At 38.6% G+C, this 60948-nt stretch overlaps 3 protein-coding genes across 4 annotated transcripts in view; all 3 read right to left on the bottom strand.

Moving 5' to 3' along the window:
* Positions 1–2296: 2296 nt before the first annotated feature.
* Positions 2297–4092, bottom strand: LOC122646407 (expansin-A25-like). The gene is made up of 2 exons (XM_043839955.1): positions 3938–4092; positions 2297–2931 (listed from the first exon to the last, which is right to left on the bottom strand). The coding sequence occupies exons 1-2, from the start codon at positions 4077–4079 to the stop codon at positions 2312–2314; spliced, it is 762 nt and encodes a 253-aa protein (XP_043695890.1). The 5' UTR covers positions 4080–4092; the 3' UTR covers positions 2297–2311.
* A 15683-nt stretch (positions 4093–19775) lies between these two features.
* On the bottom strand, positions 19776–26303 carry LOC122645741 (probable methyltransferase PMT21). 2 transcript variants are annotated; one of them, XM_043839080.1, is made up of 8 exons: positions 26237–26303; positions 24355–24643; positions 24065–24213; positions 23742–23937; positions 23332–23542; positions 20815–21490; positions 20646–20723; positions 19776–20163 (listed from the first exon to the last, which is right to left on the bottom strand). In XM_043839080.1, exons 2-8 carry the CDS (start codon positions 24637–24639, stop codon positions 19944–19946), a joined length of 1815 nt encoding a protein of 604 aa, XP_043695015.1. In that variant the 5' UTR covers positions 24640–24643; positions 26237–26303; the 3' UTR covers positions 19776–19943. The 2 variants fall into 2 exon arrangements, with proteins under 2 accessions (XP_043695015.1, XP_043695016.1); XM_043839081.1 differs by lacking the exon at positions 26237–26303 and having other exon boundaries at positions 24355–24645.
* A 30659-nt stretch (positions 26304–56962) lies between these two features.
* LOC122644670 (succinate dehydrogenase subunit 6, mitochondrial-like) overlaps positions 56963–60948 on the bottom strand; it is a 12005-nt gene continuing 8019 nt past the window's right edge. Inside the window, exons 2-3 of the mRNA XM_043838059.1 lie at positions 60912–60948; positions 56963–57192 (exon numbers count right to left, since the gene is read on the bottom strand). The exon at positions 60912–60948 is cut by the window's right edge and continues 66 nt beyond it. Coding sequence (XP_043693994.1) covers positions 57041–57192; positions 60912–60948 — 189 coding nt within the window. The 3' untranslated portion in view covers positions 56963–57040. The remainder of the gene's footprint in view (positions 57193–60911) is intronic.

Raw genomic sequence — 60948 nt, 5'->3', positions numbered from 1 at the left:
ACAGGGTCTCATAGATTGGCTTTGGTACAATCTATTCTGGTGGAAATGTGGTCCCATGGCCACCCCACTTCTTAGTCTCTCAGGTTGGTTTAGGGGTAGTTGGTCGAAATTAGAAGACTTATTCTCCTTCAAGAAGATTCTATCTTGTGGACTACCTCCCTTACAAGGTCCTTCTCTACAAAATCTGCTTGGAGTTTGGTGAGATCATCTTCTCCAAAGGTTGATTTGGCGGGTTCGATATGGTTCAGCAATTGTATTCCTAGGCATTCGGTAACAACATGGAGATGCTTGAAGGATGGGCTCCCAACCAAAGATCAACTCAAGAAATGTCAGATGATGGTTGCTCTGTATTGTGTTTTTTGTTGGGCAGGATTGGAGAATAGAGACCATTTATTTTTTGAATGCTCCTTTACTAGAAAATTATGGGGAGATATTTTGAGTCTCTGCTCTCCAGCTAGAAGGCCAGGGGCTAGTATTCTTATGGAAGCAAAGTGGATCACTAAGACTTTGAAGGGAGATTCGATTGGGTGCATCGCCAAATTGGCTTTTTGTGCGACAGTTGCGCACATCTAGAAGGAGAGAAATTTATGTCTTTTTAGAAATAAAATGAAGACTATGCCTTGTGTTATTAGAGATATCAAAGAGGACATCCAGGACTGGTGTAGAGAGGATATCCCCAAGGGGGGGAAATCTCCCAGGAATATGTTCTTAGTTCAAAAATGGGAAGTGCATCCTATGTGGGTTGGGGGGGAGTAATGCCCGATGGGATGATTGGAGTTCTGTTGTTTTTTTGTTTTGTTGTGCTCTTGGGGTCTTCTGGGTTGTGCTTGGCTTCGAGCCTTGGGTATAATCTTTAGTCTTTTTTTTTTTTGTGAAAATATAATCTTTAGCCTTGGATCCTTCTGAGGCTTGGGGAATTCATTCCAAGTCTTGGTAGGCTGACTTAGTATGTGCATATCTTTTCTTTTTGTTTTCAATAAATTGATTTATATATATATAAAAAAAAAAAAACCTCGGAAACTTCCCGTACAATTACCCATTAGAGGCTCCTGTGGTTCTACGGCTATGTGGAGGGGTCTATTTAAAGAGGGGGCAACTTTGCTTCTCTTCCTACTGACCTTCTCTCTCCACTTCTCTTACCCCCAGTACTGAAGTGCTGCCCAAAACGCATAGAGAATTGCAAAAGCCTCCCTCACATAGTGATACCGATTCCTAATCGATCCCGTATCGTTGGATTAGTCCATACCAATCTAGTGATACGGGATCAACTAGGAATCAGTATTGATTTCTACCAATATTGATACAAATCAATCAATCTGGCCGATCCAATATCGATAACTCAAACCATGCTTGGGCCAGGTCTTGTTAGAATCATGTACGGTTTTACCCTAAATCCCACCTACCTAAGTCACCTGACTGATCTATAAGAGAATCACGGATGAAAACAAGTCAATCCAATTGATTGTCATTTGTTAAAGAGATTTTCTTATTGAAACCCCTTAAGGTATCAAATAATTTATAATCCTTTTTTTTCTTTTCTTTTTCTTCAAGGTTATAATTCTGTCTTTTACAAGTGTACTTAAAAACAAATGAAAGTTAGCTTTCCAAATTATATAATAAGGGAAAAAGAACGCTGTCGGGAGTGTGGCCTACGGCACTCCCGTGTGTTTATCTCTTTCCTCCTTAACACAAGGGGACAGAGCTGTCTTTTCATATGGGGAGAAGAGAGATAGACTCACGGGAGTGTGGCGGCCACACTCCCGGACAGAAAACTCCTTCTCATATCATAATTAGTATGTTTTCGAAATATTTTGAAAATCTTTTGTTACTTTTCTTTTGTAGCATGGGTGCGCTACGGATCTTGTGGCGTGGCATCAGTGCTCACCACATGGACGATCTCCTATTTGGACGACGCAGATCAAGCTGGAAATCCGTATTTCAAAATAAAGAAATCTTCCTGTACATCGCATGTTTTACATGCTCAAGATTTCCAACTCGATCCACGTCCATGGTCCAAATGGGAGCTCATCCACGTGCTGAGCTCTGGTGCTACACTACAAGATCTATGGTGTACCTCTACGCTATAGAGGAGCCCAATACCTTAAAAATTAAGAACGGTTGAAAAAAAAACAAAGGATAATCAAAAGACGATTGCATGTTCTAAATACATCTATAAAGGTATCTCATTCAGAGATACCCTTTATTAAATCAAATACAATATCTTCTCCAATTCCTTTTGGAAACCCAGCAAAGCCATCAAATCTATTCTAAATAAAATAAAAAAGCTGTTTAAATTTCCTTCAAAGGTCTCTCAAGTGAACTGTTTTCCTTCAAAAGTCTGACCAAATTGCCAATTAGCCGGTGCAACATTGTTGGATTGAACCATCCTACCATCACTAGTAGTCACTTGAAATGACAAGCTTTGCCCTTGCAAACGAAAATTCGTTAACCAGTTTTGGCCCCAAATTCGTTTCATTTCTCCCCATCCAGTGTTAGATCCTTTAACCTTCACATCTATAATATCTCCAGCACCAGCAACATTGTAAACAAGAACAAGTATCCAATAAGGGTTTCCATTCATCTCGAATTTAATGCCTCCAGTCTTAAAGCATGGAACCCTGTGGTAACGGATAGGAACAATGCCTGCTTTATACTGAGCAATTTTCAGAAACATGGGCATGGAGAGATCAAAATGTCTTAGTGGTGGGTTACACCAGTGTTGAACATCAGGTTTGCTGTAGTTTGGAGGGCAGAAATTGGTAGCCGTGACTTTGATAGTTGCAGCCAAGCATGACTTGGTGTTCTTGAAATCGCACCTGATCACAAAACAGGCTCCACAAGTCTTGCCATCTTGGAAGAGGGCAGTGCTCAATGCCGTCGTCTCTAGGCCATAACCCTGCTTGAATAGATCACCATACCCGCAAGCGCCCTCTGTAGACATTACAGGAACCAAAAAAAAAAAAGAAAAAAATGATTCAGAATAGCCATGAAATTTGATTTTCTGGTGATCTTGATGCATGCATGGTACCTATTTATCTTAAGGGAAAAAGAACTCTGGCCAAGAGTGTGGCCTACCCAGCACTCCTATGGATCTATCTCTCTCTTTCCATATGAAAAGACAGTTCTGCCCCCTTGTTTTAAGGTAGAGAGATGGGGACACATGGGAGTGCTGGCATAGGCCACACCCCCGGACAGAAAACTGCATCCTCTTACAAGAGAAGCTAGGGAAAGCAAAAAGAAAATAGAATAAGAAAATGAAGTAAAAGCTATAGAATTATGAACCAACCACCCTTATCGGGCGAAGCAATCGACTCAACAAGCCTTGTAGGTAAACCCCAAGAAGCAATCAAGAACCTATTGAGGGGAGTAGCATGCATGTATGTACACGGTGTAGCCGGATTTCCCTGTTTCTACGAGCATCAGTGACAATGATTATTAAACTACAATGTGTTCCTATTAGCTCTGCCCTTTTATAACCCAAAAGTTGGCTTCTAATCATCCACAAGCATAGGAAATGAAGGAGAAAGTTTTCCTTCACCAGAGGGTGAATCTTCACCGCATCATTCTAGAGTTCACAAACCCCTAAAGGGATTTTAGTATGTTCCCCTAAAATACATTCCCGATACCCTCCCACGCCCAACTGAAGTCCTACTAGGGTTTCAAAAATCGGTGAATCAAATGGGAATCGGCTGATTCATGTTGGAATCATCACTAACTGATTTTGACTGATTTTTATCAATTTTGACCGATTTGATTCAGGAATCGACACTGATTGATTCGAATGTCAATTCTGAACTTTAAAACACTGATCCTCGCAGTTAATGAATTCCCATTCACCATGACTTACAGAAAAGAACTCCATCCAGAAATAAAGTTATCCCAAACATGCACAAAAACTAAAACACAAAAAAAAAAAATTGGAGGATTGGGTGCTCACGCATGGTTTCACTGCCAGTCATATCGCCATAAAATGTTGCATGGGCAGCATGCCATTCATCATCTCCGGTTGCAAGCCCTGCAATGTTGAGCAGAAGAATTCCCACGACCAAAAAAACGTAACCAGACTCGGCCATCTTCATTCTCTCGCTATTCACCATAGACGTCATAACCATTTACACTGGATGACTGGAAGGAGGAGTTACATGGTATGTGAGATTTATAGACTCCATATACTGACAATACCAGCTCAGAATATAATAGAAATGTTAAATGCCTGCTAAAATGGGGGAAAAGAATGAAATAAAATCTTTAATTCTTCAGAAGAAAGGAAATAAAAGGTTTCTCCGCTCCATAAAAATATAAGTTTCTCTTTTTGCCCGATAAATGCTATATTTATTCTGAAATTTGGATTCCTTATGGTCTTAGCTTGCCAAATTGATCAAATTTTATGGATCTTCAAGTTTTAAATTGTGTCGATGAATTTAAAATATGAGAGCCAAAACCAGAAATATGCCAACACAAACGTAAGGCCCTTGGGTTTATAAAAGCACTATATTCGACTAATAGGATTGCTCACATTACATGGAGCGTTTAGGTTTTCGACTAATAGGATTATTAATCGGAAAAAATAAATGGTGGAAATTGGAAATTGGGATTTTATAGGTGTCAACCAGTCGGTCTGGGTTGGTTTCGATCGGGCATTTTGGTCCCCTTCCCCACTTTAGGATCCTACATCATGACCGACCTATTTAAGTAATTGGTCTCCTTACGCTACGTATGGTCCTATTGATAAACCGTCAATTGGAAATTGGTCTTTTTTTACCCCTTGGTTTTCAAACGAAACTCAGATCACCCCCTGGTTTTTGAAAAAACTCAAATCACGCCCTCTACAGTAATAGTGTTAGTCTGTTGTTAGTTATTGATGTGAAAAGACTATTTTACCCTTGTATTAAAACATTAGAATTAAATTTACAATACTATCCTTCTTTCATCTTCAACATTGGTCAAGGGTAGTTTAGGGATTTAAATTGGCTGACATCATCACTTAACAGCATAAAACTAACGGTAAAGACTAATTTGTCATATTAAGGTTTAAACCAGGGGTGATTTGAGTTTTTTCATAAATCAAGGGGTGATCTGAGTTTTGTTTGAAAATTAGGGGATTTTTTTTTTTTTTGTTGATAGAAATTGGATATTGATCTTTAATCAAACTACCACTAATCAGGTTAAATGGGCTACTGAACCATTTATCTCTAAACGGATTATTAATTAAATGTTTCAATTTTTAAAGGCATGTATTCCCAAGATAATAGTCCAGGCATAGAGCTTAACGTTGTATGATTTGAACACTTGAGTAATGCAAAATGGTTCGTTCCAGTCTTTAATCTAGCTACTACTAATCAAGCTAAATGGGCTACTGAACCATTTATCTTTAAACGGGCCCTTAATTAAATGCTTCACTTTTTTAAAAAAGGTCTGTATTTACTAAAATAATAGTCCAGGTATAGAGCTTATTGATGTACGAATTGAACAGTTGACTACGGCAAAAGGGTTCGTTGATGATAAAGGTTTAGATTGATTCATCAAATTCATTTACAATAATAGCAATTCAGCAACAATCAAGCTTAATCAGGCTCTAAGGGAATTAGGCTGAGTCAAACTCTAGGGCCATTGGTCCGGTCGGGAAACTGTCAAGCTGAACTCTCGCACTAGGTACAACCGAGTATTATTCGGTCCGAGCTTAAGCCCGACACATTTAATAAATGGCTCAACCGGTCTCGGGTTTTCCTTGTCGGGCTCAGTTGAGCTAACTGGGCGGGCCTAGAATCAAGATCCCTAGTTGGAATACGGAGGTTCAGGATAAAGAAGGGCTACTAGGCGAATTTTCTGATATGATTGATGAAGATGTTCCATACCCGCCCATGTAGAATAGTTAATGTGTAGACCACTTGTGGGCACTTTGTCCATGGTTACATTGCAAGCATGGACTGGTAGTAGAAACGGGGGGGGGGGGGGGGGGGGGGGGGGGGGGGGGGGGGGGGGGGGGGGGGGGGGGGGGGGGGGGGGGGGGGGGGGGGGGGGGGGGGGGGGGGGGGGGGGGGGGGGGGGGGGGGGGGGGGGGGGGGGGGGGGGGGGGGGGGGGGGGGGGGGGGGGGGGGGGGGGGGGGGGGGGGGGGGGGGGGGGGGGGGGGGGGGGGGGGGGGGGGGGGGGGGGGGAGAAACTGTAGTTGTGCAATTCGAGGAAGTTCTTTCCATTGATCATGCTCTCACACAGGATAAAGACTCCTTTACTCTTATGATCATAAAAGATCAAGGAACACAAAGGCGATTCAGAAACAATAGGAGCAGGGGCTTCCTAGGAGGTCCACATAGGTAAGTATTGAGGATATTATAGTCTTTCTCTCCCTCATGCGATTTGGGATTTTCCAACTATGGAAACCGTATTGATGGTTGCTCAAGAAATCCTCACATATGATATCAAATCCATCAAGGAATGGCAACTTCCTTATTGGCTGAGTTTTCTTCTTAGCTATTTCCATATTCATTGTAATCTCTCCTTATTCTCTTACCTTGTAAACACCAACACATGCACTCTTTATATATTATCTTTATTAGAGAGAATCAAATCAATGCAAAACATTCTAATTCCTCAGCCCTAACATGGTATCCAGAGCACATTCAGCTCCACCGGGCTTTTTCTAAACCTGAGCGATATTTTTTTTTTCCCTCTGCATGGCTAAGGAATCCACATTCTCTTTGGCTTCTCCTGATATCGCTTCTCCCTCTACTGGAGGCCCTACTCCCATGTCATCTCTTCCCAATGCCCACAACTATATTTCCTTGAAGTTAACTTCTAAAAATTACCTATTCTGGCTGACTTAGATTGAGCCATTCCTTGATGGTCAAGGTCTTTTTGGCCATGTCGATGGCTTCACACCGTGCCCTACTGCTGCGGATGACGCTTCTCTTTGGCGTCGACATGACTCTCTTATTCGCAGCTTCCTTATTGCTACCCTCTTTGAGAAAGTTTTTCCATTGGTCGTTGGAAAGAAGAGAAACCAAGCTATCTGGCAGACTCTCTCCACTACATTCTCTGCCCCGTCTGAGAGTCGCATCATGTCGTTACATATGGTTCTTCTGGATCATAACCAGAAAACTCATGAAAGTGTCTCTGCCTTTTTACAACGCGCACAGTTTATATCTGTTGAGCTCAAGGCTGCCAGCGAAAATATTCGACCAAGCACCTTCAAATATGCATATTATTCGTGGTTTAAAGCCTGAGTTCCAAGCCATGGTTTCCTCTTTGCTTACCTGCACCAATGCTATTGAGTATGATGATTTGCATGCCATGTTACTTAGCCATGAATTTCTTCATGGTAATTCACTAACCAAGCTTACTCTCACAGACCATCCTACTTCTGCCCCCCTCCTTCTGCAAACACGGTTCAGCACAACAACCCCTCCACCGATGGGCGTCATACCTCAACTAGGGGTGAGCATTGGGGGTCACAGTGGTAGTGGTCCTGGAGGCCATGGTCGTGGCCGCTTCTATGGTCAGACTCAAGGACATTTTTGGTGTCATATCTGCCGAAGGACAAACCATAGCACTGATAGGTCCTACTATCGCCAACAATCTAATACCCCATCACCATCGTACCCTTCCCAAGGCCAATTCCCCACCGCTCATTACACCTACCCCGCCTCCCCTTCCTACTATGGTCATCCTAAACCACCGATTCTACCTGCACCACCTCCATCACATGCTCTTCCTTGGTACCCTGATACAGGCGCATCTCACCATGTCACACCAAATCTGAACTCCCTTTCGCAATATGATGAGTATAATGGTAATGACCAACTTCATGTTGGGAATGGTAAGGGCTTGTCTATTTCCCATCTTGGTTACACTTCTCTCCCCTCTCTTTCTAATCAATCTTTTCATTTGAATAATATGCTACATGTTCCTACTATCTGTAAACCTTTACTTTCAGTTAATCAGTTTACCCGTGATAATAATGTTTTTTTTTAATTTCACCCATCTCATTTTCTTGTGAAGGATCAAACCACCAAGTATACACTACTATCCGGACCGAGTAAAGGAGGCCTCTATGAACTTCATTCTTCTTCACCATCTGTCCACACCGCCATTCGTACTTCTCCTGAGTTATGGCATTGTTGTCTTGGTCATCCCCATGCCCGTCTCCTTTGCCAAATGCTCCAGTTTAATAATTTACTATGTCATTCTTCTAGTATTAGTTCTATGTGTTCGGCTTGCAATTAGGAAAAGCAAGTCATTTATCTCTTCCTATTACTGGTAGTAAAAGTCTTTTTCCTTTGGATCTTATTCATAGTGATGTGTGGGGTCCTTCCCCCACCCCATCTTGTATTGGATATCGATATTATATTATTTTTGTGGATGACAATACTAAGTTTATTTGGTTTTATCCCCTTTTGCGTAAATCATATGTTTTTAGTACCTTTATTGCGTTTCAGGCCCATGTTGAGTGCTTATTTGAACAAAAAATCAAAGCCATTCAAACAGATTGGGGTGGGGAGTTTTGCTCCTTACCCACTTTTGTTTACTACACATGGGATATCTCATCGCCTTTTGGCGCCTCATACACATGAGCAACGAGGGACTGTTGAGCGTCGCCACCATCACATTGTGGAGACCGGTCTCACCCTTCTTGCTCAAGCATCTAATCCTCAACTTTATTGGCACTTTGCTTTTGAGACTGCAGTTTTTCTCATTAGCCGTATGCCCTCCGCAGTTTTTAATGGTGTTTCTCCCTTTCAATTTGTCTTTCACAAAGTGTCGGATTACTCTTTTCTTCGTGTTTTTGGTTGTCTTTGCTTTCCATATCTTCGTCCTTATAATAAACATAAAATGGATTTTAGTTCTTCTCCTTGTGTCTTTTTCGGATATAGTTCGTCACATACAGGGTATAGATGTTTTGATCCTTCACAATACCGGTTCATTATAGCTCGCCATGTGCATTTTTTATGAGCAGTCTTTTCCATTCTCTAAATCGGTTTTAGGCCCTCCACCAGCCCCTAACCCCGCCTTACCCATTCCTTGGGCAGGGGCACCCTTGTGTGTTACCACCCAGACCAACACCCATATTGGCACACCCTTGCCATCCTCATCTCCCGCTTCCACGTCTGTACTAGCTCCAATTCCCTCCCCTATTCCATTGGCCGAACCTATGTCCTCACCACTTGCAACTACCTCTTCCACACTTAGCCGTACTCGCTATGTCAGTGAGTTATATGCCCAACCTGAGGATGTTCCTCCCACCCACACCATGACACTTTCACCACGTCCTACCCACCCTAATGCTTTATTTATTACTAATACTATTGATGCTTCTGTTGAGCCTACTTGTTTTTCACAGGCTTCAAAGAGTCCGGAATGGCGTTCTGCGATGTCTGATGAGTTTACAGCTCTATTGCAGAATGGAACTTGGTCTCTTGTACCTAAATCCTCTTCTATGAACTTGATTGGTTGCAAATGGGTGTTCCGCATCAAGCGCAAGGCTGATGGCAGTTTAGAGCGCTACAAAGTGCACCTTGTTGCCAAGGGATTCCATCAATAGCATGGCCTTGATTACAATGAGACTTTCAGCCGTGTGGTCAAACCCACTACTACTATTCGCAGTGTTCTCTCTATTATGGTTTCCCGAGGCTGGCCTATCTGCCAGTTGGATGTTCAAAATGCTTTCCTCCATGGCTAGTGGTAGGAGGAAGTCTATATGACACAGCCCCTCGAGTTTGTTGACTTGACTCACCCAGATCATGTTTGTAAGCTACATCAATCTCTTTACGGCCTTAAGCAAGCCCCCCGGGCTTGGTTCCATCGTCTTTCGGAGTTTCTTATTCATTTGGGTTTTAGTGGTTCTCTCACGGATACGTCTCTTTACGGCCTTAAGCAAACCCCCCGGGCTTGGTTCCATCGTCTTTCGGAGTTTCTTATTCATTTGGGTTTTAGTGGTTCTCTCACGGATACGTCTCTTTTTATTCGCCGCCATGGCTCACATGTTATCTATATTTTGGTTTATGTTAACGACATTCTTGTTACCAGCACTGATCAGTCTTATGTGGCAACTCTTCTTCAACAGTTGTCAAAGGAAATCTCTATTAAGAATCTTGGTGATTTGCATTTCTTTCTAGGTATTGAGGCTTTAAAGCACCCCAAAGGCATCCTTCTTTCTCAGTCTCGTTACATCAAGGATTTACTTCATCGGGCCACCATGACTGACTACAAATCCATCAGTACTCCAATGGCAACCACTACAAAGCCTGCTGATCAAGGGGCTGCTCTGATGCCAAATCTGACTGAGTATCGTTCCATTGTGGGTGCTCTCCAATATGTCACCCTGACACATTCTATTGTCTCTTTTGCTATTAATAAAGCATTTCAGTTCATGCAGGCGCCCACCATTGACCACTGGAAACTGGTCAAGTGCATTCTTCGTTATCTAAAAGGCACTCACACCCATGGTTTGTTGTTTGCACGTTCTTCCTCCCAGTCATTGCAAGCATTCTCTGATGCGGACTGGGCTAGCGATTCAAGTGATTGAAAATCCATGGGCGGTTTTCTTGGGCCGAATCTTGTGTCCTGGACCTCATGGAAGTAGCGCACTGTTGCGCGCTCTTCTACTGAGGCTGAATACAAGGCCCTTGCCAATGCCTCTGCTGAGTTAATTTGGATAGAATCACTATTTTTGGAATTGGGTTTCCCACTTTCTGGTCCCCCGATACTATGGTGTGACAACATCAGGGCCACATATCTCTCCGCCAATCCGGTCTTCCATGCTCATACCAAGCATGTGGAAATTGACTTTCACTTTGTCCATGATCGTGTCGCCAAGATACAGTTACAGGTGCAGTTTATCTCTTCCACAAATCAGTTGGTTGATACATTTACAAAGCCATTCGGTACGGACCGTTTCCATTTCTTGCGAGACAAGTTGAAGATTCGCGTCCAGAATCTCCACCTTGAGGGGGTGTATTGAGGATATTACAGTCTTTCTCTCTCTCTTGGGATTTGGGATTTTCCAGCTATGGAAACCGTATTGATGGTTGCTCAAGAAATCCTCACATGTGATATCAAATCTATCAAGGAATGGCAACTTCCTTATTGGCTGAGTTTCCTTCTTAGCTAGTTCCATATTCATTGTAATCTCTCCTTATTCTCTTACCTTGTAAACACCAACACATGTACTCTTTATATATTCTCAACATTGGAGAGAATCAAATCAATGCAAAACTTTCTAATTCCTCAGCTCTAACAATAAGCATCCTCTTCAAACTGTCTATAACGAAGGTTATATTTTAGAATGTGAGTGGTATCAAAAACAGCAAGGCCAAGACTACCTTGAAGAGTTGATGCAGGCCAGCTTTGCATCCTCTATTGTTGGGAATTCTTATCGGCCATCTCAGTAGTAAAAAATTAAGGGACCTCATTTAAAATATATATATATATATAAAAAAAATAAAAATAAAACCCCCTTCAATTATGGAGATACATATTTTTTTTGGTAAAATGGCGATACACTTAATTGGGAGGTTTTTATTATGGAAAGTACAGGTTCGACTATAGATATACACTTTTCTAATTTGAACAAGATTTTAATTATGCAAACCTTGGTTTACATAGTTTCCTATTTGAAGTGGTTCTTATTATGGAAACTTGGGATTACCCACGAAGGAGAAGTAACCTATTTGGTAGATTATTCCCCTAACCGATTTATATTATTTTGGGGAAATCCTCAAGTTGATATATTGTCCAATATTGACAAGTCAATATTGATTTGAACTTGGTTTTATTATGGAACTTTGGACTAACAAGTTGGATTTTAGGAGACTAGGGGTGTAAGTTTGGCCCTGTCAACCTGGCCCGCCCTGAGCCCGAACAGGGCCTGGGCTGGATTTTTCAACCCTGAGGGTGGGTTAGGGTTGAAATTTTCAGGCCCTGGGTCAAGGTTGGGCTGGGCCAGGGTTGAGGCCTCGAGCTAACCCCAGCCCGGCCTGGCCCTATGTTAGGTTATGCTTTACAATATATTGTTTACATTTTGTAATTTTTGTTTAGTCTGTTGGTTTATCAAAAAAAGGTTAATTATCTATTGAACAAAAATATTTACAATTTTAAGATTGGGCTAAGTTTTTGGAGCAAAAGAAGAGTCTAACAGTCAATTGAGTAACAAACCGATACCCAATCTCATATGTCTCATTTTTGTAATGCTTAGGATGATGTAAATGGCAAAAAATCAGGGTCAATCAGGGTCAACCCGGCCCGATTAGGGTCAATTAGGGCTGGGATGGGCTGGGCTGAGCCCGATAGGGTGTGGCCTGAGCTGAAATATCTCAATCCGACCTAGGGCCGGGTTAGGCTTGGGTTGACCTAAGAGCCTCAAGGTTGGGCTAGGGTTTTAAAAAAACCTAACCTGTTTCACCCCTATAGGAGACCATGGAGAAGTCGTCCATCTCCTCTCTATTGTAGGAGGGGGGAAAAAAATAGATTTATGGTTTGGGAGGATTGTAGAAATCGTGGACTATCCCTTGCTTTGTCTTCCTTCCTATATTTTAGGGAGTTATTATTGAAATATGTAAAAGAGGTTTGTCAACTTTGGGAATTAAGGAGAAAACTGATTTTGACTTCATTCCTAAACTATAGGAATTGAATTTTATCTTTGAAGATCACAACATTACTTGGAATGATTTAAGGAGAAAATTCTCCTTGACCGAATCAATAACCCCCTTAAGTTGGTTCTTTATTTTTGTATTACTTTGTGCCAAGGAATCTAAGATGATTAAGGGTTACACCTTGGTTAGGTTTATTTTCTATACGAAATCTCGGCTGTAGGATTTAGTAGCTTTTATTTTCTTTTAGGATTTGATCTCAGTCATAGGTTAAAAGCAATAGAGGCTAGAGAGTTAGGGTTTTCTTTTCTTATAAATTGTAAGAGCTATACTCATCGAGATACCGAAGAATGAAATTGAATTGAGTTTATTCAACCAGTGAGTTGTTTATCGGAACCTTGAAGTGTTCTATCCCACAACCCTAGAAAGTTAGGTTGAAGAGTCAGGTTAATTCCCTTTTGTTATTTCTCAATCTGAACTGCAAATTACTCTTTTCTTTGACATTATGGGAGAAAAGGTCTATTGTTTCTGTCACTCATGCAAGTAGCTTCTAGTTGTTCAAAAAAATCTATGGATGGACCTATGTTCTCTATATATTTCAACAATCTCTTGGGTGGTATTAAGTGACTTTAATGCTATTATTTTTTGTTTCTCATAAAAAAGGGGGGTCCGGGTGCTTTCAATATCGGGTCGACCTCTGAGTTCTCTACGATGCTTGACTCATGTTCTTCAATCAGCCTTTCGTCCTCTGATCACGAATTCACCTGGAGCAAAAACATAAAAAGAGGTAATATGGTGGTTGTCCTTAATAGGAGCTTTTGCAATGCAGCTTGGCTGGACTTTTATCCTAGTTCATATCAAAGGATTCTTCTAAGGTTTTCTTCGATCGAATCATTCTCCTATAATGGTTTCCTCAGATCAGTTCCTAAGCCTAAGAACTGCCCTTCTAGACTGTAAAGGTTTTGGAGGGATCATGAGGCTTTCACTGACACACTCAAGTCATCTTGGTCAATCCAAATATCAAGATCCCCAATTTATGTGATGGTTCAGAAATTAAGGTATTTAAAGTCATGTTTACGTAGATGATCTCGTATAGCTTTTCCAAATCTAGATGCAGAAGTTGTTAAAATGAAGATTGCTATTGTAGACTTTCAAGAGACGATTGAACTGATTGGATTGAATAATATGATATTTGATTGTGAGTCTGAAGCTAAATAGAATTATCAAAGGGCCCTATAGATGTAGGAGAAATTATGGGTAGATAAATCTATAATCAGATGGTTGAAGTGCGGCGATCGGAATACAAAATTATTCCATGTTTCATCCAAGATCATGTGAGCTAAAAATTATATACGGGACCTGAAAAAGGTAAATGGCTCTCTTATTTTTAATCCCTCCATAATTGGTCAATATATGGTCGAATTTTATAAATCATTCCATATGAAATCGGAGACTTATGCATATCCCAAGCGTCTATCTTGTATTCCTTCCATGGTAGATCATTCAGAAAATGAATCTAACTAATTTTGACTAGTCAACAATCCGACAACTCTCTTTCTTGGGTATTCTCCCTTCAAAGGTTCAAAACTTTGTTGAATGCCACCCCTATTCACATTTATACATTATATGCTGAGCATCCGGTGTATAGTCAGTCATGTCGGTAGGCATCAACCATTGGAGCACCACAAACGCAACAGTAAGTGACTCTCAAGTATGGAAAAGGAAATTACCAGAAATTCCTATTGCAAAGTACAATTGGCGGTAAACCATTTGGGAATTTCTATGGATGAATGTTCGACACTTTAAATCCAACATAAATGTCTAGCTAAAAGTAATGAGAATAACTATCATGGCCACGTATGACCTTATGGGTGAGAAAGCTATGAATCAGTCCATACTTCAAGGTTTTTATATTCCATAGATAATCATCTGGTGATTCCCTCTCGGATTGCTCGAGCCTCGGCTTCCTGAGCTGACCCTGCAATACCATATATAGTTCATGTAGACTAAAGAAAATTGATTGTTAAATATAAAAACTTCTGCCCATCCGGCCTCCTTGGAAAGATGGTCTAAGCTCCCATCAGTGATTATGATCCTACGGTCTTGCCCTTGCATTAATATTCCAAGTCCAATTTGAAACAAAGTCCAAAACATTTTGAAACAAGGGATAGATTAGACCTGAAGTTGGAACCTTGAAATCATCTAGATTGGGAATCCATGTTGAGTTCCAAATGTCTATGGAACTACCTTTTCCAACTCTCCAACAAATGATGTTTTACAAAAGAGGCAGTTGAGACCCTTCCAGATCCAGGAACCCTTAGGCCAAAAAAAATTCCTATCAAGAAGGGAATGCGAGTGGAAATATTTGGATTTAAGTATCTTAACCTAGAGACTGTCAAGTTGTGAGAAAAGATGCAAGCCAAGCCTTAGGATTAAGGCTATGTTATGGATATAGGATAATATAATCCGCATACCCCAGAAAACTTCGGAATGCAAATCGAGTTCTAGGGTACAATATGAATACTCTTCTTATGGTCTTGCTAGAATTTAGCATTTATCAAGTCAAGTTGCTTGCAGATGGATTTGGGAAAGAGAAAGCAATACATGAGGTAAGTGGGGATTAAATCCAATACAAATTTAATGAGAATTGTTCTACTAACTTGGGTGAGTATATTTCATAAAATTAAAATGGGAGAGAGTTCTCAACACCACCAATCATTAAAAGGAGCCCACAAAATCAAGCTGGAGAGAGAATGTCAAGAGTGTGAAAGGGCATGGAAAAGCATCCCTACACTGACAACAACGTGGGTTTTTTTTAATTAAAAGAATTGTCATTTTATTTGTAGTGAGACTTAATGGAATTTATGTAATTTTTTTTTCTTTGAGCATAGATTTGATACGCTTTCCCTCTTACTTACTATTGAAATGTTATGTGCCTAATGGGGGCTCACTCTAGTGTATGGGCGCTAGATTGTGTCAGCCCAGTATATAATAAATTAAAGGGATTAATTTAACGTATTCCATCAGCTTCGGAGCTTTTAACGTTTCGATCAAATACCTAACATAAAACTTCAACAATAAGATGTGTTGAAGATACTCGCATGAACTATTATGTTTGTCAAAGGGCAAATGGTCAATTTTTGTAGTTCCTATATTTACCCTGTAACATGCATCGTAGCGCTCAATCTTGCCAAAGACATTCCACCACCACCCACTTCATCAGTTTTATTATTATTGAGACTGCCTCATGAAAGACAACAACACTGGTCATCATGGTTTCAGTTTCCTCATCAAATCACATGTGGAATTTTTTTGTGAAATAGGGTAAAAAATTTAATTAAAAAAAAAAAAAAAAAAAAATAGCAGGATCCCAATGCCTCAAAAGCTACAACAGATTTAAATAAAATTATACTTATGTATTTCTACCACAAGGAACAAAATACATTGTTGAGCTCTATGACAAGGAGGAAGGGTTTATTCCCTTGTGGATTCAAGTTACTTATGTTCCTTCGGATTGCTTTCTTAATGATGCTATTAAACAGCTTGTTTCGTATGTTGGTAAAGCTCGATCTGGAGGTTTCCTTGAACCCCGTTGAGTTGGGTCTCCCTCCTTGGGCTGCTAGAGTAAAGGTTTTTTTTAAGAAACCATGTCCGATTTGTTTATCTTCTAAAATTCATAATCAATTTGGGAAAGTTTTCTCATTTGAGCTCAAGCTTATGAACTTTATTCTAATTTCCTGATCTGTGGAAGGATCTTTCATTCCTCGAACTTCTGTCTATTTCTGAAGGGCTCTTCTCGTACTCTCCTTCCCCCTTTTGGGCTACTTTGATACATCATTAACTCCCCTACTTCGATACATCTTTACCAAACTTCACGGGGGTTTAAGGTCCACAAGGTTCGTTGTGTTACTATTCACCAACATTTCTATTCTTCTACTATTCAATGTTCTTCTTATGGTTCTTCTCGGCTTGGTTCTAGACGGGTCTTTGTTCCTTATGATGTTTTACTTGGGACCAATTGTCAGAAACCTCCGGGGTTAGTTGAGGAGTGCCTTGATAGAGCTTTTGCCTCTTCTAATTGGTTGATTTATTTTTCTTTTGCCTCACTTTTCAAGTTATCTTCTTCGGGATCTGATCATATTCGTCTTCTTCTTCTTCAGACCCATATTATGAAGCCTTCTTTTAAGAAGTTATTTCATTACCAAGAGGCTTGAGCTTGTCATCCTAACTTTTGATCCTTTTGTTTTGAAAAATGGGGTTTCATGGTGGAGGATAATGTGATGATCAAATTAACTAGTCTTAGTAGGTTGTGGTCTGTTTAGAACCGCGATGTGTTTGGGCATATTGACCTGTTGAAGGTATTTTATTTTAATAGATTCTTGAGCTTAGAGGATTTGTTTAGGTCTTCTCTAGCGCTGGATGAGATGTCCGCAATTGGCTTACATCTTTGTTAGATCTTTGATGCTGAAGAGGCCTTTTAGTTGTAGAAATATAGGCACATTTATATTACAGTTGGTGATAGAAACACTAGGTTTTATCATGCCGTATCTAACCATAATCTTAGGAACTGTCATATTGATGTTTTTTTGATTAATGAGGAAGGTATAAGAGTGAGGATTCTCGAGGTATTGCTCGAGAGTTTGCTAACCATCTTCGGGGATTTTATACCACCTCAAACCTCTCAATCCATCATTTTTGGAATGTTTTTTGAATTTTAGGTTTTGATGACACTGGGTGTGATCTGAGCTATTTGTTATCCTTTGTGACGTATTTAATCAAACTAGACGGTAGTACTTTTGAAACTATTGAGCTTTCTCGTGGCATTTGGTAGGAATGCCCTTGGGTCTATCTTTAGTATTGCTATGGAAGTTTCTCATTTGTTGTTTGATGATGATATTTTCATCTTTTGTAGAGCTTCTACTGAAGTTATGTTGTCTATCAAGTCAATTTTAGATCTCTTCTCTGCTTTGTCTGGTCAAGATATTAATTTTGGAAAGAATAGTTTATTTTTTAGTACAAATATTCCTCCGATTGAGAAGCAACGGTTATGTTCTCTCATTGGGATTAAAGAAATGTATCGTGAGACTTTATATTTGGGTACCAATTTATTCCATCCGCTGGTCTTAGACATATTATGGAAAGAGTGGAACACCGTTTATCTATTGGGAAGGATAATTTACTTTCTTATGTGAGGCGTAAGGTTTTGGTTCAATCTGTCCTTGCTTCTATCCCAGCTTATACAATGTCTTGTTTTGCTTTCCCTCTAAGAGAATGCTGTAATTTGAACTCAATTTATTTGAAATTGCAGAATGGGGATAGGGGGAAGGCTAGGAAGCTTCACTTGATTTCTTGGGGAAAAGTTGGTTCTCCTAAGAGTATTGGAGGCTTGGGTTTGCATGACACTATACCCAAAACAAAGCCTTATTAATGAAATTGGGTAGAAGGTTACTAATTGAAGATTCTGCTTTGTGGGTTGAAGTGCTCAGGGCCTTAGGTGTTTCTACAGGAACTCACTGTTTGACAAAAAGGTTTTGTCCAAGAAAGGTTCTTGGAGTCGGAATAGTTTTGCTGGTGTGTTACAAGTCTTAAAATTTTTGGTTTATTTAAAAGTTGATAATGGTACAAAAATTCATTTCTGGTGGGATCCCTGGACCCTTCTGTTCTTGAGTTTAGTATCCCTTCTGATTGTCTCAGACGTGAGTCTCATTAGAAGGTGATCAGTGATTTCCTTGATGGGACTGTTTGGAATGTGGGATTGCTATCTTCTTGATCGCCACCTCCGATGGTGGAGGAGATTCTCAAGGTTCCTTTGTCTTTGGCTGAGGACCGTTGGTGGTGCTCGTTGTCTAGGGATGGTTTTTTTTAAACCAAATTGGATGCAAACTTTCTCTCTTCCTCTCGGGGCATGACTAGTGACTCAAATTTTGCTTGGTGGTGGGGGTTCTTTTAGAAACAATCGATGAAACAGCCTCTCTACGAAAGCAAAGGTAAGGCTCTGTACATTATGAACCCCCCCAAGACCCCGCAGTGGCGGGAGCTTCGTGCACTAGGTACACCCTTAGTCATTTTATTTTAGTGGCATTAGGTTTTATGGTGGCAGACCAGCAAATGGAAGCAACAACACAGGGCGCCCTTCAAGGACTTAAACAAGCTGCTACTTTGGGCTAGAACATTGTAGAATTTTGGTGGCCACGTAGGATCCAGTGGAGCTGCTACCTGAACCAGATATAAGGGTGTGGCCATGGACATTAGTTTCAGTTTTTATTTTTTAATATCTCCTTTTTTTGTAGGGATGTGGTTTTTTGTGTCGAGAACGATAATACTATTGTTAAGGCGTTTCAGGGTTTGGCTTATAAGGCCATTGTGCAGCAGATTAAAATCCTCCATGCAGTGTACTGCAGTTCAGGCTTGAGAGCTCGACAAGTGGAAGATGCTTCATCCAACGGTGCGAGGTCAATTGACCCAGTTTTTTATTTTTCTTTCTGCTCGAGCTCGGCACCACTGTATCTCTTTCCTGGTACAAACTTGTTTCAGAAATGGATCAAAGTTACTGAACTAAAGCAAGCTCCCTGCATATTGGCACTTCACCACTTAAAAAGAGGATATTCTTGAGATTTAAGGGATAGTATTCAAAGCATTAATTGATCAAGTTTACTATCTTAACATAAAATATATTCTTATAAGAAAACGTTTTAATTCATTCTTGTTGAATCCCCCCCCCCCCCACATTCACTGGGATAAATAATGCCAAGATAAGCAGATTGCATGCTCATCCCTCTTCTTTACTATTAATGCCAAAACAAGCTGGCTATGTTACATATATCAGACATTGAATATAGAAACATGCTGCTCTAACACTGTTGATCAATGGCATGATGGTATAAAAAGTTGGAGCTTCCCATTGATGGGGAATTCAGTAACACTGATAGAGTTCAATATTACAGAATATGACAGGAATCAACCAGAGACTGTTAATATACAGCCAACACAGAAAATCAATATCTATAGCCACTTTTGAATTTCACATCTGATAGAATTCTTTCAAAAGAAAAAAAGAGAAATGCACGAATAAAATACAATAACAAAAAAAAATGGAAAATTATTAAGTTTCTAAATGCTTGCAGATATCCTATAAAGAATATATCTGTATGAAGAACTAGGATTAACGAATCGGATTATTTGGGAACTAAACCTTTAAATGGAAAGAAATTTAATTTCCATGAGATTCTCGACTAAATTGTGTGGGACATTCTTTTATCTTAAAAAATTGAACCAAACACTTTTCACTTGTATTTTCTTGGCCTACCTCAACTCTGGTCAAGGAGAGGTCCTCAAAAAACCTGATATTTCTTCTTGATATTTCATCTTTCACTCTGGTTAGAGTACCAGAGTTTCTTCTGGCAGATCAATAACTTTTCCTTCTCCACACCATACTCAGTCTCTTCTTTACGGCAGCCCCATTTCATCCCCTTGGCAATGGTGCCTACAGCATCCACAAAATAGCTGGACTCCCGGATAATTGCATATCCATTAGGACGTAGGATCCGATCCATCTCCAAGAGCACATACTTCATCTCACATCTGCACCAGTCGATAATGTATTATAAAGAAGGAAACCAAAAGAATATACAGAGATAAGGCTAAGAGCCAAGCTAAAAAACACAAAACCGAGAGACTATCTCCCCACCTTCGGCAATGCCATCAACAGGGAGATAAGAAACCGCCACAACAGAAATTCAAAATAAAACAAAAGATCAGGGATAGACCAAGCGAAATCTCGGCCTGATTTAGCAATTCACCAAGGAAAAAAACAAAAGAAGAGCCAAAAAACGATTTAGCAGCATTGTCCCTGTTATTGTGGATGGTACATTGCATTTATTTTTAAAAGCCACCTAGTGGGCAATATAGACACCCTCAAGTAATTGATGGGTCATGCCAATTCTAGTTTTTCTTGATAACTGTTATGTTCCAAAACAAACGACATACACATTCACATTCTACAGAAAGAAGCATAGCTTATTCATCTATTTGATTAAAAATATGATGAAATCAAGGATCATTACCTGTGGCTTTCAGCAGTGAAAAGACCATCAAGGTGTAGAAGATCATATGTTCGAGGATATGTTGAGAATGCCTCACACCTGCCAAAGGACATAAAATAATAATTTAAAGCTACCATGCCCCATGCATCTTAACATATATATATAAGATTAATGAATCGGTTTTTATTACCAGTCATGGTAGGTCCCAATCAAACCCCTGTCGTAGACCACCGGCAGTGTATTAGGAGCATAGGAAGACACCACATTCATGACCCAGTGGGGATCATCAATTACTGCTGCTGCAAAGCCACCATATACTGTATTCATATCCATAACATTACGTATCTTATCTGTGCCAATAACTGGGAGTAATTTCTTGTAGTGCTTCACCCGAATCTTCCATTTACTGTCATCATGCTTGAATGCACCAGAACTCCCACCTTGAACAGCTGAAACTCGTTCCGGGGCAATGTTTAGCCGCTCTGGCCATTTTGGTACATATTTTAACCCTAATTTCTTTATTCTCTGATTTGGAACAACAACGCAAGGGCGGAGTGGAGTGTACCATGCTGAATCAGGTTCAGTACCATCATCACACTTTGGTGGGTAGACATCTGGAGCAGCAAGGCGATCATAGCAGCTATTATCTAAAGATTTCTGCCACACAGCAATGTCATCCTTTTTATTGTACAATGTGAAACACATGGATGTTAACAATTCCTGTAACTTCTCATAATCTGATCTCTGCTCTTCCACTGTTGTGTTCCATCCCCGCCATCGGTTCTCATAGTTCACTGGTGGACCAGACAGGATCCAAAAACCTCCAGGGCGAAGAATGCGGTGAATTTCAAGAAGGTAGATTCCACCTGGAAACAGAGCATTTCTTATGGTGAGTAGGGGACAATCAACCAAAAACATGGATATAATCCCCTCCCCCCCGCCTCCCCCCAAAAAAAAGGAGCTAATGAGAAATACATTGAAAACAGGGTAAGTAGTCGCAAGGTCTACTAATAGGATAGTGGTTGCACATCAGCATACTATTATATATAAGTTCGAATAACCAGTTAATTTTTAGTATTATTTTTTTACTTGACAAAAAAATACCCTTTATAATCAAATTTTTTTGTTTTAGACTTAAATCTCCTCTCACTCTCTCTCTACTCTGTACCTCTCTCTCTCTACACCTCTTCCTCCCTCATCCCTCTCTCTCACGTCCCTCACCCTCTCTCACGCTCTCATGCCACACCTCATCGTTCATGGGAGGAATCTCCTGAGCTTTAGTTCTCCTCGCTGTCTTTCCCAACCACACGTCCCCTCTCTCTCAAGTCCCTCCTCTCACTCTCTTTCTCTCTCTCTCTCTCTCTGTCACACAACTCCATTGTTCGTGGGATGAAACTCTTTGGAAACCAGTGAAAAACACTGAAAGATCACTTTGGGAAGTACGGAAGTGATGTGGAGTTTGTGATAATGTGAGACAAGAATACAAGAAAGCCATTACAAAGCGCTTCAAGACAAGGACGCCATACTAGGAAGAATGTATAGTTCTTACTCTACTGTCGTCACAACCCAGCTCACAATCTTCCTTGTTTCTCCTGTCTATTTTCTTTATTTATTTTTAACAAAACTTTTTACTCCCAAGAAAAAATAGAACTTCAATCGTAACAGTCTTTTTCTTTTTCTGTTTCTGTGGGCTGTGTTGTTATTTTGTTTGTTCATAATTTTCACTAGGTAGAGGTAAAAAAAAGTGGTGCGCAGGGGTGACCAACACCAATAACATCATACTCACCAACTCTTGAGCATACTCAAGTGTGGCACTGATTGACCATCCCATTGATCCATTCTGTGTCTAGAATTTGTAAGAATATAATACAATGCTCAACAGAGGCGGGCCTTGGTGCAACGGTAAGATTGCTCCTTTGCGACCTAGTGATTGCAGGCTCGAGTCGGAAAACAGCCTCTCTGCAAAGAGGGGGTTAGGCTGCATACCAGACTCCACAGTGGCGGGAGACTTGTGCACTGAGTACGCCCTTAATATGTTCAAGGAGCTTCTTACTGAATATATTCTTAAGTAGCTTTCACATGATCCAGTCACACATTATAATTATGAATATAAGTAGTTAGGACATATTGATAGGTGACCATGAATCTTCCACATGGAAGCTTACCACAGCTGTGCAGAGGGTCCCCCATCCAGTGGAGATTCCACATCACTGAATTGTCCAAGTGGCTCAAATCAGGGAGACACTCAAATAGCAAATAAGTACAGGTGACCACTGTAGAAATCTTTTCTCCCAAATCATCTCTCCATGTTCCTCAAATCAGAGAGGTCACCAATCACCATGTGGAGGGTTTTGTGACCGGATTGATGACCTCTCGATTGGGCACTTTGCCACATCGTTTAGTGCTTCTAGGATGAAATTTACATGTGAATAGAGGTTGCCATGGGGACTCTGTGAATCCCCTAAGTTTGTATATGAAGGATCCTAGATTCACAGATAGTACTGTTCCTTATAAAGTGAATTGTTAGAAGGAAGTGAATAACCTTGAAGTGACAAAAAAAAATAATCAGTAGTTACTTATAAGTAAACAATGAATCAAAAACATCAGTAGTGCACCGTCCAATTAAACATGTGAATATTAATGGCTAATTAAATTCCCTGGATTAGTTAAAACTACTAGGGTACTACAAATTGAGAGTTTGAATTACCAAATTCTGTCCAAGGGATAAGACATCTCGAGCAGTGAGCCATATCGAAAGAATTGGAAGGAAAGGGAAGACGCTGTGTCGAAATAATGCCCAATATTGCTGGAATGCCTCGTTCAAGTGCAAATTGGACTTGAGCCTCATGGTTATCTCTTGGTGCAAGGGAAACAGTTAGAATCCCACGATCTAGTAAATCACCTCCCCAGCTTGCAACCTATGAAATAAACAAATGCATCATTAAATATAAAACTGCAGTTTGCACTGAACTGTTATTCTAGCAAATATACGTTGTTTGTTGGGAGCTTCCATAATCCAAGAAATGACATTATATTGGAAGAATACAACTAAACCCATCTATGTATAAGTATATGGCCTGCACAAATGCCATAAAGGATGGTATAACAAAAACTCACTCCACATCCTGTATCAATCGCAGTTCGGATGGTTCCATCTTTCATTTCAGGAATCAAATCTTGCATCAAATCAACATATGCACTAACTCCATTAGGGAACATGGTACCTCCCCCAGGAAAGAGAAATTTCTCCCCTTCTTTCCTCAGCCAGTGCTGATTAGATTTTTGTTTGTTAATCCAATCATAGGGAACATTTCTGAAATCATACAATGTAAAATCAGGTCAGTTTATATGAAGCTCCATCCGAAGAATTGATCAACAAACATAATTTTTTAACTAAAAAGCCACAAGCATATGAAGAACTAAAATGCAAGCTACATTACCTGTACCAACATTCATTCCTGCTCTTTGGCCATCTAATTGGGGGCTTGTAGCCATCTGGTGGGGGCACCAAGCATTCTTTTTTTTCAAACACTGGAGGGCAGTGACGTTCCATAAAAGTGAGTCGATGACGACCATACTTCATCCACCTCTGTAATGAGAATACTTTATTAATGATGATACTGAAGATAATAAGAGAAACCAAAAAGATATATGAATTCAAACGTCAATCAGATACTGTGATGTGGGTCAAGATCAACAAAAGGCTACACAATTAAATCAGATGGGATACCTTTGGGTCAGTGCATGGGGTGTAATCTTGATAATCCTTGCTACATTGAGGAAACACTATAGATTCAATGCGAAGAGGAGTAGATGTAACTTCTATATGAGATTGAACGGGCCTTGCGACATCGTTTGTGAGGTATCGATTCTTCTCAGAGCAGAAAATACCACCAAGATAGAATGAAAACCCACATAGAACAACAAACATCAGAGTAATGGGAATCATCCTGGAACTTTTATCAGGGTAAGACCCCTTTCCATCTTTACCCTTCATGTTTTTTGAGGGTATCATATACCTGCAGGGAAGCAAGAAAAATAATAAGCTATGTACAACCGGGACACCACAATACATGGGAAATTGTCTATCAACACGGAGCATCCAATACTTCTGAATCAGGAGGAAGGACTTCCCTAACCATAATAGCGATTTTGAATGAGCACAATTAAAATTTTGTGGAATAGTATTAGATTAAAATATGCTTAAAAGTTATCCACCCCTTGAATTTCAAAGAATTTTCACCAATTATAATGAAAACTGTGAATCTGACTTTCAGTTTATTAGTACTTGCCAAACAATCAATTACCCACTGGATAAAGAACAGATTGTTAAACCACAACAATCTCTATTCTCCTCGAAATTCCAAAAATTCAATTTAAATTCATAACTAATCTAAACCAACTGGATTTCAAATTTGAGACACCAAGAAAGAAAAGAAATAACATTTTTCAGTCACAAAGCAGTTTGTTTGAAAGAGCTTCATTCTTTATAACCTTACTTTATCAAAAACCCATATGGACAGTATCTTTATTCTTAATAGGAAAGAGGAATTCAAAGCTTTAACCAACTACAAACACAAAACAATGATCAGATCAGCTTCTAATGCATCAATATACACATTCCAAAGAAAAATTTATGAAAAGTTTATGTACCAAAAGAGGAGGAAATGTGAATGGAACCCAGATCTACCCAAAACTGCTAGTCAATGCCAGTATTCAAGATGATAAAATAATTAAATATTTGTGATTAAGGTTATCAACTACCCACTGCCGACATGTTTTACTTTCTCCTTTTTTTCTTTTTATCCTTCAAGATATTGGGCCCCAATAAGAAAACTCTAACTCTAATAAGGGCCCTCTCCACTAGGTCAAAAAAAGTAAACAGTGGATCTCACCAAACATAAAAGCCAAAAGGAAATAGGAAGAAAATAATATTAGGAAACACTGATGTTTTCTTTATGAAGATAATTTAACAATGTCTTCAAGAAGAAGAAAGGTTTTGATTATCAAAAGCCGGATCCCCAATTACATGTCCTGAACACTCAAAACCAAAGCCGATCAGCCTATCCCCGACAATCAAATGTATTAACACAAATCTCTGGTAGAGAAACTTTATCTCAATAAGAAAACAACATGGGTAAAACAAGGGATCTACAGAAACACTAGGAATGGAGAAGCAAGAAAAAATTTAGAAGAAAAGAGCAGAACACCACCCCCCCCCCCAAAAAAAAAAAAAAAACCATAATGGATGCATCAAAGCACAGAGCATAACCCATAATGAAGAACCTCAATTTAAACAAAACTATAAAGAATAGAAACACCCTGCATTCCGAGAGCAACAAATACTAAGAATCAAATCTTCTAAAAAACTCCTATCCTTTTGAAATGCCTGCAACTAAGTTTTGAACTGCACAGCATTAAATAAAAGGGAGAAAAACAGAGACCCTGCAAACATGAAAAACAGAACATAAATTCTCAGAAATAAACCCAAAACGAGGTCGACCCATGAGAATCCAACTCGTACCCATCAAATATCTGATCTAGATCGGACAGAATAACTGAACAAATCACAGATAAACAGAGAAAAAAACAAAAATTCGAAAGAGAAGTACCTCTCTATTTCTCTATCTCTATCTCTCTTCAAAATCGTTCGTGTCCCTCACTATTTCTCTGTGTCTCCCTCTCTACTTTGTTGCTATCTTTAGCTCTGCAGATTTTTCTCTTGTCAGGGAGAAAAGAGAGAGAGAGAGACCTGAAGAAGGAGAGCCAAAGATAAAAGAGCTATATATATTAACTGGGATCTCTCACCCTCCCATATAAAATCATTAAATAAACTTTTTCCCTCCCTCCCCGCTGTCCTTTGTTTCTATTTCTTTATCTTTTCTCTTTTCTCTTTTCCTTCTCTCTTACTCTTCCATCTCTACGAAGCTTCAACCTTCAAGGCTTCAATCCATTCATCACCATCTCTCTCTCTCTCTCTCTCTCTCTCTCTCTCTCTCTGTGGAATGAGGTCATTGGTTTGCCTTCGAATCAGGTAAAAGGCGAGAGGGGAATGATTTCTAAGCTGAAATTGAAAATCTAAATGTCACTACCGATAGTGATATTTACATTTCATGACGACACATGACAAATAAATGAGTGGATCTTATTGAGAACCACAATAATAGGGAACGAGTCATAATTACCGAAATGCCATTCTTGTCAGTTTAATTCATGTTTCTTTGTATGGCAAATTTGTAAATTTATGAAACTTTGGAATCTACCTCTGACCAGGTTTCATTTACTGACTTCGGTTGAAATTTTAGGTTATGTTTGGATAATAAGAAGAAAAAAATTTTACTGTAAAAAGGTTAATCCAAAAATCTTATCTACATTTGAAGTTGCATTTAATTAATGCGCAAGAGTCGCTGATTAACGTAAGGGCCAATGAGAATGCAGGCATTAATACGAATGTGATTTTTTATTTCAAGAGAGATTGGGTGGTAATTTGCACATTCTTGTGTTTAAGCGCAAGAACCACACGATCAAACATCGTTCTTTTTCCCTTAATTAATATTAAAAAAATGACAATGCTTAGACTATTAAGAAAGTGCATGACAAGTAGTCAATCCTGATCATTCTCGAGGCATCTAATAATCGAACAATAGAACATTTTACTAAAATTTTAGGAAAAAAATAATACTATCAAACTACATATCGTATATCTATCTCTCTCATCCCTCCTATGAAATAACATATTTGCCCCTTGATTGTGAAAATGAAAGAAATAAAGAGAGGATCTTTCATCCAAAACTTTATAACTAACATAAGGCAAAGTCTTTTCAGTGTTTCATGTGGCAAGGTCGTGAAGGGATAACCTTAACTACGTAATGTGAATATTAGAAAGATTCAATTAAACAAATGCAGAAAAACAAGGTGCAATCAGGTAATTCATCGAACTCCAGAAATACCCCTCATCAATTTATGAAATTCTAAAGGACAGGTGGCAGTTGGGTATATGGCATAGACGACAAATGACATTAGAAAAAGAATTCACTAAGTAGAGGGTTGTTTCCACATACGACGCTTGTCGGTGGAAACTCTCTCTTCTTTTTCCGTCTTGGGAAATCTTTTCTTTTCTTTTCCATAATTTTCCCCTTGTTCAACTCCATAATATTTGCGGTAAATCCTCTGATCCGTTCCTTTCACCTCGTTTTTCTGTTACATTGACGATTGACCATTGGGAATTAGGCATGGAGGGGTTGACGATTGACCACTGGGAATTCGGTATGGCCTTATGGGGGTGGAGGGGGGGACTCCGACGAACCGGCTTGATCATTAAGGATAAGAAACAGCTAAGAATGAAGTTGACATTTTTTAATTTTTAGTAGGGTTTTTGGTGGACCTTCATCAGTTCCATTTTCTAGATAGGTCCATTCCATTTTCTAGAGAGGTCCATTTTCTCAAGTTCCTCTAATAGAGGGAGACCAAAATGATCATCCTACCCCTGCCCGAATATATTATCTGGGTGGGATCCACCCCTTTTTATTAGAGGAACTTGAGGAAATGGAGCGGGCAAGAAATGGAGCAGATAAAAATATGTTTTTGGTAATGCAATTGTCATCCCTAAGAATGTGGTTGACACTTGTTAGTGGGTGTTGGTGCAATGGTAAGGTAGTTCCATTGTGGTCACTGCCTCACTGGTCAAAAGAGGTTACGGGTTCAAGTAAGGAAATATCCTCTCTTCAAAAGCAAGGGTAAGGTTGTGTACATTATGACCCTCTCTAGCATGATTTTTAAAACTGCGTGTCTAATCTGATTTGGCCGATCCGATTCCAATTGAAGAAGCAACGATTAGGATCGGTGGTAATCGGGATCTATGTCAAACGATTCTCATCCGAATCAACCGTTCCATCGATCTAATTCTCAATCTTTAACTGTCATCATTAAGTAAGTTAGAATGGATTGGAGCGGTAAGCACTCAGGCTCCGAGGGCTTGGTTTTGAGCCTCAATTCCACACATCCTCCCCCCCCCCCTTTTATCCCTCTTGCCCCCCTCCTCATCTCACTTTGTAACATTGAAAAAAAAATAATAATTAAGTAAATAGTCTAATTAACCATCTTATGAAGTAATTTCAAATTAACAATGAATAAAATAAGCGGTAGTGAATTGCATTTGGCATTCATGGCTCCTAATTTAGGGTTATAGGAAATGAACTTTAGCTTTGGGCAAATATATATATTTTTAGGCGCAATCTAGATTATAAAATTGCTTTTAATTCAGCAATGATTATAGTGGTAGATTAAATTCATTCATAAAATACATTAGGGTCTTGCATCTCTTTTCTGTTTTTTTAAGTTGGGCGATTGGCATTAGGATTTCTAGTGGTTAAACACTCAAACTAAATTGGACCAAATTATAAGCTAGTGCATTATTGCTCGTAGGAATAACTTCGAATTCACGGTTTATGAAGGCTTTTTTATTTGGTCCAATTTTTTCTTAATTATGATTCAAGACTGCCTAGGTTTACAAGTTCTGCGGAAAAATATATTGGATCCACGGATCAATTCTAATACCTAATTGGTTTTTTGAAAAATGGTACCTGGCAATATTGGGGATAAACATTTTGAAGTTACTAATGTTCATTTATGATAGAGCCTATGGGCTGTTGTGTTGATGTGTCCATCAAATCCAATAAATTAAATTATTGAAGAAAGAACACTAACTAGGCACGTGTAGTGCATTGCCCTTACAACCAAACATAGTGGCTCACGAAATGACCGCCGCATCTCCATGGAAAAATGGAATTTTCCAAGAGCATGACAGTCATTTTGCACGTCCATATGTCTAGGCGCAAGGGCGTTCTCTTTCCCTTAAATTATTTAATTCATTTTATTATGTGTGATATTAAGGGATGATGGTTTTGTTAAGGTTTTCACCTAAAAGTGTTCACGATTAAGGACATAATTGGACATTCCGTTCATACAGTAGTTGCATTGCATATCTTGTGGAATGATGATTCTAAAACATAAGTGTGAGTGTATATACGTGTGCACACGTACATTGAACTGAATCACATGAGAATTTTAAGTGGTGTGTTATCAGATATATTGGATGACCTAGAGGAGGAGAATAGGTTATCACTAGTGGATTTTGTCTTTTTTTTTATTAGTCACTAACTTTGATAAGTTATGAATTAATTAATTTACAAATTGTAATATACTTAAACGAGGTACAAGGTTTATAGTGATTCAACTGCAAAAGTCTATATCCATTCCTCTTAATATATACTTGAGAGAATCCCACTAGTATTTTTCTTTCAATACAATGGGTGGGAAAATAACACATTTACAACTCTGTTTTCAAGGATAAGAGAATCCTTACAATCTCTTAAGGATGAGAGAATCCTTATACTAATCTAAGTTAAGTCTAGATTAAGTACAACAATGAATACCATCTAGAGTTACCTAATTCACATGCATATATAATAATGAAAAATACGATAGAGTTTGTGGTATAAATACCTATCAAAGGATGGTGACACTTTACCTTTTAAGTGATGGTGCACAATGATATAAATGCTAGTGATACATCTTAAATCTCCAAGATCACTCCTTTTGATGATGTGAGTTGGAGAGTGTGAAGACTTAAAAGCATGAGTTCTCTTGATGAAGAGCTTGAATTGAGAACTCAAGAACAAATTATACTTGAAAATACTTTGCATTCACTTCAAAAATATCTTTGATTGAATGGTAATTGAAGGTTCTAAAGCTACACATTTAGTACCTTAATTTTTAGTGTTTTTTATATAGCCAAAATTTTGAGTTAATTTGAGCTCCAACGGATATAAAACAATTATAATTTTGTTCTTCCAGTCGACCAAAGAATGTGGCCATTAGAGATTTACTGACAGATTGACCAACATGCTCTGGTTGATCAAAGCAGGTTGTCTGATTCGTACCGGCAACTTTCTGCTTCGTCTGGTCGAAATGTTTGTCTACCAGTCGACCGGTGGATCGACTGACAAGCTTTATCTGGCTTGTTTTGATTGCTTGTCTTTGGGATTTCTTCTAACTTCTTTGCCAACTTATAGTAAGGTCAATGAGGGGTATTTGAGTACCTCCTAGGGTCTCTAGAGAATGCATATGCTTTATGATGTGAGAATGCAAAGTACATTATGCAATTGTGTTCTAAACTGGATCTATGTGCATACGCGCATCTTCATGACTCCTTTGCTTTGTGGGTACTTGTACTTGAGTTTTTCAAGTGATGTGATGTTCTTCAATCTTCAATTAATCTTTTGAGTGAATGGCCAAGGTCTTTAAGTTTTTCAAATCCTATCTTGAGCTTCAAGACATTAGTATATTCATTCACTAAGACAAGACATTAGTATATTCGTGTGTTCGTTCATCAAAACAATTATCTGGAGAAGTGCATTTCCCAATAGGATATTTAAGCAATAAAATTCTCATAGGTAGCTTATGATTGATTGTCTGACCTGAGAGGTCCTTATCATAACAACTAAGTATTATGACTTTTAGTGTACCAATGGTTGATGTCTCTCGAATAATATATCATTGCACTGGATTCATTGTGTCGAATTGTATACGAAAGAGATGTTGAACACATAATTCACTTCTTGTAATGAAGAATATGAGTGAAAGTGTGTTAATACTTAATTGGAGGAAATCCGGATCCGGTGGCTCATTTTATAAATAGTTTATAGAAGTTTTTTAAATAATGAATTAATAATAATAATAATTTTCTATATATCTTTGAAATAATTTTTGTTCGATCAACAGTCCATATTCTCTCTACATGTTATTACAACAACCTAGGGTGGTGACAAGAATTTTAACAATGCCCTGAGCACTATTACGTGACATTATTTAATTGGAAGGACCAAAGTATAATTAATAATTTTTCAGGAGAAATTAGAGTTATTCAACTTTTGAATATAGTTGGAAAACCAGGTTTTCTGACTCGACTTGTTTTTTAGAAAAATCTGGTGAATTGGCCTTGTCAAACCCGGTCAAGGCGAGTCGCGTTTTTTAAAATTTTAATGCAATAAATATGTATATATTATAAAAAATCAGAAAAAATGCAAAAAAAATATGATAAAACCAAAAATAAAAAAGATAACAAATCAAGGAATCATATATCAACGCCTTTTGAGTTTATACCATTGAACAAGAGAAGGGAGTCAAGGAGTTAAGGATTTCTTATGGTTTAGAGAACAGATTTACTATTTTACTCAACTCATTTTCTAAGTGAACTGGCTTTATGGTCTTTTAAAAAGTAACTAAATTTGTCGAGTTTGTCATGACTTGGATACAAATATCAAGTCTTATTTAATTAGGATGATTTATGACATAGTCTCGTCATTTTTTACCTTGGCCTAGTCTACACAACTCTTGACTAGATTTTCCAAAATTTTGACTCGACTCGGACTATTCACCCTAGTCAAAATCCAATTTTCCAACTATGCTTTTTGATGTACATTAATTGGGAATTAAAAACATTATCCAATATTACATTAGAGGTGGATATCCCAATGGAATCCTACATCCTCCCAATTTAAGTAAACAATGGACTCCTTTGTAGTGTTATATCTTAATAAGAGTTGTTGACTTTTAATCTCCCTCCCCCCACCCTCAATAAAAAAAAAGTAAAAAAAGAGTTGTTGATTCAATATGATGCATTCTTGGATTAAGAGAGAGATTTTTTTTAAAATAAATAAACATTATTATTGAGTTTGTTTTACACTAATATACTAAAGAAGGGGGTTGGGATCCCACCACCACATTAATATATATAGGGACAGGATTCGTGCATAGGAGATCCCCCCCCACCCTATCGGCGGGGGGCCTTTGGTCATTTATATGTCCATCCAACTGTACTCAATGCAAACCGGGTATAAAAACTATTGCCATTATATATTGGGAAAAAGAACTTTGTCCAGGAGTGTGGCTTATGCTAGCACTACCATGAGTCTATCTCTCCCCTACCCATATGAAAAGACACACCTCTGCCCCCTTATTTTGAGGAGAGGTATAGACACATGAGAGTGCTAGCATAGGTCACACTCTCGGACAAAAAACTGCTTCTCTTATATATTAAGGAATTATCCCTACAAAGTTTCTCTCTCTCTCTCTCTGTCTCTGATAGCCTATAGCCTTCTTTCTTCTATATATATATATATATATATATATATATTTGGTAGATCTCTCCTCTAACTTCCGCTATTAGAGAAGTGTTGCTAAGGTTTTTGAACCCTACTAGTGAGTGAGTAAAAGGTGTGAATAATTCAATGTTTGTGGCTACGTTCCGTAGGTAGTATAGCGTGTGTCGTACTCAAGATAACTCTTTTCTTTTCCTTTTTTTTTGGTAAATAACTCTTCTGCTTTTCTAATGGTTGAAAATTTTTTACTATACTATACCTTTTTTTTTTTTGGTAATATATTATACAATATATACTAACATGAGGATTGATCTTATGAGAGTAGTCGCATTAAAATTTATTTTTCCATTAAATCATTAAATCGTCTCCACCATGTTGTACCTCAAAATTGTTTTAAACTTGTAAAAACTTAAATAAACCCAAAAGAAAAAGAATGGGAATTCTTATATCCCTATTGCTTTGACTCAAAAACAAATTTCTACAAGATTATTATTGATTAATGTATGACTTAAATTCGGTAAAAAATTTAAGGAAAAAGAATGCTAACTAATTGTGCAAGTGGTTACTAAATCCAGACATAGGAACTGTGAAAATACTGTTCAACCCCCAATGAAATAAAAAATTTCATCCAAACTAATGCTTCTGTGTGCACTCTTATTGACCTCCGGCTAGTACAGGGACTACACGATCGATTAGCATTCTCTTACCCAAACTTTAAATACTTAAAAGATTGACCGATCCAAATCCAATGCAAACCCAAACTCAAAACCAAACCCCGGTTCACTTGGGTTGGGGGTATTAAAAAGCGTTGAAGAGCTCAAGGTCAACGACTCCTTATTAAGGGTAAGGGAACATGTGAAGGCACACCATCATGATTCTATTTTCCAGAAAAAAAAAAAAAAAAATTAGAACAAGAAAAGAAAAGAGGAAAGAAAGATAGTCAAAGTGCATCTGTACTAATATTGTGAAGTGTAATGAAGACGGTGGAGAACGGTGGTCTGGGGTGTTTGCTTTAAATTACTAGCGAGTTGGTAGTTAAAGAATTATAAAAGTTGGAAAGACGACATTGGAAATGGTGGGAACAAGAAGGTCACACGGTTTCTGACTTTATGTTTCGTTACTGCAACTTCTTCATTAGAGGCAGAGAACCCTCATTGCTTTTTCCATTGCTGAAAGTCCACTGTACCATTTTTTAGATTAGTTTAAGGGAGAAGGAATGCTACTTGATCGCAACCCGTGTACGCATTTCTTGCATGGTTGTGCTCAGATTGTCAGACACATGGTCATGCAAAATGATTGCTATACCCCCACGGTGGTCATTTCACGCAACCATGTGTTTAGGCGCAGGAGCCACGCACTGCTCAAGACCAAGTAGCATTCTTTTTCTCTTAGTTTAATTAGTATATGACTGTGTGTTATGTGTCGATTCAACACAAGTTTTATGGATGAATAAATTTTGAAGTCCTTTGCTTTGCTTTTGGTGTGTATTTTGAGAATGCATTCTAATGTCAAATAATGGATTCCGAGAAATCATATCAAACACAAACCTTTTACAAAGTAGTTGTATATATAGTGCATTCTCTTTAACCACAATTTTAGAGTTGAAATCTTTAGGGGATGGGATGACTTGGATTCATAAAATGTTGTGGTTAAGAAGATGAGATGATTAATATACGTTGAATAAATAGTGGGTCTAGATATTTAAGATCATGAGTGGAAGATTAAGGTTGTGTCTGGTATGATTTTCTTGGAATACATACCAGACGCGAAGTAAGATTTCGATTTAATAGGAATTTTCAAAGGGAAAAATTAAACTTTTAAAAATTCAGTAAAGGGAAGTAGTTTTCTGTCAGGGAGTGTGGCCTACGCTAGCACTCCCATGTGTCTATCTCTCTCCTCAAAATAAGGGGGTAAAGATGCCTTTTCATATGGGGAGGAGAGAGACAGACTCATGGGAATGCTGGTGTAGGCCACACTCCCGGACAGAGAACTTTCATCCTAAATTAATAAGAGAAATAATTAGGGGTGTCAAGTGGATGGTTCGGCTGAGTTTTGGTCTGGCTGAATCAATTTCGATCTAGGAATGAGTGAGTCCAAAACTAAATTGCTAAGGAACTTTGGTTTTCGGTCGGTTTAAGTTCGGTAAGGTTCACTTTATTTTGGTTTTCTAGTATTGGTTTAATACTGGTTTAGATCGGTTGGTTTTTGGGCTTCAACCACAATGAAATCTTACATTCATAATCTATAACGAGGAAAGATTTGATAGTTTTCTTTGATAAAGATGAAGATGGATAGTTTATAAACATAGAAATATTATCACAAACTTGATCAGATTTTAAGTAGCAGACAACCAGAAATAAATGAGGAGTATTAGAGTATTTATGGAGATGTTATATATACAAAACAACCAGATCCCTACCAAGTTGGTCTAGAAAACATCATTAGAACCATATCATCACAGTAAGCCCTTTGATAACACATAATATAAATTTTAATCATTGGAAAAAAAAGACGATGATAGATCTACATTGTTCCTTCAGTTGAAATCTAGGTATTTACTATTTAGTAATCCTATCAGAATTGAAGCAAATCATGAACACAATACATCATTATACAAGTAAACCATTTTTATAAACTAAATTGTAGTCAGTGTTTCCCTTTGGCACCTAAAACCAATTTTCAATGAAAACTCAGACTATGGAGTAACTTGGAGTAGAGAAATTACCTGACATTTTTGTCAAACCTTAAAGAAGATGAGTTTGTATATTATGGCAAAAAGAACTATGTCCAGGATTGTAGTTTCTCGCCCAAACACAACATGGGACAAAATGACCATCCTGCCCCCCATGAAAGGCAAAAATCTTGTCCCTATTGATGCTTCCACATGCATATCCATTGGTTCCTACACTGGTGCAGGGGTCATTCTCCCAGGCAGAGAATGAATTCCCATATATTAAATAACTGAACATGATATCTTACAACTGATGGCTAACTGATTTCTTGAGTTTAAAGAAATTGCTTGTTAATAAAGGGAGAAATAACCATTTTTCATCTTTTAATGAGTATGAGTATTATTAAATAAGATTATTTATACTAGGTTTTTTTTATCGGTATTATTTAATTCAGTTTACAATCCAGATATTGGTCAGTTCGATGTGGTCTGATTTTCAGCCAATTCATCATACTCCAGTCCTAGCTAAACCGATACGATAAGGATCAATTCGATTTGTTCGGAGTTATTAGGTTTGACCAATTTGAGATGGCTTATAACACCCCTAGGCATGATGAACATACATGAGATGCATGCCAATAAACACAAAGGATAATTGATTGAATAAAATTTTGAAATTTGTCATCTGGCCAATTCACGTCATTCTTTAAATTTTGATATTCTTTAAACTTATCATATCATTCTTTCACTGGAAAAAGAACTCTGTCCTGGAGTGTAGCCTACGTCAACTCTTCCATGAGTCTATCTGTCTCCTCCCTATATGAAAAGACATCTCTATCCTCTTGTATTAAGAAGAAGAAAGATAGACACATGAAAATGCTGGCGTAGGCCACACTCCCGAACAGAAAACAACTTCCATTCTTTCACATTTCAATGATAAAATCATTTGCTTCAATATTCCTTTCCAAGTGGACCACTTGGACAAACTATAACCTTAATTATTATTTTATTTGATAAAAAAAGGGACAATGACATGGTTGAAACGGTAAATCAGTGAAATTGTATCCCATAGATTTCGTAAATTTTCATGTTTAGTTTAATAAAACAAGTAGCACTTTCTGGTTTTCGAGCACCAACATCCTCATATGCCATTTTGTTACAAACTGTTTACTTGGGCCATTTTGTTAGCCCAGTTCGAGTCGAACATCACAATAGAGGAACCAGAGCCGGTTTGGGTGGTCCTATTACCAGTGGTAGAGGTTGGAAGCGTGCTGCCCGCTTCTCGCCTTATGTCCCTACCCCCTCAAGTGTGGCAGACTCTGATTCCGCGGGATCCCGGAGTGTTCGGGCCCGCGAGGGATTATGAAAATTTTGAGCTGGAACTGTCAAGGGTTGGGGCAGCCCCTGACAGTTCAATTCCTAAAGACTTTAAAGTCTAAATTTTGCCCAGATGTTATTTTCTTAATGGAAACAAAGTCTAACTCTGATAGATTAAAGTTGTTGTGTAACTCGATGTTCTTTTCAAATTTTGCTACTGTTGACCCCATTGGCCTTAGTGGGGGATTATGTATTATGTGGAATGCAAATGTTGCTTTGCAGATTTCCTACTGCTCATCTCGGGTTATTGATTGTAATATTCGCATGATTGGGTCCAGTGACTGTTGGAAGCTCTCTTGTATTTATGGTCCTCCTAACTCTTCAGATAGGCCGGAGTTCTGGAGGCAGCTTACTGATCTAGGGAATTCTATTTCTTGTCATTGGTTGATATTTGGGGATTTTAATGAAGTTCTTTCAGCTGCTGAGAAGCAAGGTGGCCGGTTAAAATCTTCTCGGCAGATCTCAAATTTCCAATCCTTTGTTGATGAGTGTGGCCTCATGGACATGTGCTCATGCGGTCCTTTCTTTACTTGGTCGAACAGAAGGAGGGAAAATGATCTCATTAGGGAGAAGCTGGATCGTGCCCTGTGCTCCCTTTCTTGGAGGGATAAGTTCCCTGATGCGAGAGTCTCAGTGGAGCCGGCTTGTGGCTCGGATCATTGTCTCTTATTATTGAAATATTTCCTCCCCCACCTTCTGGGAAGCGGCTATTCAGATTTGAGGATAGATGGAGAGCTCTCCCAGGTTGTGAGAGTGAAGTTACTTGTGGTTGGAGTGATCGCTGGAAAGGATCAGATATGTTTAAAATTCACAAGAAAATTAAAGGGGTTCGATCTCGCCTAGCAAAGTGGAAGAAACTGCATGTTAATGATGTGGATTTGGAGGTCTCTAGGCAAATGAATGTCATTAAGGACATTCAGGCTATGAGTTGGCACCCTCACTTCACAGAGTTGGAATCGGATGCTCAAAAAGATCTCCAGTTTCTTCTTGACCAGCAGGAATCCCATTGGAAGCAGAAGGCTAGAATCTTATGGTTGAAGGAGGGAGATAGGAATACAAAATTCTTCCATTCCACTACACTTCAGAGGAGAAGTAGAAATAAGATTTCAAGATTGTTGTCTCAGCAAGGGGAGTGGCTTGAGAAAGAAGTAGATATTGATCATGAGATTTTTTCCTTCTTCAATAATCTCTTTACTTCGGATGGTTCACATAGCCTAGAGAGAGCTCTCCAATTTATCCACCCGAGCTTTACTGATGATATGAATAGAACCCTTTGTCTTCCTATCTCTGATGATGAGGTTAAAGTTGCAGCTTTCAGTATGAAACCCCTTAAGGCCCCTGGTCCTGATGGCCTTCCACCGGTGTTCTTCCAGTCTTATTGGCATATTGTGGGCCCTGAGGTGTGCAAGGCAATGAGATCCTTTTTTTGATTCGGGCTTCCTTCTTAAAGAGTTAAATAGAACTCATATCCTTCTTATTCCCAAGGTGAAGGAGGCAGAAAGAGTTGACCAATTCAGGCCAATCAGTCTCTGCAATGTCGTGTATCGCATTTTTTCTAAAGTTCTTGCCAAAAGATTGAAGAAATGTCTTGATCTAATTGTGACGCCCGAGCAAACTGCCTTTGTGGAAGGGAGGAGTATCTCTGAAAATGTTTTGATTGCGCACGAGGCCTTTCACCATATTAGGCACGTCCAGAGGGGGAGGAATTATTTGGCGGCAGTGAAGCTTGACATGAGGAAGGCTTACGACAGGATTGAGTGGAATTTCCTCTCTAGAATTTTACTTAAGATGGGCCTATGTGACAAGTGGGTTCAGATCATTAGCCAGTGTGTAAGTACAGTTTCCTATTCCTTCCTGCTAAATGGAGTCCAAAAAGGAGCTGTTGTGCCTTCTCGTGGTATTAGGCAAGGGGATCCTCTCTCTCCAAGCTTGTTTGTTCTGTGCACAGAATGCCTCACATCCTTGATTGCGGGAGCTGTGGAAGATGGAAGCCTAAGTGGGATGCGAATCAGGCCTGCAAGCCCTTTGCTTACGCATTCTTTCTTTGCTGATGATTGCCTTATTTTTCTCTGGGCCAACCATGGCTCTCTGAGAAGCCTTCGGGATGCTCTGTCTCTTTATTGTGAAGCTTCGGGCCAGGCTATTAACGGGCAGAAGTCCTCCGCCTCCTTTAGCCCCAATACTCCACAAAGGCTAAGGTGTATTTTTGCTAGAATCATCAGAGTGGATGGTTTGATTAGCCCTGGTACATATCTTGGTCTCCCCTCTGAGATTGGTAAGAATAAGAAGGCAGCTTTCCAACACTTGAAGGATAGAACCATTCCAAAGATAGCTGGGTGGAAGGAAAAGTTACTCTCTCAGGCTGGGAAAGAGGTTCTTATTAAGGCTGTGGTGACTGCTTCTCCATCTTATCATATGTCTCACTTTAAACTCCCTTGTGGTCTCCTCGATGACATTAGTAGAGCTAGCTGCAACTTCTTGTGGGGTCAGAAGAAGGAGGAGAGGAAGATTCACTGGGTGGGTAAGGACTGCCTCAACCTCCCCAAACTTGATGGAGGCCTGGGCATCAAAGATCTAAATATCCAAAATCAAGCTCTCTTAGCTAAGCTCGGGTGGCAGTTGCTTACTAAGGAGGGGTCTCTCTGGGCAAGATTGATAAAGAGTATCTACTTTCCTTCTTCTTCTTTTTTGATGGCACAGGTTAGTGGTAGGCCATCTTGGGCTTGGAAAAGTATCCTCCATGGAAGATAGCTTCTGAACAAAGAACTGATGTGGATTGTAGGGAACGGCCTTTCAATTCACATCTGGGATGACCCGTGGATTCCAGTGTTGGAGGGCTTTAGACTTCATCTTCCCCGCCCTCCAGATTGCCCCTTCCATAGAGTTTCTGATCTCATTGACTCCCAAGCTAAGTGGGATATTGTGAAGCTACGAGCTTTCCTTTTGCCTTTTGAGATAGAGTGCATTCTGCAGATCCCTATTAGCTCGGAGAGGTGTTGTGATACGCTTTGTTGGGGCCCCTCTACTACTGGTATTTTCTCAGTCAAGTTGGCTTATAGATTGGGTACTCAGCTCCTTCAGTGCTCTTCTAAGTCTGTGATGAAGGCTACCTCTACCCCAAAAGAGGTTTGGAAGTGTATTTGGAATTCACTTGCTCCTCCCAAAGTGAAGTCCTTCTTGTGGAAAGCCTGTTTGGGTGCTTTAGGGGTTTTGAAAAATCTGAGGCAGAGATGTATCGTGGACTCAGATGTTTGTGTTGGATGCGGACTTGATGTTGAATCGGTCGAGCATGCCATTTTGTACTGCCCACTGACCAAGCAAGCTTGGTTTGCATCAGTGGTTTCTTTGAGAGTGGATGCTCTTCCCTCTCTCTCTCTCTCGGAGTGGATCTTGGAATGGAGCAAGGGGCCGGGGACTTCGAGGAAGGATCGCAAGATTTGCTTTACTTCTCATGCCTTGGTGGCCTGGGAAGTTTGGAAGCTGAGAAATGCCCGTTGCTTCAGATCTTCGGTTCCATCCTTCAAGCCATGGATTGCCTCGGTCAATAGGGAAGTCGAGGATGTTCTGTCTGCCTCCGTGCATGTTTCGCAGTCGAAAGTTTTTGGGAGTTCAGTGGTGATTCCCCCCTCCCCTCCTGTGGGAACCTACTCCTTCTTTGTTGATGCGGCTACTGGTTCTAGCCCCAAGGCCCTTGGCATTGGATGCGTCGCTTTTGATCCGGGTGGTGAGTTGTGCTTGATTGCCTCTGAGCATTTTGCCTTGGCACCGGCGGTGGTTGGTGAGGCATTGGCAATCCGTTTGGCGCTCTCAATAGCTAGAAAGTTGGGAGTGCTCTCCATTCTGGTTTCGTCAGATTGTCTTTCCCTCATCAAATGCTTGTCCCCCTCCCCCCTTCCTTCTTCCCCTAGCTTCTCTTGTATTATTCAGGATATTTGTATCCTGAAAGCTTCTTTCTCTTTCTGTGATTTTGTTCATGTCAGTAGGGATGCAAATGGCTTGGCTCATAATATTGCTAAATGGGCCATCTCTAGCCCGCTAAGCTGCTTTTGGGAACCCCCTTTTTCTAGGGACCTTATGGACATTGTAACTCCTTTCTTGTTTCGGCCTAATGAATAGTTTTTTGGCACCAAAAAAAAAAAAAAAAAAAAAAAAAATACTAACATATTTATATGCGAAAGAAAATTTCCTTGAACAAACTGTCTCGATAAGTTTATTAAGGTGGTTGTTGCATGTGAAAACCTCCGTCGTCCCGTTTACCCACGGATGAGCTTGCAAAAATCGAGTGAGCGCAAGAGAGCCGGTGTAGTTCCGGCCTAGGATTCTCCGACGCTCAAATCAGGTCTCCAGTGCAACAACATAACAGCTTAGTAAAAAGTGATCTGAGCGTTTGAACTCCATACCTGGGTATTTATAGGATGAGATGAGGCGGTTGGAGGAGTCTTTGTATGGTAAGAGTCCTCTGTTAGTAGGGCTCTTCCACGCGGAGCGGAGTGGAGAGTTATTTTCGGAGTTGGTCTCTTAATGAGGTAAGAGTCCTTATGAAAGTGTGATTCGATTCCGCGAGGGATTGCGACCCGATTCGTATCCCATGATTGTTGGGACACACTGACGTGGCTCCGTGATCTCCGGTGCGCCGTTATTGAGGTTTCTAGAGAGCGCTCGGCCTCGGGTGGCCGTGGCCTGGGTGCTCGGCCTCGGACAATCGTGGCCTTGGTGCTCGGCCTTGGGTGGCCGTGGCCTCGACGTATGTGGCATGGAAATTTCCTTCGGTTATGCGGGAGCTCGGCTGAGTCATGGTGCTCTGTCTATGGCCAACTTGTGTGGGCTCGGCTCAGGGCTCTGCAGGCCTTAGCCTCGGCCATGGAACTTGGCCATGTTGGGGAGATCGTTTTCTTGCTTTGCGCTCGGTGTAGCGCCACGCACCAGGTGCTCGGCCTGGTTCTCGGCGGGCTAGTGCTCGGCCAGGCAAGAAATGAAGTGCTGCCTTTCTCCAGGTGAACGGTTCGGCCCGGCCTTGGAAGGCTCGGCTCGGTCCTGAGATTTGGTCTCTAGCACATCCACGTGACGACCTCTGGTTGGTTGGGAAATCTATGACTCATCAGTGGTCTAAATATCTAAATTTTCTAATAGGTACATGTAAAATTTCAATTTAAACAGAGTTTTTCAAGTGACAAATTAGAGTTTTGAAAATTCAAGACTATGGGATTTAATGCATAATAGTGGTGGGAATACCATAGCGCATTGACATACATACATATACATACCAATATATCAATGCATTCATTGAAAATTCAAAATGGGTTCCTCGCTTTGGTAAATTTTACCAAACTTATATCGTTCATATAAAATTTCATTTATAGATAAAGGATGAAATTCATTCAAGAAAACACGACATTGTGATTCTGCAATGGAAGCTTACATAGAAGCATCACCAGGGACAGAATTTCCACCTTTAATGGGAGCAAGAAGATCATTTCACTCCTTTGTGTCTAGACCCAGGAGTTACGTTGTCTTTTAGGGTTCTTTTTTCCCATTATTTTTTACCCATGATATTTTAAGATTAAAACTACAGAAAAACTCAACATGACTGAAATTTCTACCTATCATGGTGGCTTGACGGTCATTTCACGTCCCTCTATATCTAAGTGCAGGGACCACACTCCCTTTCAGGGTTGTTTTACCCATAAAATTATTTGGGGGTGAAGCTACATGTAATAGAGTTATGGATTAATGTAGTCAAAAGCCTAAGAAATATACAGGTGAGAGTGTCTTTAAGCCGAAAGGTAGTTTAATTGAAGAGTCCTCCTACACCTAGTAAGGGAATGCTTTCGCTGTTTTTATGGGACCTACTTAATGTACTTTGCTCTTTACTTCCCTTCAACTACAACTTGGGTTTTCAAATAGTGATCATCTACAAAAAACCATTGGATTGGAATCTCTGTACAAAGTTAAGCAGAGCAGACTAAAAAGGGGCAAGACACAGAGTTATAGGTTAATTAAAACCATGGTTCAGGTATCGTTCAATTTGGAAACTGATACGGTATTGAATCGGTAACGACAAGGATCAGTTGTATCGGATAAATTTTCCCTTGATCCTCCTTTAAAAATATATTTTTTGATCATTTTACCCCTTGTCCGTACTATATCACTGATATGGTATCGACACGGTATTGAGATCAAAAAGGTACAAAACTGGTACGGATCGCCTTTATTATCCGATCCCGATACTTATAACTATGATTAAAACACTATTTGTGTGTAATTGTTTTTCACCAAAAAAAGAAAAAAGTGTAATTGCTAGATAAATGGCCCTTTTATGTTGGATTGAAATTAGGGATGTAAATAGACAATCGAAATCCGAATCTGAATCCGGAATCGTATTTGTTTAGGGACATTCGTATTTGTTTAGAGATATCTGAAAAATAATTCGAATATTCCGATTAAAATCCATCCAAAAAAATATCCGAATACTTAATAATAAAAAATTAAGTAAAAAATGATTTTGAGGGTTTTTGAAGATTCAATAGATTCTAGAATATGATGAAACGAGAATCATGATCTAAGAGATATGGATTGAGAGTGAATTGTATTCGCTAGGGGGAAGAAGTTTCGGGTTACACAAAGCAGAGATGTAAACGGATGGTCAAAAATCCAAATCCAATCTGCATCCAAATCCATTTAAAGGTATCCGTATTCGGTCAGAGAATATCTGACTCCGATCCGATCCGATCCTTATCCGATCCGATCCGATCCAATTACATCCATAATTGAAATCAGAACACAATTTACACTTTTTTGTATTGGTGGGAATGAGATCCAGATTTGATTGATAGCTTTGTAAGTTAGTGTGGGAAGGTAGACTGCGTTAGTCATTACATCAGGTCGTTGTTTACTGTTTAGTGATTTATAGATGCATTGTTTAGTGATTTATAGATGCAATTGCTTGCTCTAAAAGTCTAATCAAATCAGTATCTTTTTGACAATATATAGCTACTTACGATGGTGGGTTGGCAAGAGATGGACTTATTAATTGAAAATCATAAAGGCAAGATAAATCAGATCCAACGTTTGGACGTAAACTTTAAAACTATTCTTATAAAAAGACCTTTGTTTTCTTGTATGGATAATGATGGGAAATAAAAAGAAAATAGATGTGACTCAAGGAAAGAAATTTATTTTCTCTTCTTAACCCAAAAAAAAAAAAAAAAAAAAAAAAAAAAAAGAAAAAGAAAAAGAAAAAGAAAAAAGAATTGAGAGAAAATGTTTGAAATCATAATTGTACGTGGACCTTATTTGTCATTACATCAATTGAGTTTGGTTATGCCACGGCCCACTCCTTATGTAGAGAGGAGACATTTATTTCATTACGGCTTCATTAACAACCAAAGTAACAGTTTTGGGGACTCCAAATTATGTAAATTTATTTAGAACATCATTTTTGAAGTGTGGAAAATGTCTAAGAGGTCTAAATTCTAAAATATATATATTTTTTTGGGTAATAAAAGTCTTTATTAAAATCAACTTGAAACATATATGGAAGGAGAAGATTGCATCTCCTAGATCCATGGAATGGAATTGAGTTAAACCGTTGTACACATCTCTGTTGGATTTTTAATTGTTTTTAAAATTAAAGATTCAAAATGCGATTTTGTTGGAGGGTTGTGTCCTTTTCTAATAGACACCTAAATAGCCAATGGATGCCTATTGGAAGACTTGTTTGAATGGCTAACAAATAAGCCTTATGAAAAAAGACACATATTTTGAGGGTATACCTCTTGGAGACATCCCTTAGTGGTGTCTCTGCCTCTCTTTATAACAATTGATTTTGAAAACATCTTAAGAAACATTTCTAGTTTATGTTTTCTTTCCCACCGTAGTCGGTCAATGTTGATGAGTTAGTGAATATAGCCTTTAAACACCCTTTGTAAACATTTGGAACTGCAACCTATGTGATTACATAGTTATTTTATCTTGGAGGTATAGGTGCATGTCAACTCGGATTGCAGAATTGAGGCATCTAAAAACCTTAAAGAGAGTATTGTTTGATGCGATTCAACTCTACCATTTATTGTTCAAGTTACACAAGAGGACGTGTATTGTTGATGCGGTGCGATAGTATCTACCATACCAATCAGATAAGTCTTGTATTTACTTGTTTTGTATTTCTAGTCTTATACTTGTAGCCAATGATATTTGATTCTTATAGTCTCTGACAATGCCCTCCAAATCAGGGAGTCAGTCAAGCTGTTAGTCTCCCATGGAAGAAAGTTGAAAATATAACATACATAATATGAAAACAAGAAAATAATATCCTCCAAGATTGATCAAATCTGCAAAGGCAAAAATGAACAATTATTTTGAAGATAAGAATAACATTCTTGTTGTTTGATCCAAATAACAAGTTCACAAAACCCTCCAAGATCGACTCTAGCATTGCCGATTGGATCCTATATCCCGACGGTTGTAACCGCTTCCTACATCCCAACAATTGTAACCACTTCCAAAATGGTTGTAATTGATCGTTTCCTGCACTTGTTCTGGTATTGAAAGTCAGGATTTGCTAAAATTTTGAAAATGTAACGACTATATTCCATTATACGTGACAAATGATTGATACTTCTTATTGAAAGTGAATATGAAGGGCAAGGAACACGCAGAAAAAGAGATATTGGTAAGGGTAAAGTGGAAGACATGTTAGTAAGTTGGTTTTGGGGAGAGATTAGATGGAATAAGAAGAACAGGAAACTTGTAAATCAATAAAATGAGTTAACATACCACTGCTTCCTGACATGGGACAACAACTGTATGTTTGCACCACCAAAGAAAGAAGAGGGATCTTCAATATAAGAAAATAGTGAAAACGTAACAGAGACTGAAAATAGGAGGAGGGAGAAGGAGAGGGAGAGAGAGTTCTAAAATGTTTTGTGAGTGGCTTGCCCGTGATGACTTGCTATAGATTTTTTTTCTAGTAGAAACTCACCGTAGTTGATGTCATCTATATACATATGTTGTTATCACTAGTTATATTATGCACGTGATTGGATATGGGTGGATTCATGTGATAGAGGACAATGAATGAATTTTTTCACTCAATAATTTGAATATGAAACAAACATCCGAAGTGGTGACCATGAGGGGTGACAAAACCCAATTCGACCCATTAACCCGACAGAAACACAGCCCGATTGGGATTTTAGGGTCATGTTCGTGTGAAGATTGAGTGACTCCAATAATTTTCAGGCCGTGTTTGGGTTGGGTCGTTGGGGGTGCATTTGACCCGAACACTAAGTTGACACGATACAAACCGACCCAATGCCAACCCTCCAGTGAAACTGTTCAGTTTGGTTAGCCCACACCCCCATGACATGCCGCAACACCTCATGGAATATTTTGAAGCATTAGGGTTTCAACTTGGACCGGCCCATAAAAAATATGGTTCATTGAACCGGAATTATATTGTAATGTGCCTAAGCTCGGTGCAATTCAAAATTTATAATCTGTCCCAACCCCCAACTGATGATCCGACTCGAGTTTGTTAGGCCTATGCTGGAAGTCTGGAACGATTCAATTTATTAGGAGTGTCAAACCTAGCTCGAACTGATTGAAACCAATATGATCGAGTTCATCAGATCATGTTTCGGATTGGGCTTTTGTTTCCCTGAACCAAATCAGATCAAACCAAAACCAATAAGACAACGAATCGAATTTTAAAAACCGGATTGAAATTGATAAAACCTGGTATGAAACCGATATTAGCCTGAAATTCATAAAAAATGCACTTTTTCTTCACACATTTCAATATATTTACAAGTTAACCCAAAATCGAACTAATAGTAAACTGTTAAGAGAAAACGTTACGAAATCGAAACCAACCAAATCAAAACCGGTGCACCCTATTGCGATAGAAAACTGGTCGAGCTGATGTGGGATGAAGGATCCTGCATAATCAATAGGTAAAGAGCACAAGAGAGTATCAGAGCGGACGCCAGGGAGCTCTCTGATGCTTAAGTAGTTTCTCTAGGAAACGATATGAATTTGCAAAGTACTAGCGCCAGAGAATAAAAATAGTTTGATCCCCTCAATTGGATGTTCACCTTTGTATTTATAGGGCAAAACTCTGTAACCTAACCTACGGGAGGTGGTGCTATGAGTCCAGTAATGGTAGATTGTCTCTTCTAGGAAGAAGAATCCTCGTAAGAGTCTAATATGATAGTATATTATAACAGAGGCTCGGGGCAAAGATCCTGATATGGTAGAATTGCTTGATGAAGAAGAAAAAGAAGAATCCAGGTATAATAAGGAATGTCATTGATCTTGAGAATCAAGGATGGTATTGGACACATGTCTCGCACCATATGTCAGCAGTTCAAAGATATTTAATAACTATCCTTATGGCCTTATCACACCCTTATTGGATCATATTTTGGACTCATTCATTCTCACATTAAATCGGATTAAACTGAATCGAAACCGGTGTAAACCAACCGATTGACAACCCTACAATTTAATTATTAGCAATTACACCGGGCTTGGCTGGCCCAACTGCATGTGCATACTTGGGTCTGTTCCATCGCTTTAAACACGACGTGACAACAAAGCACAGAAGCAAGTAGTCGCATGCACGTTGTCGCTTGTCGCTTTGGGTCCCCTCACCCCTCCCTTTCTTCCAAAGAAAGGATCGATCCATAGATCATGGTTGGCATCACCGACACCGACGCTCTCTCTCTCTCTCTCTCTCTCATCTCTCTCTCTCTCTGTCTTCCTGCTTGACTTCTTTATTCCTTGCTTCACCAACCTGTACTTTTTATGTCTTGATACGAAGCTGTTACAAGAATGGAATCTACTAATGCAATTTGGATTCTCTATTATTGAGCTGCCCGGTAGGAGCGTGCGCACAATAACCGTCTCAACCCTGTCCGATCACTTTGCCTGAATGGGGATAAGGCGATCATTACCTACCACATTGTGTTTAAGCAGTACGATCTTACCAGGCAGCTCGGCAGTGTGGCCCTGATAGTATATTATCTTTAACTCTTCCTCATCTTTATTCAATTATTTATCTTTTTCTTTTAAAATGGAATCTGTTAGTGTGTTATAAAATCAGATTCTTCCACTAATGGATATACTTTCCACATATTTCATACAAGGCTGTGATGTAGAGGATCAGATCTTTCCATGGTTACCTACGATTGATTATCTATAATATACAGCTTTTAAATGGATGAGAACATTGAAAGAAGTAAAAGGGTCGTACTCAGTGCATAAGGCTCCCGCATTAGCAGGGTCTGGGGGAGAGGTAGATGATAGGCAATCATACCTCCTTTATAAAGAGGCTGATTCCCAAGACTTGAACCCATGCTACTGCATTGGCGGTAACGAGACCTTGCCATCCCTGGAAGAAGTCAGCCATTTATTAATTAATTATTTCTTTATTAGTCGAAGTAATTAATATACTCCAATTATTAGCTCATCTGCTGGTCAATGGAGGTGAGCTTAGGTTTTCTGAAATAATTAAATAATGAGGATAGGGATTGGGTTGTATTACCTATGGTTTTGCTAAGTAGTATTTGTATGAATTCTTTATCTATGTACTGCATGTGTACTTAGGCTTTAAAAAATTCCTTATTGAGACAATGGGGGAAAACCGGAAAATAGTATTAAATAATGAAAAAATGGCCTCACTTGAGGTAGTCAATGATTTGGGGCCTTTGTTTAACAAAAAAAATAAATAAATTTTGGGGCCTTTGTGTTTTTTTTTTTGGGTGAAAATTCTTTTGTTACCATTGTGATTTGACGCGGATCTTTATCCCCTGCGAGGGTATAGTTCCTGTAATTCCTCTCATAGGGGGGGTGGGCGGAAATGATCACCTTACCTCCTGCCCGAACACATTGTTCGGGTGGGATCCACCCCCTTTTATTAGAGGCACTGGGGAGCTGTACCAGGTAGAGAATCGCAAGAGATAATTTTCTGATTTGACGTTGCGATGAATTCTTAGAATAGTGAATATCGTCAAGAATCTGATCCAACAGTCGGTGAAGCTATGAAATATCCGATCTGCATTGCTTGAATTGATCTTTGAGGGTTTTGAGGAGATTATTATAGAGAATGATAACAAGTGTGTGATTATATATTTGCAAAGAAGAATCACAACTTCATCTTTGAGGTTGAGATCCATTTTGGAGGACATTCTTCGTTTGTCTTCTTATAATGTTTTTTTTTTTCCAACTTCGTTTCAAGGGAAATTAACAGCTTGTCCGAGTCCCTGTCTAGGAAGGCATTGTTGGTAACATATATGAATTGATCCAATTCCGACCCCTAGATTCAAAAGATGTGTTCTACTCCTACCATGAGTGTTTCACATCGATAATGAATAAAATGTTTTTTATTTACACAAAAAAAAAAGAGTACCACCTTAAATCTTGATTCTCTATTGTCAAAGATCCAAAATACCCTTCCTTCTTTGAATTAGAGGGTTAAATCTTAGGAGTTAAAAGTTTTTTTTTTACCATCGTGAATATAAATGGTCCCTTTTTTTTTTTGGGATCACGTATTAAAGAAATTGCAATGATTTTCTTTTTTGTTAGAATCTGCAGTTTTGTTACGGATCATTGTTGCATGGTAAATCTCGAAAACTAAAGGATTACAAAAGGTGATGAAAGGGGGAGGGGAGGAGGGAGAAAGCCACCAGACTCGGGACAAAAATAAACCGGAGTCGCCTTTAGCTAAAAGGTGAGCCTCACGTACAACAGAATGAGAAATTAAAGCAAAGAAAATATCGGTAAAAGAATGAGATAAAACTAAATTAAACATCATCCACAACAAACATGGTGGTCCAGTCTAAAGAAGACGAAAATCGTTTAAGGACTAGCACCACAGGACGACAATCCAAGAGAACCATCATGTGGGTAATCTGTAAGCTATTACATAAATGTGAAGTTAACTAATGTCATCTGACATTTGATCCCAACCACTTTTTGGCTTCATTGATGGCAAAAAATCCTAAGATCCAAGCTTCATTCAATTGAACCTGGTTAAGCTAGAAAAAAACATTTCTATTTATGAAGGATCTAATTTTTTTGTCTAACATTTAACTTGTAACTGATTCAAAGCTACTACATCTCAAGCGTCTTAAATTGATTCAGATATGATCTTCTCTTTAAGATTTATATACCTTCCTTCCTAAGGGTTATAAAATTTATGTCCAATCTTGGAATTGGATTTTGATGGAAGTTATAGAAGGTGTCGGCCATTTCGGCCTCCTAAAAGGAAAATTTTCCTTCTTGAGGGAGGGTGGGGGTAATTAGGCCTCCATAAAGAAAACTATACAAAGAGAGAAAGATTCCCAGCAAGGAAAAGAACAAACAGATTCGTTAATATATATTCATGTATAGATTTTGATCTATTTCATATCAAACACATTTTTTTTGTTTGAAAATCAAACGAATTTTTTTATCTCACAAACTCTGTCGGTGATGAACCATGTTCTCATCTAATTATAACTAAGGTCAAGCAAAGTTTTACAACTCAGAATCTGGTATGGGGATGCCGAGATGTTAATCTTATATCTCCTACTTTATTTTATTTACTTAATTTTAAAAAGTAAGAGCCCCATTTGGTCACGTAGCACACGCCACCTCTGCACCTAGACATAGGGGCATGTAATGACCGCCACATCTCCGTGGAAAATGAAAATGATCAGGGATGTGACGGTCATTTTACGCACCGGCCTATGTGTCTGGACGCAAGAGGGGCGAGCGCTATGCGATCGGATGGCATTCTCTTTCCCTTAATTTTAATATTATTATTCTTTAGTAAGAAAAAAAAAAGTATAAGATTGATCTCCATCAATGTCGATTCGTATCAATTCAGAATCAATCGGACTTGATCAAGAATATGCAGGACTAGGGGATGAAGAAGCACCTCTAGATCCTGATTTGCTACACTCCCTTCATCAAGATTAAACAATGAGCTGGCTAGATATCATAGGCTATAAGAAATTTGATTTGATGTAATTTTTTTTAAACAATAGTTTATGTGGGTGAACCTATGGTTTGTGTTGAAACTTTTCCATATCATGAAACTGTTTTGTCACAATTCTTTACAATTAAACAATGTGTTTGATTGCTTTGATGCTTATAATTTCGTTTAATCTCACATTGTTTGGTGAATCCTTATAGTTCCAATAAATTATGTGCCTATATTGAAATTAAGAAGAAAAAAATGGCTTCCAATAGTGTAGAATTATACATTGTGTTTTAACAACTATATATATGTTTAATTGACCTACAAACTTAGAATCGTACGTGGGTTGTGGAATGTTCCAATGGGTAGAGGAGCGAAGACCTTGCTCTTCTACCCAGCATAGTCCACCTTCATTTGAATGTTCGAAAATCCTCTACTTCTGCAACTCCATCGCCTTCATCAAATTTTATCAAAGAATATTTGAAACGAGTAATTAAAAACTCAGAGAATAATACATGGATGTTGAGAGGTGTCCTTGGTGTATAAAATTGGAGATTAATACCACCTCCTAAAGCTTCAATCTCTTTTTTTTCTTATTGAAGTTTAAAACTCACCAGTTGGCTTGTGTAGTAAGTAATTTTAATGGTAATTTAATAATATTGTTTATACTTTTCAAAAATTGGTACAATTGTAATGGTATTTTCATAAGTATTCTAGGAAATATGCATGGTAATGGCATTCTTGTAATTTTTTATTATTGTGTGTTTGATGGTAATGGCATTTACAAAAATATTTGGTTTACTTATGAGGTAAATGACATTTCCATAAATATTGGCAACAGTGTTAATAAATTATTTTGGAACAGACTGTGAGGCCCAGACACATCGCTGAGTGCAATGTCCGTTTTACCCCTCCTCGGGTAAGGTGCTCAGATAAGGGTAAGGCAAACATTGCACGCGACGATGTGTCTAGACTGTGTTGGTGTTCCAACGTGCAAAAAGTAAGTAAGAGAAATAAAAGATGAGGGAAGAAGCTATAGAAGCTAAGCTATCAGCCTCAATATTGAGGTGACGAGGAATGTACGTAACGAAACAATACAGAGGAAACAGAGAGGAACTAAAACACAAATGTCCATGCTCACCAAGAGGTCTCAAGTTCGAGTCTCTTGGCTGGTATCTTATCCCCTCCCCGGTTCGATCCCCACTCCCCCTCTATCAACTATATATGTAAAGCTCCCAATTACCAAAAAAACACAAATGTCCTCCACCAATAGATTATTATTACAACTGTCCCATTAAGGGCTGCAACCATTGCCTGGCAGTCTGATGAAATAACCAAATGCTAGATTTTTAGGCACCACATAGGGAGTATAGCCTGTCATGGATTGCTTCAGCTTCTAAGGAAGTGATAATTAAGTGCAAGATAATCTAAGAATAAATATAAAAATAAAGAAATAATAGAGAGTGAGAGAGAGGAAATAGAAATTTGGGGTTTGCTTTGCGTCTGACTTAGGTGAGAAATCCTATCACATCTCTAAGAAATAAATTAGGGATTTAAAAGCATCTTACTAACAAATAGGGTTGTCGTTACGCAACTTCTATAGTTTAGTTACCACTTCCAGTACAATTCCTCCCACGTATTACAGGTCACTCCTTACATAACACAGGCATTACCAAATAACTGACTACAATATACTAAAGTAATAATCTAACCTTGATGCACCTAACTGGAAGAAACATAAAAACAAGAACCATGTTGAGATAACTCTAATTGGCCCCATTTAATTGAAATAAAACTGAGTTATTGTTGATGTCCTTGTTCTAAGGCTTTGGTCCAATGGGTGTCACATTGGTGTTTTGATCGTTTCTTAATTTTGAGTGTCAATAATCAGATTTTTTTTTTTGTCTAGTTTTTTCTTGCAGCTGAAAGTGACAATGTGATAATCTATAGGAATCCAACACGTGAATGGAAAATATCAGAGCAATAATAGCTGAGATTAATGAGTTCTTCCTTTCTATTAATGGTGGTTAGTTACAGAATTGGATTGGAAATTCAACCCTCATTTATTATGAAAGAATTTATAGGTTTAGAAAGGAAGATTTTTTTTTATGGGGTTAGTGGTAGTGGTAGTGGTAGTGGTGGTTCAAATTCAAACCAACATGGTCATGGGGTAAGGGAGTAGGATATTTATGGTGGAAACCGTTAGTGTCATGTGCATGCCATGTGAATTTGATTTAAGTGTTTGGAGTTTGAACAATCTTGACTGTGACCCTTCTAATTAAAACTAGGGATAAGAATCTTGTGCCTTCCTATCACATGTAAGGTATACCACTAGTATATCTATCTTTCTCCCAATATACATACATATGGGGTGCTGTTCTCAGTGCCGTAGCGCAGCCTGCGCCCAGGCACGTGGAAGTGGGTGCATTGACCACCCTGCCTTCCTGCACAGGCTGCCCATGTGTCTGGACGCAGGTTGTGCTGCGACACAGAGAACATTCTCCCTATATATATATATTCTAATAACAAACACCTCCTATTTCAATGGCCAAATTGGTGTCCAGAACAACTAATAAAGAATTTCACTAAAAAAAACAAAAATTAAAGTTTCTTAATGGTGAGTTTAAAGTAATAAAATTACAAAAAATTCTATTCCAATGAAATGACATCTTGTAATTTGATAAAATTTATAATAATTTTTATCACCTTTTACCCTTGTTTCAAAGTTAAAATTTAACAAGTGATTTTCTTTTTTAGTAGAACTAGAGGGACCTCCATGTGCATAACCGTGCAAGGCTTTCATTTGTATTTAGTTGTGATGACTTTCTAGTCTTTTTGTTGAAAGCTTATCAAAAAAAAAAAAATGATAAATCCCACAAATGAAATGCTCATATTGAGTAGAAGCCACGGAGACCCTCCCCCCCTATATTTTATCGGAGGAAGGAGGGATTCCCACACTACTAGTGACTAGTGTAGGACATCTCTCATGTGATAACAATAGTCACGTGGGTATGTAGGTTTTCATAAGAAGTTTCACTCTACCGATAGAGAACGGATCACCCACGATCGACCTAGGATTCACAAATTCCGCCTATAGTTTTTGTATGTTCCAAAATACCCTCTTGATACCTTTTCTCGCTCTGTCCCGCAATGTGATGAATGGGATCCCATTCACCATGGGTGGAGGGAATTGAAACTCAGTCCTTTATATAATGTCAGAAACAACATAATGTCATGCAATCTTGCCTATGAATATCTTGAATCACATATAAGATAAGCGAAAGTGATAAACAACATACCATTAAATGCCAATGGAAATCTTTTGTGGGATTGGCCTGTGTGTGCTATCTCTGATAATCTCCAATGGTTGTTGATGATCAATACTCATAGAGAGGAAGGATCTATAGTCCAATATTTATTAAGTAATATTGCCTCCCTCCCATTAAGGAAGTTGCTCAATCTTAGGATTTTAATTTCCCTTCAATTGACTAACTATTAATGGAATGAGTATCAATAATAATTAGATTCCAAAAGGACTTACCACAATAAACTAATGGGATAAGGATAATTCAACTTGGCTTGAAATTGGTCATGTGAACCACATTAATTGGATAAAATCCTTACAATCTCTCATTTGGACCATATGACACATTATAATTTTTTTAAAGCAATTTTGAAAAATATTTATTTGCAAGTCGATTTTACTTTTAGGTTCTGACGATTTAATACCTGTGTGTATTGTTCTTTAGAAAATGAGACTGGTTGACATCTTTTCTTATTGTGTTCCTCTACTGAGCGGATCTAGGCAACAAGATTATTGCGAATGAAAATTAAGCTTCTTCTCTTACTGATTTGATAAACACAATTATAAGTTTCTCTTTCTCCAAGTTGGATAAGTCTTTCTTTCTTTCTTTCTTTCTATTATTTATATTACTTGTTTATTTTTATGGAATGCAAAGAATCAATGTGTTATATCCATTAGTCGTCCAAACAAGATGAATATCATAAATTCTACCTAAAAAAAAGATGAATATCATACTCAATATTAACCGGTGGATATTAGATTTGAATATATTATCCTTAATTGCATCTCCTTCTGATGCACTTCCTGTTCACAATTTGCTATCTTTTCGGATTACCATGAAATGCTTCTATTTTATTCCTTTACTGTGATTTCTGATGGAAGTTTCAACAAAGATTCTAGTGAGGCTAGATGGGCTTTTGTTATTGCTTATAGTAATGAGTTTATCAATGTTTATCTGAATTTTGGACATGCAAGGAGTGCACAAGAATCAAAATCAAGGGGAATGCTCAAAGGATTGCTAGAAGCAAGCAACTTGGGAGCCACAACCGCAGATATTTGGACTGAATTCAAAGAGTTAGTAACCTAGATGGAGTTAGAAATGAATGGCTGGCCTTGGGAAATATTCCGTATTTTTGGACATTAAAACTATCACGAGTCTTTCTCTAAAATATGTGTCTTAAAATAGGATCAGGGACATATTTCTGTGGCTCATTTTCTAGCCTTACGGAGCATATTAGATAAACAATTCTACAACTGACAATATTACCTTTATGAATTTTTAGGGCCGGTATTCTCTATGGCAGAGCATGCCTCCTACGCATGTGTGGCAGCCAATGGGAGCACGCACAAAGGCATTAGATGAACGGGTCATTACAGCATTTCATGGGGGGTGAGCAGTCGTTTCGCTTTCCTCTGTGCCTGGACGTGGGTGCTACACTCCACAGGAAATTTTATTCCTAATTTTTAATATATGTTTTTCTTTCTTCATTAAAAAAAAAGAAAGATTTATAAAATATACTTTATGTTCTATTTAAAATTTCCATTTTCTACCCGGTCCATTTCCCCAAGGTCCTCTAATAGAGTTCAGATCTGCTAACCACATGGAGAAAGGTGGGGATAGATCTGAACCCTCCGTGGGGGTGTGGGACCCGCCTCTAGGGTGTGGAACCCCCCAGGCCCCCATGAAGGGGTCAGATCTGTCCCCACCCGTACGCTCCCATGTAGTTAACAGATCTGGATTCCCTCTAATAGAGGGTGGACCCCCTGCAGAGGGTCCCCCCCCCCACCCCTTCCCCACTCTATTAGAAGAACTTGAGGAAATAGACCAGGTAGGAAAATGAAGCAGATAATGATCCCCAAAAGGGCTCCTAAATCATGTAGATAAGTAATATGACAATTGTAACCATTGAATATCCAGAGAGTGGTATCGATTGGCCATGTCTCAAATTTTAGAACCTCAAAATGCTTTCCCAAATATTGGCATGTATCCCCATATGTTTCCATGCACATCTCTGAGCTGCTTGTAGAGGCTACTCTCTACTCCTACCCCCTTCTAACAAATCGTAACCTAAACCTGATTGGTGGATTCTCTACACAGCTAGCTCAAAGAATCCTCTCCCATTTTTCAAATCCTATATTTAGCTAATTGAAAAATTCCAATTGGCCTGAAACTTTACATGTGAGCAAGAGAGCTTCGGGTCTACTTAGTCTACAAAATTTGGATTACACATAAGCTACCACGTGACAGAAATTCAGTGCCCGCTTGGAGATTCCAAGCTGCCCACTTTGAGAACACTCCCCCTCAAAAACTTTATCCTTTCTGCCTATTTTACAAAGCAAACAGAGCCTTATGTGTTCTATAACCCAATAGTTGTTACAGGTAAACAAGGAAAATAGATCTATGTAACTAGCATCAGTGCGGAATCTGGAAGTGTGAGTAATGAGAAACAGCAAAAGAAAACACAGGTTCCAAGAAATCCAACATTCCTCTTCTTGCCTCCATGAAATTTATCTTTCTAAGAGACAGATTTTTCAAATGCCAAAACATAGCCACTGTTCTGACCCAAATACAGGTTGAATCATAAACCATGTTCAGCATGAGAACAAACTGGTCTGAGAATGTGCAGATCACCATGACATTCAGCCACAACATATTATGTTTCAGGCTCCAGCAAATGCGACCACACAATGTACTTGGATAGGCTATCAGCGCATGGGATCACAAGTTTGGACCTTCTAAGAACGGACATTTGCTAAAAGAGTCGAAAAACTAAGGAAACCTGACCAAGCTGGAAGAACGAGTTTTCACTGCTCCATCAAATGAGAGCATAGAAACACCTTTTATAAAACACAAATTAGGAAGCTGTCTCACAGTTTCTTGGTCACCACCACATGGTTTTCTTATTGGGAGAGGATAAAGGACCCGACCCTATGAATCTATCACTGACTCTCAGTTTTGTTCACCCACCAGTCCATGAACTTGACCTGAGCAACCATGGTATCCAACCTGTACAGTTGTAGCCAGTGGTTTGCAATTTCCTGTCCAAAGGTCCAACCAAAGACGGCTCCAGCTCCGAAGGACAAGGCAGCACCTGCCATTCAAAATTTTTTTTTTTGCTAAAAGTCAGCAGCGATTATAAATAAAAAAAGATACAAATAAAGATATATTTCCTAACGTGACAAGACAGCTAGACTGTTTCATGCTTGAAACTACATTGAATGATAGAAGCCAGAACAGAATTACAGCAGTATCCAGATGGAACATTAGATGACTTCTTAAAACTCTTCAAGATAACTCAACCTCTTATACCCGGTGAATTAACTTGTGGAATCCATGGTGTTTATCATATAGGTAAATACAAGGCCATGATCAATCCACATACAACACTACTGTTTCACACCTTCTGCACTCCAACTGCACCCCCCCCCCCCTCTTCTCCCACACATACACATGGAACAAGAGAAGCAATAAACTTAGTGAAACTGGTAGCAACATAAAAATGTAAGATAACGTAGAAGTATTGATGATACAGGAAACCTAGGGTAATGGATTTTCTAAACTGAACTAAATGAATGGTGGTGGGGATTAAGGTAAGAATGAATTGGGCTTTAAAAAATAAAAGAAATTATGGGAAGAATACGAAATCAGGTTACTATTATGGGACTGTGAACAGTAACCAAGGAAAACAAAGCAATAGAAAGTTTAAGAATCAACAGAATAATAGAGAAATACAGAAAACACAGTAAAAAGAGAACAGTAGTATAAAGCAGATAAGTATAGAGGATTTGATTGAAAGAAGAGGAGAATAAGAAAGATACCTTCAGTCACAACTGAAAGGAAAGCATCCAAAACTACCTATTAAACTCAAATTTCATCTAAAAAATATAAAAATTTGTGTACAAGTATTTTATATATAGAAAACAGGATTTCCTTACTCAAATATTCCTCTAACTTCACTCACTTAAAGACTTTATCTAACCAAGTCAGGAATCGTAACAGGACTCCCATCCACATTTTCCCTTGATAGAGTAAAAAAGAAACCCGTGACTGAAATAGAACAGATCGAACCAGCAACAAATCCAAAGAAGAAGATGGAAGGAGAAGAAGAAAGAAGAGATTTGGGAAGAAAAGAGCAAGCCGATTGGAAAGATTAGTAGTTTATTGGTACTCCAGTAGGTGCAATAGTTCTGCAACTGAATATTTCCAGACACAGATCATACTCAGCATAGGTTCAGACTTCCAATATATGAAAGTTTAACAACAGAATCTTGACTGCCAAATCTGAGAAGAAACTAAGCAATAATTAAGAGGATATGAAAAGAAATAGTTGGGTGACAAGTGGCTGGAAAACAGGGTATTTGCCCAGAACTAGAAACAAGGAGAAAAAAATGGAAAAGAAGAATAGAAAAGGGAACAAGGAAAGATCACACCTGAAAGGAGGCACTGAAATCTGCTGCTAGCAGGAAGAGAGGAATAAGAGAAGCTGTCGACCAGCAAACATGCATAGCTGCAACTTTAAAAGAAATCAATTCTATTAATTCCAATTAACTCTGATAATTGATGAATATAGATACAAATAGACTCAAGAGTCGAGAATAACCAAACTACTTCCATACGTATTCTGAAACAAAATTTGAATCTAATTTGGACTCTTAACTCCTAGTAACATTATCCATAGCAAACTCCCCAATAAAAATAAAATTTAAATTACCAAAATAAACCCATTAATTAAATAAAAACCCCTAAATATGTCTAGTGAACCAAAATCAAGGTTTGGACCTTGTTCTTCTTGGTCTGCATCTCCAGAATGGGTCATGCCAATCCATCCATGAGAGTGCAACTGCATCAGAGTGGCTATAACATGCGAGCATGTTTAAGGAAAAATAGGGAGATAGGAAAATGCCTATAAGTTGAAACCTGAGGAATAGATAATTAGATATTATAATTTATAGGTTCAGGGTTCTACTTGAACCTTAAAGTAGAACTTGAGAGTCAAATTTAAGAATTCAACTTGAATAAGCAATTTAGCAATATTACCATGAAAGAATTCTTAATAATGCTCAACTAGAATATGCACATGCAAGGGGGAGGGACTTTAAAGCAATTCTACAATGATGCGGCTTGGGCTGATATTATTAATTCGGGATTCTTGGGCCAGGCTAAGGCTGGGTTAAGGATGTAAATGGATCGAAATCGAATCGAAGATAACACTATCTGTATTAGCATCCAATTAGCTTTCAAACGGATTCGGATAGTTTCCGAAAATGAATTTTTCGAATATGGATTCCCCCCTAAACGGATACAAACACAAAGCAAATGATTTTTAACTATATCCCTAGAGGAGATTGGAGAGTGCTCATCAGCAATGATTTAAGTATCAGTATCGGGCATCGTATCAGACAAATGATTTTAAGAGACTTATCGTATTGTATCTGAGAGACGCAAGATATGCTAAAGATATGCATGGAAAATGGTCAAGAATGCATGGATGTGCTTATGATACATATAAAATATTTTTTTTGAAGCATAAAACACTTTATTATGCAATATGTAAATATAGATCAGCTTGATCCAATGATTTGAGTCATTTTTACCTAGATCCAATGGTGCATAACACACACAAAAAGTACGAAAAGCAATTTGAGCATACAAAAAAAAAAAAACAAAACAAAAAAGAGATCTGCAGCTTTACCACTTTTTAGCCCAAATCTGTTTCGATCCCTGATTTGAACAATAAAAGTCCCTAAAATTTGTTGAAATGGTGAAGATTAGAGTCATTTTTTATGTTAGATGACTTCCACTAACTCATATCAAAGAGAAAAACAAGTTTCCAAGGCCTTCAGTTGCTCTCAGTTTTGTATCTCACCACGGTTTCTATTTTGCAGGTTTAAAGGAGGCGTATCTTACCTGTATTGGACCGTATTGGACTGAATGGGTCCATATTGGCCCCATATGACAGAAACTTTTTTGAAAAATATGTATCATATCAATACAAATCCTGCTCGTGAGTTTAGAGAGAGCAACGCTGCAGTCTCACTGTCGGCGTTGAGCAGCGGAGAACTGGAGAAGACAGAAATTTGAGAAGACGAGAAGGTGAAGAAGAGTTGAATCCACTACCTCACTAGGGTTGTTGTTGAAGTGTCATATTGTAATTAAATAGATTTCCTCATGAATTTTTTTTTTCATTTAATTTCTTGTTTAATTATTTGTAATAGACAATGAGTTGATAATGGTATTTAGTATTCTAAAATATTATTTAAAAATTTATTATTTAATCAGATTTTTGGAATCAAATCTAAATGAAATTGTATCCGCATCCGATTAGCTTTCAAATGGATTTGAATAGTTTCCAGGAACCGATTTTTCGGATACAGATTCCCTTAACATGGATACAAACACGAATCAAATACAAAATTTTGACTATCCATTTACAGGGGTCAGTATCAGGGCTATGTGCCTAGGCTGGGCTATGTGTGACACCAATCAGGCTCAACCTAACTACAGTTCCACCCCTAATTCTGGACTTCCTCTCCTAGTTTACTGCTCTAGAGTTGAGCCAAACTTCGATAGACAGGTGAATCAAACAAATTAACAAATTAAGGAGAGTTCCAAATCCCCTCTGTCTTTCATGTCTTACCTCTCATATTTTACAGTAGTGAGACATCAAATTAGAGAGATATTTAAAGTTCTTCTTTCTCTATATGAGGGAAAGATAGATTGAGCAATTCGATCATCATCTCCCAAAATGTAAGAATAACTCTCCAAATAAAAAGGTGTAAGCAATATGGAAAAGCAGGACTAAAACAATACCATGAGGACTCCTAGAATACTTCCAAGCAATTCCAGC

Source organism: Telopea speciosissima, chromosome 11 (genome assembly GCF_018873765.1).
Source record: "Telopea speciosissima isolate NSW1024214 ecotype Mountain lineage chromosome 11, Tspe_v1, whole genome shotgun sequence".
In the NCBI taxonomy this organism is placed as follows: domain Eukaryota; kingdom Viridiplantae; phylum Streptophyta; class Magnoliopsida; order Proteales; family Proteaceae; genus Telopea; species Telopea speciosissima.
Note: the sequence above shows the minus strand (reverse complement) of the source record. Positions and strands in the feature narration are given on the sequence as shown.

Coding starts and splice junctions, on each gene's coding strand:
- LOC122646407 (XM_043839955.1), bottom strand. CDS start 4,079: ATGAAGATGGCCGAGTCTGGTTACGTTTTTTTGGTCGTGGGAATTCTT. Junction 2,932..3,937: donor GACTGGCAGTGAAACCATGC/GTGAGCACCCAA, acceptor TAATGTCTACAG/AGGGCGCTTGCGGGTATGGT.
- LOC122645741 (XM_043839080.1), bottom strand. CDS start 24,639: ATGATACCCTCAAAAAACATGAAGGGTAAAGATGGAAAGGGGTCTTAC. Junction 24,214..24,354: donor CCCCATGCACTGACCCAAAG/GTATCCCATCTG, acceptor TTCTCATTACAG/AGGTGGATGAAGTATGGTCG. Junction 23,543..23,741: donor CGATTGATACAGGATGTGGA/GTGAGTTTTTGT, acceptor TTTATTTCATAG/GTTGCAAGCTGGGGAGGTGA.